The sequence below is a fragment of the Punica granatum genome, chromosome 1 (genome assembly GCF_007655135.1).
Source record: "Punica granatum isolate Tunisia-2019 chromosome 1, ASM765513v2, whole genome shotgun sequence".
NCBI classification, from domain to species: domain Eukaryota; kingdom Viridiplantae; phylum Streptophyta; class Magnoliopsida; order Myrtales; family Lythraceae; genus Punica; species Punica granatum.
The window spans coordinates 13,282,110-13,351,755 of NC_045127.1; the positions used below are offsets into that span (position 1 = coordinate 13,282,110).

A 69,646-nucleotide genomic window follows, 5' to 3' on the forward strand; every position below is an offset into this window, starting at 1 on the left:
AGCTAATTATATTATCATTCAGCGAACATGATATTATTACGAAATCATTTGAGACTTTTATGCGGATCATAATCTATATCAATATTTACAGATGGATAATCGATAGATATGACGTTTGCGTATGTATTAACAGTTCAAAATAATATATCTCTTCCAGCAAAAAAAATAATAATGATACTAATATGTCCCATTCTATAATAAATAAGATTTGTTAGTGGCCCTTGTTCCTACGTATCTCTAGCGATAATATTTACAAGTACAACAATCTACCATTACCTTTAACGTAAAAGTCAAAAGTGATATTTTCTACTACTTATTTTTCATGTGAAAATGAAGCTGTTGATGCCGTACAATCGAAGTACATAATTATTCACCCAAAAAAAAAGGTACATAATTTTCTGCCGAGTGGAAAATTTTCTTTGCGTTTTTTCTTTTGACTTGCATCTAATTTAGATCAGTTTAATTCCTCCTAATTCCATTTTGTAGGGGGAAAAAAAATCCCCAATCAACCTAGCCTCTGTAAAAGAGGCAGGAATCTTCACAACGAAAAAAAAAAAGAAAAAAGAAAAAAGAAAAATGGCGAGGAATACTTCTAATTTAAATGAATCAGCTAGCGTTGGTTAGTTGAAACAGTTTTGCGTGTGTTCCCCTTATATAAGATTTGGAGTTTGAGTTTGATGAATGGAGAAAATTCTTCACCGAGGCTCGATCTTGAATTAGTTGGAGCCAAAAAGGTTTCTGATTGTCAGGGTTTATGTAAAAAAAAAATTTAATGAACTAAAATAGATAAAATTGTTGTAAAAATTGGTATACTAATTTTATTTTGAGTTTTGATTTGAAAATGGGAAAACAGCGTCATATATCTCAACATTTACATGTTACCTTAGTTTTATCCCAATGTCGATTTATTTTTTAGGTATCATAACGTTAATTGTTTGATTTCCAATCTATCCCACCATAAAAGTCGCATCCAATTTTTACGGAAATGCTGACGTGACCCGTTAATTGCTTGATGGAGCTAACGTGGAGATTGTGTGGGTCCCGATATAAGGGAAAAATTATACTATATATCTTAATCTTTTTGTTATTTCTTAGTTTTATCCCAACCTTTTGATGTTTTCTCAATTTTATCCCAATATTTTGATGGTTTCTTAGTTTATCCCAATCTTTTACTGTTTTCTCAATATTATCCCAAAAGATTGGGATAAATTTGAGAAATTATGAAAAGATTAGGATAAAATTGAGAAAAAATAAAAAGGTTGGGATAAAATTGAGAAAATATCAAAAGGTTGGGAACATAGTGTTTTTTTTTTCTTGTATTGGGATTCACATACTCTTCGCGTCAACGTTGTCAAGCAATTAACGCGCCACGTCAGCATTTCCATTAAAATTTGATAGAATGTTTACGGCGGGATAGATTTGACACCAAACTATTAATGTTAGGATACTTAAAAAATATCGACGATAAAACTAAGACAACATATAAATATTGTGATATATGGTGCAATTTTTCTATTGAAAAACTGTAGAACAAATTAATGCTATAAATAGGCCATGCATTCTGCCTTGTCTACTTGGCCTTTTCTTTGGACTTTGATTCATAACAGAAGAAAGATTTCCTGAAAACAGCAGTTGTCTCTTGCCCCGGACAAACTGTTGTTCTTCGTTCGATCTCTGTCCCCTCAAAGAACTTCCACACAAACCCCATTAATCGCGCATTGTATAATAATAATACTCCACGAGGACGACTAATTAGATGGGTGGTGGCAGCACCCGGCTATTACTTTTCTAACCTCCCGAGATCTCTTTTCAGTTTGTGCGGTGGCGGTGGCTTCTCGGTGATACCATCCGGAGACAGGCGAGACGGACTTGCCGTGAGGCCCCAACCGCGTGATCAGTTGGTTTATTTTTTTGCATGATCGGTTGATGAATCATGGCCACGAACGAGACGAAAGTATGCCCCGCGGCGATGAAGGCGACCTCGAACGGGTCATTCCAGGGAGACAGCCCCCTCGACTATGCCCTCCCTCTCGTCATCCTCCAGATATGCCTGGTGGTCGTTTTCACGAGGTCGCTTGCCTTCCTCCTCCGGCCCCTCAGGCAGCCCCGAGTGATCGCGGAGATCATTGTAAGTTGCCCGTTCTTCACCCGCGTTACTTGTATCAATCAATCCTTTCATGATTACAAAGGATTTACTCCGGTGAATATTAACATGGTACTATCAAATTTGGAGGCCGTCATCGCTCGTTGCACGAACCATCCATTCTTAGGCATGCATCTAGCATGTATCTTTTCCTCATTCAAATAGAATTAGGCGTTTCGCATCAAATTAATCAAAGATTGTCAATGCTTCCTACCGAAGCTCCTTGCCCATCCAGAGAGGATTACGCATTTCGTATGTAGAATCATTCGAAGATTCATATATACGAAGAAACCATTTCTGTCAAGCAAGGTGGATCTTGTTTTATTGATTTAGGAATGGAAGCTCATCAATTAATTTCATATAATTTTGATGATTTCTTTTTATTTTTATTTTTGTTTACAGGGAGGAATTCTTTTAGGGCCATCAGCGTTAGGGAGGAGTGAGAAGTTCCTGCACACGGTGTTTCCATCAAGGAGCATGACCGTCCTGGACACCATAGCCAACATAGGGCTGCTCTTCTTCCTGTTCCTAGTGGGCCTCGAGCTTGACATTCGGGCCATCCGTCGGACCGGGAAGAAGGCCCTCGGTATAGCACTCGCAGGGATAAGCCTCCCCTTTATCCTCGGAATTGGGACCTCGGTGGTCCTGCGGTCCACTATCTCCAAGGGGGTCAGCCAGGGTCCCTTCCTCGTCTTCATGGGCGTGGCCCTGTCCATCACTGCGTTCCCCGTCCTCGCACGTATCCTGGCTGAGCTCAAGCTCCTCACCACCGACGTGGGCCGCATCGCCATGTCGGCGGCGGCGGTCAACGATGTGGCTGCATGGATCCTGTTGGCCCTGGCCATCGCCCTGTCTGGCTCCAACACCTCCCCACTCGTCTCTCTTTGGGTCCTCCTCTGCGGGGCCGGGTTCGTTATCTTTGCCGTCGTGGTCCTCAAGCCTGCCCTGGCCCTCATGGCCAGGCGATCTCCTGAAGGTGAGCCGGTCAAAGAGCTCTACATCTGCATCACCCTCTCCCTTGTGCTCGCCTGCGGGTTTGTGACCGACACCATCGGCATCCACGCCCTCTTCGGAGCATTCGTGGTTGGGATTATCGTCCCAAAGGACGGGCCATTTGCAGGGGTCCTCATCGAGAAGATTGAGGACATCGTCTCAGGCCTCTTTCTCCCGCTCTACTTCGTGTCCAGTGGGCTCAAAACCAACGTCGCCACCATCAGCGGGGCCCAGTCCTGGGGACTTCTCGTGCTCGTGATCTTCACCGCCTGTTTCGGGAAGATTGTAGGGACGTTATTGGTTTCTCTGCTCTGCAAAGTGCCCTTCAAGGAGTCACTTGCCCTGGGGTTCCTGATGAACACCAAGGGGCTTGTGGAGCTCATTGTCCTCAACATTGGCAAGGACAGAAAGGTAATGTTCATTTTTTAAGAATACAAGGAGTTTTCAGTCAATCGACTTAATGCTAATGCTTCTTTTATTCGTTAGCAAGAAAAACCTAATGCTATTGTTTTATTCATTTGAATTATAATTTATAATGTTATTCTTTTATTCGAGTTATAATTTATGGTTTTCCTAGCAGCAAACAAATAATTGCTTTTGCTTCTGGGTTTTTCAGGTCTTAAATGACCAGACATTTGCAGTCCTAGTCCTCATGGCTCTCGTTACCACCTTCATCACGACCCCCATAGTCATGGCTGTCTATAAGCCGGCTCGTAGAGGGGCGTCCTACAAGCACAAGACGATCCAGCGCAAGGACCTTGAAACTGAGCTGCGCATGCTCTTAGCCTTCCACAGCACCAGGAACATCCCCACCATGATCAACCTGATTGAATCATCCCGTGGGACCCGCAGAAAGGGTCGCCTGTGTGTCTATGCCATGCACCTGATGGAACTGTCGGAGCGGTCCTCAGCTATCTCCATGGTCCACAAGGCTCGGCGAAATGGGCTCCCATTCTGGAACAAGATCCGAGATGATCAAGATCAGATGGTCATCGCGTTTGAGGCCTACCAACAGCTGAGTGCAGTCACTGTCCGGCCCATGACCGCCATCTCCGCCCTGAGCACGATTCATGAAGATATCTGCACAAGTGCCCACCAGAAGCGGACTGCCATAATCCTCCTTCCATTCCACAAGCACCAGCGGCTTGATGGGACAATGGAGTCCTTGGGCCATGCATTCCAGTTCGTCAATCAGCGAGTCCTGCGTTATGCCCCTTGTTCAGTTGGGATCATTGTGGATCGTGGCCTTGGCGGGACGACCCAGGTCTCCGCCAGCGATGTCTCATACGCGATTGTTGTCCCGTTCTTTGGTGGTAGTGATGACCGAGAGGCCCTGGCCTATGGTGTTCGCATGGCTGAGCACCCGGGAATAATGCTCAATGTCATGAAGTTCATTGTCACCTCTGGGACTGGGATTGTAGCCCAGAGACAGAACAGCAACAATGACATTCTCCCAGATGACAGCCTCAACAACGACGAGGCCATCTTCTCGGAGCTTGCTTCTAGTAAGAATGAGTCTATCGTATGCGAGGACAGGGTTGTTGGAAGCAAGGACGACATACTTGCTGCCCTCAAGTCAATGAGCAAGTGCAACCTCTTCATAGTTGGGAGGAGCCCCTCAACTGCCCCAGTGCTTGTGGAAAGGGCCCGCAGCGACTGCCCGGAGCTGGGTCCAGTTGGGAGCTACCTGGCCTCGTCAGATTTCTCCACCACCGCCTCAGTCCTTGTCATCCAGCAGTACAACCCCGCTGCCAACCTCCACCCACTGGTGGAGGAACGGGACAACGCAGAGGTCTATGATGTCCCAGACACACCGGTAGCTTCACATTCGCCCCACACCCACAACATGGTTTAAGAATTCACATCCAGTGTTGTTATCTGTAATATTACAAGCTTAGATAGAATGGAAGATAAGGCTTTAAGATTGGAATAATGAAGGTGCCCTGTTCCAGGATGAGGAATGCTTCGTCGCTAACCCAACACAAGGAGCACTAATAACCAGTGCAAAGCAGTTTTTATTCGAAAAGCATAAAAGCCAAGTCATATAGATTCTATTGTGTTCGGGTTCAAGAGGAGGAGAATGATAGGACTGAGGAGGAGAAAGTGGAGGTGTAATAGTGTATGTGGGGATTGTGCCTTGCTTAAGTTATAGAACACATTCAGAAGCTTTCCTACAGAATTCAATTTTTCAACTGTAACCAATATGTTTATAGTCAATCATTTCGAGCATGTTTTTACATGCTTATGAATCTTTGGCACATTTCATGCACAAAATTCATAAGCACATATGAAATTAGAAAATCAACAGATGCAGGTGAGAAGATTTCATATTTCATATAAACTGGTCACATGTTCGAGCGACTACATCAATGTATATCACCTGGTTACATCTTGGAGCACCTGGTAATGTTGGTTTTGAAGAACATCTAGCACCTCTCTTTGACTTCTGCATCTCCAGCTACTTAACGCAATCAACCTTTCCTCTGCTGCAATCTTTAGACTCAGAGAGATCACAATTATATGTACCTGTAAAAGAATATGATTGAATTGACTGAGGGAGATTGAAACAGCTATACATCATGAATCAAATCAGAACCCGGATAATGATCAACCCTCAAAATTATTTTCTCAAGTCTATCTGAGCTTCCTAATTGGCAGTGCTCGGCCAAACAGCTTTTCGACCTCGGTCGCTTCCATCTTCAACTGGTCCAATAGTTCCATCTCTTCCTTACTAAGCCCTTTCAAGAAGTTCTCCTCGTCCAGTTGGAGCTCCTTAAACCCTTCCATCAGCCTCTGTAGCAGGGTCGTCTCAGTTTTCCCGACCTCTTCCTCAATCTCTTCCACCTCCCTCACGATTGTTCTCTCCCCTTCCTCCACCGTCCTCTCAAGCCTCTCCACCAGAGGAGGCTCAGGTCCACAAGAGTTGTCTGTTCTGATGAACTTTCCAAAATCTCTCCCCACACTCTTTGCAGCCCTTTCAAGCTCAGGAACTATGCTCTCCGGCAAAACCTTGCTTCTTGTGTATACAACGGCACCACCATATCCATCCCATGCATCATTCCTTCCCCGATAGTAAACAAATATGTAATCGTCGGGCTTGTTCTCTGTCTTTGCTGACAAGATATACCTGCCATGATTTTTCATCCAAGAATAACTTTCTAATGTCAATTTGAAAAAACAATTTCCAATTTGACAGGGTACAGAACTCCAGGATATGAAAATTTAATGTCGTTGCCAATTATTTTCAGTAACAAAAAAGACATCACTATGAGGGGGATCTCTGAGATTTTACCAGTCATCTTGATAATGGAGATACTCATTATCATGATTTTCTAATAACCCAGGTTGTTGCGGAGTTTGAACAAATCTTTGCACAGCTGATCGAGTGAAAAACCCACCATCAGGCGTTCGTATCCTCCAGGACAAATTTCCAATGAGCTTGCCCGATTCCACATGAAATTCATGCAATTGGCAATCGAATGTGTCGAAGGTCGGATTCAACCCACTAGAAATGAACCACTTCCCGCTGAAATCATTGATGTTGAAGCTCTTAACAACAATTGCAGGATCAGGTACGGGAAACTCTCCAACATCAGCTTTCCGAGGAACGCACTTCTTTCGTGAAACGGCGCACTCATTGAACTCATCCACAGTGCTGTTCTCAAAGAGATCTCCGCATTTAATCTAAAATGGTAAATGAGGAAGGAAAGCCTTTTCAGAAGCGTAGGAAGAACCTTTCTAATAGTATAATTTCCTCTCAAGTTAAAAATAGGTGAGTCCATGAAAGTCTGAAAGAAGTAAAAGAAAAATGGAACAACCTGGCACTCTGTCTCATCAGGACGGTTATTGCATGTCTGAAGACAAGCAACGCTTGCAGCACATCCGGGGTTTGCAATGCATTTGGCAAGTTCCACCCTGTAAATTATATTAAGCTTATCAGATAAGGCACAACTCCAGAATTTTTAACTATGATTCGGAGCCAAAATTAAATGTAATGAGGCAAAATTGCCAGGAAAGAAAATGTTACACGTGATTCATGAAAAACTAGTTTATCGATTGACAAATTCAGGCAACGGACAGGAAAAGAATTTATTGTGCAATGTAAATGATGTTCCGTAGGATTAAGCTAGCCGGATACTGTTGGAACTATTGGAAGGGAATAGCAATACCTGCACTCCTTGAGTAAGCAAGCACAAGTTTTGAGGGCATCAACAGCGTCGGCGGATGGAATTATCAAGAACAAGCATGCAACTAAAGTAGCTAACTTAATTGCGTGAGATTGGCTCCATCCTTTCAGCACATTTTGTACTTCTCCAAAAAGTGCAGGTACCTTAAAAGGAAATAAATGGTAATAAAATAACATGAAAATCTTATGATTCAAGCAAAACTTATCCATACAAGATCCAGTGCAGTTATTACCTTTGGTATACTTGACCTTGTTCTTTGCATTGAAAAGATTATTTTCATTTTCCTCCGCACAGACAGCGAACGAGGATAGCTTAATGGGGAAGCAGAACTCCTGTCACGGAATCTCACCAGTCGGGATTGTCTCGGGATCATAAATCTAGACTGCATTTCTGCTACATATGTGCTGCTTTTCCTTTGAAGCATTCTGTGTATCGAAACTCTCACCCCGATGGGCGATATGCCAATACTCTCATCAGGGGAAAAACAGAAAGATCGCATGGATAATGCCATGCTTTCAGTTTCCTGAGCTCAAATTGCAGCTGAGAACATTTCACAAGATTAGCTTAGTCGTCACACTTTGCAAATAAAAACTCATGAACATAGCTAAGATACAGCGACCCCCTAAAGACTCAACCATACTAACGTAGAGAAACAAATTCTCAACAGCGGGAAGAAATCAGAAAGCACAATTCTGTGAAAAGTTTGAGGGCAAGCAATCAATGCAAAGAGGTTTCTATCATAAAAATAAAAACAAAATTTCAAGAATTAGGTGCAATTTCCGTGCTTAGCCCCCTTAGTGTCTACCCCAACCCATAAGAGTATTCACCCGACATTCGCAACAGGCTGCATTGAATCCAACCTCGAAACACAGGTCTTAGCTCAAAGACTTCAGATGGTAGAAATTCAGTCTCTTTACTACAATTTGATGCATAACAAACAACCTAATCAGAATCAATAAGAAAAGAGGCTCACACACATTAAGCAATCATTTCCCACCTCCCAATCTCGGCCTAATTTGCAGAGATGTTTTACAGCTCACAGCACCCAACAACAGAACAAGTTACACACGATAAGAGAAATGAGACAGACACCAGACGCAATTCAAGAAACAAGTGAAACTCATCATTTCTGACATAAAAATTCACCGTTGATGGAAAATTAATGGAGACCAAACCTCGGAGTCAAGTGGGTGCAGAACAGAAATGGAGGGTGAGTCCGGTTCTCATGTCAGGTGAAGAAAGGAGGATTTGGGATGGAGGGAGATGAACAGAGGGCAGAAGAAAGAGAAAAAGGCGCCAACTTGGAATGTGGGGTTCATGGAGGGGCGCGAACAAAAATAAGATAAGGGGGATCGAGTGGAAATAAAGCCCTCGACGTATCTCATCCTCTTTAGTTCTTATTAGGGCTGTGCATGGGTATCGAATATACCTGAAATCGGTCGGAACCTACCCATTAGGGTTGGATCCGGGTAGTTCGTATTGAAAATATGATAGGTTACGGGTATTAAAATCAGAAACCGGTGAAAACCGATTTCGGTTCCTATTTATAGGGTATCCGGAATCGGTTATTTATTAAAAAAATAGAGAGGAAAGAGTAAAGTTATCGTTTCTTCTAATAAATCAGAATAAAGGCACTTTGTTGTGTGAAATCGTATTATGGATGTTTAATTTTGTCATTGGATTGATGAAACATATTATTTTTTTATTGTTGTGGATTAATCTAAATTTTGTTGATATTCTATTTGGCTTGATTACTAATTATGTATGTAACATATTCGGTTTTATTTAGCGAAAGAAAAAAATTTACAGGTTCCAACAGGGTATCTAGAACCTGTGGTATAATACAAGCTCCGAGTAGGTTCCGATTCCAAGATTCAACAGGGTAGGGTCCGATTCCAAAATCTTGAACTTATCCCTTACAGGGTAGGGTCTGGATATCATGAAAAGTATAAGGTACTCGGAACCGATCATCCCTAGTTCTTATTGCATTTGGGGAAATTCTTTGGTCAAGTGGCTGGACCACTAGCCCTATTTTGCCTTTTCAAAGCGTGTCGCCCTCGCGTTATATTTCAGTCCATTTGTGTTGTATTTCAAAAAATATACTCTTCAAACAGTCGACTACAAGTTTAAAAAGACAAAATAGAGTTGGAGTCTTAAGTGATCGAAGAATTTTCCCTTGCATTTGGACTACTTTTAGACTGTTGCCATTAATGTTCGAGCTCCGTTTCGGTGAAAATCAAGATGTTTATTTGTTTTCTCCCTTTTTTGTTTTTTGTTTCTTTTGGTTTCGTGAGTTGATGAAATTAAGAATTGGTCCTGCCGTGATTTTGCCATCCATATTTATATATCTGTCTATATGTTTTATAATTTAGATTTCTCTCACGAGAGCTCTACATTCGATTGATGAAGAGATTTCGTTCGCAACCCTCAACTCTTGGATGATGGGCGCTTCGCGTTATACATTAATGTATACCTAGATCTTTTCACATTTTTACAATTAATTTTTTCCCAATTTCCACAATATATATTTATATATTAAATATTTTCGAGAAGATTTTTTTTAAATTTTTTTGTCATTATAAAATTTGCAAATACAATAATATCAACATAAAATAAAAACCACAAAAGAAGTTTGTGCAACCGCAGGTTAGATGACTAGTATATAACTAAAATTGACTCTCGTAACAATAAATGACTTATCATTAATGAAACAAAAATATTAAAATAATTTAGTAAAAAGGTTAAGAGACTTGATTCAATCATGTTAAATCCGTTTTATTAAAAATTAATATCTCCTCGACTTATTAGAAACACCAACTTCAAAAAATAAGTAACAATTTAATACACTAACAATAAGTATTTATTTGAATGTTGACCTAATTTCTATTATAAGATTGTTATTATTATGTATGAACTTAAAATAATTGTAAAATAAAAATTAAATACTGGAAATAAGGATGAATGAAACTTTACATTAAGAAAATGTATTGTCAAGTTTCTAAGAGTATTGATATAAGAATCTGTCTAATACAAGCGATTAATTAAATATATCCAATGCATACTAATTGAGACAATTGCAAAATATTTATTGAATCATTCATGATTAGTCTGATTTTATTAATTAATATTGCTTGTATAAAAATTAAAATTAATCATTGAAAATATTTAATTGTGTTAAGAAGCAAATATGTACTCAAAAAATTAAAATAATTGTCATAAGAAATTATATATAAACGTGTTAAAATGATCGTATACGTTAACGATATAACTACAAGAAAATTAATTGAACATGTTAAGAACTTACAGAAAAAATTGTGATCCTGCAAAAGATAAAAATTATGAAATAGCTCCATGGACTTTAGCTCATAAATATAATAAAAAATAAAACTTAAATTTATGATCCATATTAATTAAAAAAGGAAAAAAATTTAGTCTAATTACTAAACATATGTGACAAATCTAATTAATAATTAACTCAAATATATGATCCATATTAATTTAAACAATTAGTTTTAAATTATTATTATAATAATTAACTTACGCTAATTTGTAAAAAAAGTTATTGAAGATTGTTATTTCTAAAAATTATAATCTTTATACTAGCAAAATTCACTAGGGTGTATAATATGGGCACATCATAAATGCAATAAAAATGGGTGCATAATAAATGCAATAAAAGAAACTAATTACAATTAAAATGAGTGTTTGAGAAATATACCTCTCTTTCAGTAACTTGGGTATATAAAATGGGTGCATAATAAATGTAAAATGGGTGCATAAGAAATGTACCTCTCTTAAAAGCATAATTTACTCTTTTAAAGGAAACAATAATTGACTGCCTTATAAAAAATAAAGAAACTAAAAAATAAATGCTTGTCTTCCAAATTGAATATATTTGAAAATAAAAAGAAAATAGTTTTCGGTCAAATATAAAAAGGAAATAGTAAGTAATTTATCATTAAATGACAAAGTGCTATTAATTAAGAAAGATAATCAACCAATTCCAATTTGCCCATTTGCTAAAATATAAGAAAGGAATTGAAAAGAAAATAAAAGCATATTTTACTCTTTTAAGGGAAACAATAATTGACTGTCTTATAAAAAATAAAGAAACCAAAATTAGATGTTCACCTTCCAAATTGAATAAATTTGAAAATAAAAGGAAAATAATTTCTGGTCAAATAAAAAAATTAAATATTAAGTAATTAATCATTAAATGACAAAGTGTTATAAATTAAGAAAGAAAAACTATAATCGAAAAATTATTGGATGAATAAAAAAGAAACATATAATAAATTGCCGCCTTCCGATTTGAATAGATTAGGAAAAAAAAGGAAAATAATTATATGATCGATTAAAAACGAACATTAAATGCATTAATAATAAATGCCCACCTTACAATTGAAAACTCAACTATATATACAAAGGCTCAAACTATAAATAAACTTACATTATATCATAATTTCATATTATATCTAATTTTCTTATTTTTATTTTTTGACTCTGATTAATGGTTTTTGCTATGAAGTACCTAAATAAGTGAGTTCTCACTAATTTCAACAAACTTTTAGATTCAATTATTTAGTTTATGTAAGTATATTTCAGTCAATTTTAATCATTGATTAAATTATTATTTTTTTTGTTCTTTTTGATGATTTGCAACGTAGCACATATTACATATATATTTTACTAATAATAATATTCTCTCTTCTTGATAGGTTACCTGATGTTCAAGGATTGGATGATGCAGGAAGACACTCTTTGGATGTTCTAGAAGATTAAAGAATTGATTTCAAAGCTCAAGTTTTATAGTTGAAGCCATAGTACATTATTTTGAGTGTAGGTCAGAGTATATGATATATTACAGCTTCTTTGCATATATAAGACAATATCTTAGCTAGTATTAAGTTGTTCATTGTTACTTGCTTGAATATCCTACATACTTTCCACCATGTTTTTCGATAGATATTTGTGAAATATATATCCCAAGTTACAACATGTTTTGAGAAACTTTTTATTATTAATGAGATGTAAGACTATTAACATTTATTACAAGTTTTGTAGGACCTCAAGCCTTACTGCCTAGAAAGGGAACTTACATAAATTCCGCATATCGGTGACAAATGAAAATTAAATACACTTACTACAATATAAACATATGGACTTTCCACACAAAAAAAATATTAACATATGCACTTTCTACAATATAAATAGAAATTGTGCACTATAACGAATGCCCGTAATAAATTAAAATAAATAGATTGATATATAATAAGGAAAACAATTTTTGGTAATTATTTAATCGCGAAGTATTGTGAAGTGCTATTAATCGATATAATTTTCCAGTTATAATTGTATAGCAAGGAACAATAACAAAAAAAAATTAATTATATTAAGAAAGGAAATTGACAAAATTTGAATCTACAGTTTTAATCCAATCGATTCACATTTCATAGAAAAATAAGAAAGCAATTGAAACAAAGTGCACTTTCTACAAATAAAGATAAATTTTGCATATATTGTCAAAGATATGCCCTTCCAAATTGAATAGATTAGAAAATTGTCAGCACCCCATTTTGGCTCACCAGTTTAGGCGATATCTATTAACAACAATTCAGACTACGACTTGAGCATCCACGCATAAAAGGGTTCGACAGAGCAGCAAATTACTATTCATTCTCAAGTTAACAGAGATAGGCAGATGATTCAAGCGCATGACAGAAGAATATACAGAATCATCCAGCGACATACAGAGTAAATAGGGAGCCCAAACGGCATCCAAATCGGCATTTTCAAAATACACTACGGACAACCATATTTTTCGATAGTTCACTTGACCATCGGAAGATAGCTAATATTGGATTCCAAAAATCCATATCAGTGCCAAACAGATGAAAAGTGTCTTCAAATGCATTTTGCAGATCATCTGCTCTATATATAATAACTTTCTGTATACAGACAACTTTTTAGTGGAAGTAAAAAAATGCCGGTTTCTCAGATAAAGGTTAATACCAAATGTCAGACATAGTAATGTCCCACAATTATACAGAGCATGAGCATTACTTCAGATTGCTCATCGGAAGTCACACAGACTCCTCGAATGACTCCCGAGCGGCAGAACAAATATACCTTTTAACGGAAAACCATATCCGGAGATTGGTCTAACAAAACATTGGCAAACCAAGTTAGTCATGCATTGCCCCAAAAACTATAGCGGACATACGCAATTTGGCAAATCAGACTGCAATATCCCTTCCAATTTCCCGAATGGCAGAAAATGCTATTTTTAACGGAAATTCATAACCGGATGTCCTTTTTACGAAAACTTGACGCCAGATGGTTGGCCAACCTAGTGCTGCTTATCCCAACGCTCAATGTGAAATCCTCAGGCGGAATCTCACAACCCAACTAGGCCTCAGAACAATGTTTTTAGGGTTTCAGATGCACTTTTTCAATCCTTCGGAGTCTGTTCTCAACGAACAAATATCGCAGCGATCTCCGAATCATCCAAGCAACTTAGAAAGTATTCTGAGAAATCCGGCTTCAGACTCCTAGGACGTCTATGGCTTCACATTTGCAATATCGGCTTAAGGGTCGATTATTCAGTCTGATTGACAATGCACGTCAAAATGACCAATTCGGAATGCAGACACAAGATGCGCATTCAGAAACAGCTAACTTTGCTCTGATCGCCTAAAACGAGCAAAACCGGCTTCCAAGCCCAAAAACCACACGAAAATTCTTTTGGGCAAAATAGACAATCTTAGGCTCATTTGAACCGTTTTTGCGTGCACATTGACAATTCAACGTTCGTCGGAGCCACGAACCTCAAATGCGCGATCAATCAAGACCCGAACTTTCCCTCAAGGCCGTGGGGCCCACGGCTCCTCCATGATCAACCGTGACTCCCTCTTGACCGCCCCATCTCCTTTGGCTTCTTCTCCACGGAAGTTGTCTTCTCTTCCATGAAAATATCAAGCCTACAATTTGAAGACAATACTTCATCCTCATCAATGCTCATTAATGCTTCCATCTCTTCTCCATTAATGCAATGGATGAAGATTGATCTTCATTTTTCCCTAAGCTACCCCTCATGCCTAATCCAAGAGGTTAATGGCACTTTTCTTCACTTAATTGCAATTAAGCTTAGCATATATATACCCTTTATGTCATTAAGCTAATCACAACTCACCACACATCATCTCTCTAGCATTCCTCACTCTTCAAGAAGCTCTCAACTCCCCTTTAGCTTCAGCAAACTCTAGCAAGCAAGAACCCAAGCATAAACCAAGCAAAACACCAAAGACTTACGTCAGAATCATGGTATTTACCAGCCCGGCTTAAATCCAAACTTCACCAAACTTCATATCCCACACGTTTTCGACCCCCTCTATCCATTTCCGAGCTTATATTTTAAATTTGAAGCCTTCAACCCATTGGAACAGCCATCACAGAACCAAACCAGAAAAACGGTCTTTTCGGGTTAAAAATGGCAACCCGGGTTTCAAGGCCTTCCGGGTCGGTTTGAGTTGTCAAAACCCATCAAACACCTCCCCACATAACCCTAGGGTGTCAAGGAGTCGAGAAATCCAAGAAAAACCCTTCGGTTTTAGCCTAGCAAGAAGAAACAGCCCGACTACCCAGTCGGGTCAGTTTTTCTGACTGTTCTTACGGTTTTCTTGTAGATTTGGTCGATTTGAGACTCTTTTCGCAAAACGACCACCACAATCACCTCTGGAGGTGAGTTAGGAGTCGGTAGTCGTTGACCTTGCCTTAAAATTTCATCGGGAGACACCATGGTGACGTCCGACCCGAATATTGTCCAGTCGAGTCTGTTTCTAGGACGTGCTCTATTTTCTGTTATTTTTGCAGGGCCATACGGGTCAAGTTGACGAGTCTGGAACAAAACGACCACCACCACCACCACCTAGGAGGATCCCTTGGCTGTCCAAAACCGGGCTGAACCGGCCATAAAATAGGTCGGAATGAACCGAACTGGCCTGCTCTTTACCAGGTGCCCAGTCGGGTCACAGCACTGCCCATCCGGGCCTGTCTATGCCATTCGGGTTTGTTCAAGCCAAAACAGTCCAAACCCGACTTACCAACGGTCCAACCCGACTTTTTGCAGTCTCATCCCGCATCTCAGGACTAGTATGACTATTCCCAACTTAGAGGAGCTAGGACTTTTACTTTTTTGTTGTGTTTATGGGGGGGGGGGGGGGGTTATAAGGGGTTTTATGCATATTTTCACTTTCAAGTTTTAATTTTTATACAATTTCATTGTTATATCATGCATGTTTGTCATTGTATTATGTGCTAGCATGTCGGGAAATGTTTAAATCAAAGTCGAGAAAACCATATCGACCCGGAAAAGCCAAGCCACCTCTCGGATTAACCTCTTGAAGAGGTAACCGAGGTGTATTCTTGACCTTTTTGGGTCAAGACCGGTTTCCTTGCCTCAATTTGAATTGTTTCTCGAATCTTTATGTTTTCTCGCATCCATGGAGCCGGTATCGTTTTATCGATTCCATAAATAACATGTTTTGCATGTTTGTATGTTTAAATGTGCTTTTCAAACTCATGGTGATATCGGCTTTTGTTAAATACATGTTATTTACCGTGTTTAACGTTTGAGCATGAGAGAAATAGTCGAAATTGGGTTAAAGAGAACGCTTGAAACCCAAAACAAGTCAAGGAAACCCACGGCTATTCCCAAGAGGAAAGAGCCGAGAGTGCTTTGACCTTATTCGGGTTAAGAACGGTCTCTTTACTTCGATGAAATCAATTTCTCGAATTTTGTGCAAATTGCAAAATTTCAATATTGTCGTAAATCCCACATGCTAACCACTTTAAAACATTGTTTTTAAAGCAAAATGCATGAATTCATGTATCGGTGACTCTTTCGAGGCCATTTGGGTTTCGAGGGTATTTTGGTCATTTTGACCAAATTATCCTCGACCTTCCTGGACCCGTCTTGGTCGCCGTGTCATGAATTGTTTTCATTAAATTAAGCTTTTCGGGTACTCAGACTTCATTCGGTGGATCAATCCATGATCTGTCTGATTGTCTGTAACCCGCACATTTACTGCATTTGGCATTTTATTTTAAGTTGTAAACTCACAAATTGGTTAATCGGGACGCTCACATGATTAAACCTACTTGGCACTGATAAGTTTGCATGAATTGGTAATTAACTGATAACTCGTATCGATGAGTTGTCAAATGACGTTAATGCCCTTTTCAAAACTCGTATTTCCAAAAATCCTGAAATGCGCGGTTCGATGTAGCATGGACGTCTAGAAAGGACTTGTGTGTCTTAACTTGAGTTTTTTTACCTGATTTTAGGTAACTCATGTCAGGATACATAAGATTTTTCTAGATCACTTTCGTACAGACCAATCGGTTCTTTGGCTTTTTCGGGATTCTTGCACAACCCTGGAAGATCTAGGGAATTGGTCGATACCGACTACAGGCCGAGGTGGCCCGCACTGCGATGTTTTCCCTTTTCTGAAACAATTTTCAAATAAAGGCATAATCGTCTTTTCACAATTCAGCGACGCCCCTAGGATTAGTTTGACAGAAACACTACAGTATTAGGATAAGAATAGGCTACCTGTTCGGGTGCAGGTTCATCTGCGAAGCCTTTTCTTATTCACTGATGAGTTTCTGTCATCCTAACGTAGACTCGGGTAACTAGAACGGTTATCTCTGTCACAAGACATGTAAAATGCTGATTAATCATTCACTCGACCTAACCAAATATTAAACAATGGTTAGGGGAACTCTGAGTTCCAAATCTAGAATCAAAATACGAGTTTGGCTAATTCAGTGGTGATTCACTGTCACAATACAGAACAACTGTAAAAGCAATCCACAAACACAAGATTTGACTCTATTTGACAAGTTCTCAAAGTAAAGCCGAATGCAAAACGTTTTGCACTATTGCTTGTTTAGCATTTGCAAAAATACCCCTGGGTTAATAATCTGTTAATCCATGTACACTCGGCAATAACATACACAATGTCTGCAATATGCATGATGTTTGTTACTTTTCTGCTATTGTTTGTCCATGCGGGTCAAGCCTGACCCATATGATGCATTGCACTTATGATCCAACACCCTAACCATCGATCACAGGGTCAAATCCCTTATTCATTGAGAGCGCTTGAATTTAAGTTTTTCGGTGTTTCTTCGAACTCACGGTGAGTCGAAGCTAAATAATAACCGGAAGCTAATTGACTGGGATTCAACCTTTTGTTATTTGTAATTTATTGTTTTTCTGAGAGTATTGTAAGGATTTATTTTGTACATTCATTCTATAACAATCCCAATCGGTGAGCGAACGGTCCGAGAGTCGAACTAATCGAATCGGTCCAATGCTTGCCCAGACACGAGTAATCCGAAGATCTCGCGGTTCTGGTTCACGTAGGAATTCAAACATCATAGTTTGATGAACTCTAACGCAAGATTGTGAACCGATTCCCCGACATATGGGTTTACTTCTCTCTTGGCTTCTCAACCGACATCATTTAGTTCACCGAATTTCCGATGTCAAAACGTGCGAACCGAGCGTAGCTTAATTCACGCGGTAAATGATTAAAACATGCAAGCCTAGCAAACCGGAGTACCAAAAGGGCGTGCAGGATATAGGCCCGCACGTAATGTGAACCTCCGAACTCAGACTTTCCAGTTCCGCACAGACCAATGCCTTAGCAAAACTAGGTGTTTCATACCCCTAGACCCGGGTAACTTATCGGCCCTCGACCTTCGGGTTGTAAAATGATAAGTGACGACTCCTTCTCATGCGTGTCCGTCACGCATCCCCGGGAATGTGGACACTCCCAAGCCGCGTGATCCAAAAGCGCACATGCGAGTCCCGACGAGCGTCCACATTCGGTTCCGTACAAAAATAAAAAGGAAAATATTTATATGGTTGAATAACAAATAAAAATTAAATTAAATATATATGGGAAAAAACGAAAATAAAAACCTTTTATCGATTGTCATCTTATGGAAAAATAAGAAAGCAAATGAAATTAAGGGCACTTTCTACAAATAAACATAAATTCTACATATATGATAAAAGATATTTTTTTTCGGGGTACACATATATGACCAAAGATATTAGAATAATTTATATTTGAAGATAATGATTTAGGCATATTTATAAATTATCACAAAACACTAATTACATAAATTTAGAAGCATATTGAATATAAAGTTTAACGTGTATAGAATTTGACTAGAGTTACTCCAAAAAAATGTGTAAAATGAAATTTATTTATGTGGGAGAAATCTTTAATATATCATCGAATTTTATTAACTATCAAATAAATAATAAAATTAACTTACCTATATACAGCATTTCTAAAAAAAATATAGTACCACATGATTAATTCCATGAAATTAGGATCACAAAAAAAATAAAAATTTCATAAATGATAGTAAGGATATTACATAACATAATTTTCAAAAATAAACTTGTAATCAAGTTTGTATATTTGCATTTCTTATTGGTATCGGATCTATATATAATGCCAATGACTTAATAAATATGCAACACAAATGAGGGAATTAGTAGCAAAATTGGAAATAAAGTATTTGAAATTAGTCTAATTAGGACTATTATATGAAAATTTTAGTTCCGATCAAAATTATTAATTAATATTTTTAAATTTTAAATTTTTTTTGCATTGAAAGTAATATGATAGAATGTGGAATTTTGAGGTTGAGAAATGAAAGAGCAAAATAATGAGAGAGATTGATACGTCGGGGAAAATAGAGAGGAGAAAGTATTATTAAGTGGACAATATCGTCCTTTGATTAATCTCTTTTATATTAAATCATATCATATCTAAACTAAGAAGAAAGGATTACTTTTGACATTTTAACCACATAGCAAAAATAAGGAGGTTGTTACAAAATCGAAAGTTTACCTAAATAATAGTATATGATATTGTAATAGTTATTCAACTAACTTATGGTAATATAAGCTTAAAATATTTGAAATAAGGATATTATAAAATATTAAGCTTAAATAAACACACAATTAAATTTGTCAAACTATCTATAAAAAAGTATACATAATATATAAATAATCAAATAAATATGTCATCCATACTAATTAATAGAGTTAGTTACAAAATCATTATTGAGCTATTCTAAAATTAGTTTAATTTTATTAGTATATCATTGATTATAATATAAAATTAATCGTTCAAGATATTTTATATAATATGAAGAAATAAATATGTTTCCCAAAATCAGGATATAATTATTATAAGAAGTGAAGTATAATTGCATTAAAAATACAACGCGAATGATGCGACACTGAAGAAATAATTTATTGATCACATATATAATTTCCATGAAGCAGACTATAAGCTATTGATTTTATGGTTTTATGGCCATATAGGAAGAAAAAAACTTTATGTACAATATATGTACTTATGCTCAAGAATAACACAAAAAAAAAGAAAAAAGAAAAAGCACATGGGTATCATAAAAATTGTTTTCAAACTAAAGTTGCTAAATATAAATTTCTATTGCAATTTTAGAATTAAAATACATGTGATAAATTTGAATTAATAATTAACTTAAATAGATATACATATTAAATGAGACTACTAGTTGCAAAATTATCATTAAACTAATTAACTTTCTAAAATTTTTAATAAAAAGTTTTTAAAAAATAATTGTCAGAAACTTAAAATTAATATAATTGAAAATTGTTATTGATCTTAATAAAAAGTTGGCCTTTTTAAAAAAACAAGTACATTGTAAGAAAGAATGTACGAATATAAATATATTAAAAGGAACCAATGGAACACACAGGCAAAAGCCTAATTAATAATTAAAAATCCTATTACTTTTTATAAAAAAAAATTAGCATTTCAAAATGTAAATAATTACAATAAAAATAATATAAACATTTATGAAAACAAAACCTGTGCTTCTCATGAGACAAAAGAACAAGTTTTTATGAGTAAATCTCAAGCACATACTTTTGGTAGAGGGGACCAATACCCCAGGCCGCCATTAAAAATTCCCACTTAATAAGGTTGCTTTGAAAATCTGGCATTTACGGTTTCAGGGTTTTAGAGTAAGACTGCAGTAAAACAAGGAAAATTGGTAACTTTTTATTAGCATTAACGAGCTAGTACATAAGAGTTAAGACTGATGCGATTCAGGTGGGGTTTAGCACGGGACGGTTCGGTATGGTTTCTAGCATGAATCATAAGTTTGTAATCATCCCAAATTTTCGAAACAAGAATTTCAATAACCGTAATTGTAAGCGAAACAGAACTAGAGAAATAAAATCGTCTAGAAAACTAATTGATTTTTCAGTTCGATTAACCGAACCGAACCGAACCAATATATTGAAAGAATATTTAATAAAAGAAATGTAAAATTATGATTTCATTAAATCCTATTCATCCACATATCACTAACACTAAAAAGAAAAAGTCTCTTATAATCATAGTCATACAACATTCATCCATATATCTAAAGATGAAATTCTTAAAAAAAGTACATTTAAGACTAGAATTAGGGATTTTATTCTTTTTACCTTACTTTTTGACCTTTTAACTTTCAAATTTCGTATATAATATATATAATATATTCTAATAATGTTATAAGTATATACATTCATGGAGGGACAATTAACGCTGTCTTTTAAATTTGAAAACTGTAACCGTCCTAATTAATTCAATTTTTTTTGTTCTTGTTAGATACAGAGTGGTTTTGCAGGAGAATTCGGTTATTAGGGTCTTTTGCACAGTCTAGGTTCAGCAAATGTAGAAATTCCGAAGATGTCGTATCGCTTGTGCCAAGCCAAATGCGCGGCACAAGCAATCGAAGGATGACCCAAGTAGCAAATAAAACTCGATCACGGGCCAGAGTCCAAGTTGAGCGCCGTGGGCTACGTTTTAAGGCCTTTACCCAGCAGCCTGGCCCGTCCTGCCCCAGCCCAATTCTACAACATACGGAAAAATAATTTAGTGAAAAGAAAAGGAAAAAAAATTAAAATTAAAATTCTACAACATTCTGCGAATGATTCTTTGATAAGACGCGGCGATATGTTTTATGACAACAGAAACAAATGACTTCAAATAGTTTATTTTGATTGCCTGGAAGACTGTTATTTCCTATGAGATTATGGATCCTACATGAAGACACAGTCATACTCACAGGCCAACAATACATCTATTGAAAATCATAAAGATAATTTCTACCGATTCTTGCCCGCTGTTAATTTCCAATGTAGACGCATATTAGATTTCGGCTAGCATTTCATTTCAAATGATGACGCATAAAATTTATGAATTTTCAGTTTTAAATCGATAAATCAGCCATGCTGCACAGAAATCTCGCCCCGTATATGCACGTTGAGTTAGCCTCAGCATATAGTCATAGTTGAGTCCGGTACGCCAAAAAATTTATCGGATTCCCGGCAGCACAAAACAATGAACTAATACATATTCAAATGAAACCGGATATTGTACGATGGTCCCAAGACATTGATGATAGCTGGAAGAGGAGCATGAAAGCATATACCAATTTTATCAGGCGAAGCTCCCAAGGAAACACTCTCTTTATATACTCCCTCCCCTTCTTTCCTTCGAAAACTTTCAGCTTCTTTTTTCTTTTTTTTTATCAGTAGTAAAGACGGGGCCGTCTCCCGGTTAGTTCAGCCTCCTTTCTGATCAAAACTTTGGTCGGTCTTTGGTTTCTTTGTGGTGCAAAAGTTTCTGACCGGAGAAGATCTGATGATGAGATTGGGCAGTTATTGCCAGTTGATGACAGTTATAAGTGTGTCCTTTCTGTGCCTCTTCACTATCTTCATCCAGAGCTCATGTGCCGCCAATGATCATAGTCCCGTGCCAGCGCCGCCCTCTCCCGATAATTCATCCGGTAACTCTCTAATTTTCTCTCAACTTTTCTGTGCCATAACGGGCTTCTGGTAACGAACGACTGCTAACACATGCTCAGGACACAGCACTGCACCTTCCCGATTAGCTGTAATAGGCTAATAGCACTCGTTCTGGTTTTAGATCTTTGAAATTCGTGTTCATGTCTTTTTAGCTTTGTTTGTTTGTCTTCTGTATCGTTTCATGTTCTATTCCATCCTAACGACTTAAATTCCTAGAATCCTAGTTAAAGGATGTGTCGAGAATGATCTTTCTCAACGTCTAAATGATCGCATTTATGGAAATGAAACCTGCTTAGTCTTGGACTGTGCACTTCTGTAATATTCGGAGTGCAATGTTTGTTGAGCTCGAGTCAGCTGCCAAACTGCTCTACCGATGAGCAAAACCCATTTTAAGGTAGTAGTAGCCCATAAGCAGATTAATCATTTCGAGCTTTAAACCCTATATTTTCCCGGCAGCATGCGTGCTGGATTTCTCAACATACAATTACAAGCCTAGTGGAGACTGCCTCAGATCAAAGGAGAAGATTGATGAATGGGGCAGCTACCCAACCACTCTCTGTTGCCGGAACGCTCTCACGGTCCTCTCCGAAGCACTAGCTATCCAAGCCCGTAATCGAACACTGGGTTCCGACAACATCTTCCTCGGACAAGGGCACTGGGTCAACTGTAGCGGGAACTTTCAGCGGCAGCACTCAGTCTCCATCCATTCTTGCGGGTTTGAGAACCTCTTCTATGGGAGCAGCAAGTGTTCCAACCTCTCCCTCTCGAACATGACGGATTCGGTCTTCCTAGGAGAAGAGCAGTTCGGCGAGGCCAAAAACAACTGCTCAACCTTTGGGAGTTCGTTTGATTCAGTGTGCAGTGCATGTGCCAAAGGTGTTCTTGCTTTGAGGGATGCGGTGCTTGAAAAGCTTGGTGTAAAGGAGAATAAGACCGAGCAGGCGATCTGTGAGGTTGGGGTGGTGATTTCTCTTGCTGCGGAAATGATCTATGATACGTCATGGACTGATGACTTCTTCCAGTGTCTCCGGGTTCTGGACAAGTTGGGTAAGCAAAAGCCCTTAGAACCAAAAATGGAAAAAAAAACAAAAACCGTTTTGGATTGATTCAATCAACTGTGGCTATACACAGGATTAATTTGGTTTTTATGCTAATACATCAACTTCGAAATCGGTGAGCAAATGTGTTGACTTCGGATAGTTCTGATATATTACCGAATATATCTATCCAATCTATTTGAGGTTTGATGCTGATTGAACTTCCTTTCTTTTGTGCCAACAGATCCGGACTATGTGAAGATCAAATGTAAGCAATCGACTGACTCCTAAGTGTTCACCCAGCGAGTTTCATTTCCTAAAACCGAGATTCTTTCTTTCTTTTCTTGGACTCCAATACTAAGGGGACTGTGTTTTAGCTTGTCAGATAAGACAGTGAAGGTAGTCTTCGCGTCACTGCTCGTGATTGCCGGGTTCATGCTGATCGTGCTCCTGATAAAGTACGTGAAGAGGAGAAAGCCCGAGAAACCTACTCCGTCGAGAGAGATAACCACATGGTCGGGCCTCTACCGGTTCTCCAAGGCCGAGATTGAGAATGCCATAAACTTCCAGAATGAGAGGAAGAGCCTCGGTAGAGGAAGTGCTGGGCATGTCTACAAGGGGATCCTCCCGAGCGGACAGGCTGTGGCCATCAAGCACATCAACAAGAGTAATATGTCCGATTCCTTCACGAGGGAGGTTGAAGGCCTCTCACGCGTTCGGCACCCGAACTTGGTGTGTCTCTTCGGTTACTGCATCGAGGGAGGAGAGCAGTACTTGGTTTACGAGTATTGCCCCGCAGGGAATCTTGCTCAACATTTGCTAAGTAATGTTCCCTTTCAGCTGCAGGCTTTTAGAAATTTTCAAAGAAATCTTACTTGATACTGTATTGATCACGACAATTGCTTGTCTATTCCCGTCATGATCGACATGGGACCTGCAAAAACAATCAACAGTTTCCTGTAGAATAATCGTTCAGGCAAGAGAGATTTGTCTTGCTTTGGAGTGATGATGAATGCTGATTATTTGATGAGCTGATGAATTTTACAGGAAAGGACAGTGGTTTGACATGGGACCGGAGAGTTAAGATCCTCAGAGACTGTGCGCTTGCTCTTAGATATCTCCACCACTTCATCGATGGTTGTATCGTTCATCGAGATATCAAGGTAACAAGAAAATTGGTTCCTGGTATATGAAAGTTTCCCTCTGTTATTTTTAGGGGCTGCTTAATTTGAAGTATTGTTTCTCATGGCTATCATCAAATACTATCTGATCAATTATCGTAAAAGGGTGTTTGATGTTAGTCCCGGTGAGATCTGATATGAAAGTTTCTAGCAAGTTATCTTACAACCGTTCATATTTTTGCAGCTTACCAACATTCTTTTGACTGAGAACTTAGAACCAAAGCTCTCCGATTTTGGATTAGCAAAGATGCTCGGGATGGAAGAGAGCAAAGTGTTCACTGATGTTCGAGGAACCATAGGTTACATGGACCCTGAGTACATGAGCAATGCAAAGCTAACTTGTGCTAGTGATATCTATAGTTTTGGGATTGTTGCCCTTCAACTGCTATCTGGACAAAAAGTTATCGAGCTTGATCTTGATGCCCGAGATCAGCTCACAAGAAAGGTAAATTTTCACCTGTTACGAATCTGAAGAAGGAGAAATAGATGAGAATGCTTTTCCTTCTCTCTTGCAGGCAAAGGATGTGTCCATGGGGAAACGTCCTCTATCGGATTTTGAAGATCCGAGGTTGAATGGAAACTTGAACAGAGCAGACTTCGAGTGCATCCTTCAAGTTGCTGTCTTTTCTGTAGCAAAATCGAGCAAAGACCGCCCAACCATAGATACCGTATTTGAGGAGATGGACAAAGCATGGAAAAACACACTCGGAGACATGGTTTGTACCTCAAACCTTTTGACTAATACAAAAGAACCATCCGTAAATCTGCTGTTTTATTCTTTCTTCCATTTGGTGAACCTGAATCATCAATATTACTCTAACCTTTTATGTTGATATGCAGAAAACACAAAGGGAGATAAATTCGATGGCAACATCCATGTCAAGCTCTTTCGATGGGAAGTATGTGATTAAAGTCTGACCAATGAAACACCAAAAAGTCACAGTAGAGTGAGGATGCATTATGAACAATAAAAGATAGCGCAGGGCAATTAGAAATGCACCTTGCAGCTATAAACTCGATGGTCTCCACACAAAGTCCTCATTAACCAGTGCAAACAGTGTTATAGCACGCTGGTGTGAAAAAAGAAGATGAAAGTCGACAGGGTCAGTTACGAATGCCGTACCAAGTCAAGATTTTTCGTGCAGTTTCCTTTTTTGTAGCTTGTAAGTTTCAATTTTGATGATTTGAAAGTTTGTACAAGATTGTAAATCAAGGTTTCTGTTGTAGGCTTTTTTTCGGGACAACAGTCCTATGTTTTGTTCTATGTATTCTTCGATTTCTTGTACTAGTAACAGATACTTCTCAGTGTGATCAAGCTTCATGTGTAAGTACTTCCACAAAATTGGAGGCCGAGGCAAAAGCAAAAACACTGAAAAAGAGATTGTTTGGAAACAAATGAAAGAAATGCCCAATGCATTTTCAACCATATCAAAGATTGTAAAGCTCAAGCACTTTATATCCTAAAATATGAGTTTGGACAACAGTTTGGTATCAGGAAAGCTACAAAATCCGGTTGAAGTAGTTTACTGAAACAGCAGCAGCATAAGAAACATATGATAGGATCCCACATATTTGTCTAGAAAGATCACGAAAAATGTAGCAAAGATTCGAGAAATAATTATATTGCGAAGTAATTGGAATGCATGAAATCCTCCCACAGCAGCTTTAGTGCCTGCTCTAGCATGACAGTCACAGAAGTGTAGTCGACCTTCGCTTCCTGTGAGGAATGTATTGCGAGAAAATTAATTATTGGGCTGAGCCAATTGGTAGTATGTTGAAAGAGTTAGTATTCACCTTCAGCTCGGAAGTTATTTTATTCAACTTTAGGGTGATTTCCCCAGTTGAATACTTAAAATCAAACCAATTGATGTCTAGGACCTTTAAGAGGGCTCACGTAAGCCTGCGAAATTGTGCGTGCCACTCCAACGACTCGGCATCTATCCTCTGCAGATGACAACTCTCCTCTCCACCATCTCAGGCCTCCCTTCACACTCGGGCCTAAGATTGCTAAGTTGATCAAGTCCTTTATGCTCTTTCTGTGATCATGCTGAAGAGTTCTTCATATAATTGATTAAAAACTTATTCATCGCTCAGGTCAAATGGATGTGGTTGAGAACATGTAAAGGCTTTGATGCAACTTACAGTGGGAGATGACACGGTTCTCTTGGTGAAGGGCATTAACCTCAGGTCAAGATCTTTCTCAAGACATGATATGTCATATATCATGTGGCAGACCGGGTTTAACTCAACCTGCATAATCTTCAGCAAAATTTTCCATTAAAAAAAGTGATAATTTCTTCTATCGAAAAAGAAAAAAGTGATAGTTTCACTAGAAGAATTAAGCAATTCAGTAAGACTAAGAGCTGGACTCAGTTCTCCAAAGCATTAAGTTCTTAGAGACAACTACGACATTATCAGTGAAGACAAATCTCCGAACTGCAAGTCCACACTTACGAACTTTTCTTGCATTTCTCATGAAAAATGAAAACGAAAACAAAAGCCATTTGAATGAACAGTAAGTTGCCTGGTAAAGTTCATGTCGCTTTTCTTCCTTCACAACTCTGCATTTGCAAATGACCGTTACATCCGATCGAGATTTATCAGCCAACTGCAAGAGCAGAGAAAAAGAATGGTTAGAAAAAAAAGTCAAATTACCATAGCAAGAAATATGAACAGTATACATAAGAGGATGAACAACCTTAGCGAGGTAAATATCCTTTATATCTTCTGATTTGACTCCGATTTTCAGGGCGACATTGTCTGTGACACTTTTCACATACGATGCCAGAACATCGGTGTGGAAGTTTATATTATACTGACTTGAAGAGGCTTCACTGACAGAGTCTTTACTTGGGGGGTTTCTCCTCCTGAATGTTTCAACTTGTATCATAAACTTGTGTCGACTAATGTTCTGGTAAGTCAACCAAATAGTGGAACACGAAACGTGCTTTCAAATGCATTGCATGTAACGACATGATCGGCTCACGGGAGAAAAAGCACTTTTCCAACCCTCACGACGAATTTCAACTTTATTTCATCGTGGTGTTGGACATTCTCCTCTATTTCAGTCCTCACCAAGACGGCAGAAGGGAGCAGGTCCTGCATAACTGCCTTGGCAATCCTCACCCACGGCTTCTCAGAAGTAGCCTCATTCATGTGACCATCTTCCACAGACAAATCAAAGGGAAAAGATCAAAGATCAAAAGGATTTAAAATCCACACACCAATCAGACGAATCCATCTTTACAATAAGATAAGGGAGCAAATGTTTTGGATGACGCTTATCCTATACTGCAGTTAAACTTGTTTTACCATGAATTTCTCTGCGGAACTTCCTGTAACACGAAAACGAAAAATCAGAAATTTGTAGTAACAGATGCAATCATGGATGTCATAACTTTCTGATAGAGATAATTTACCAACCATTGCTGAGTAACAGATGCACTTCAAGCTTTTTTGCTATCCATCAATCTGTGCGTTTTAACTTGCGTCCCCGAACTTTAAAGTTTCTCAATTAAGTCCCACAAGCCTCTCCCATTGAAAGAGAAAATAAAAGGACCAACGCCATTATTTTTCGACAAGAGCACACACGCAGTGGTCGGGCTCGAGTTAGCCGTGGAAATTGCCTAAATGTTCCTCCTCTATGTGGTAGCTTCCTTGTCAATACACTGACTGACTAGCCATGCAACAGGAGCCTCGTCCAATCTTTTGTATGCCCTATTTGAGGGTCAACTTCGGATTGCCCCCTGCAGTTCAGGACAACTTTAAAAATGACCCCGGAAATTACGGTATCCCCAAGTATTCAGAGTTGGGCTTTTCGCTGTCAAACATTAACAATACATTTATTAGAAATCATCAGATTTGACTGCACATATTCAGCCAACTAGTAGATCCTGCTTTCTTTTTCTTTTTAATAGTAACTGCTTAAACATCTTCTCATACATTCACGGGTATGAGCATTTACACACGAGTAACACTGAGCTGATAGCAAAGCACGACAGTAAAAGTTTACATGAACTTAACCAACCAAAGCTTTAGGTACTTGTGAAACATAACACGCCGAGAGCAGAGAGCAATCACGAGAAGATGGGAACATCCATAGCAGCAGTATTCCCATTGTGAACTGCTTGGAAATGCAAGAAATGCTCCCACAGCAGCTTCAATACGTTCTCAAGCATATCAGCTACCAAATTGATCTCGAGCTTCTTTCCCTGAAAAGAAAATAGATTAATGTATGATTCTTTTGCATTAAGTTGTTGGGATTAAACAAGTCAAAAAGATGTTAAAAGAAACCGTATTGTACCAGTAACTCTGAAACGATTCCCTTCAACTTGAGTGTGATCTCCCTCGTGGTCTCCCCGACAGATGTCTTGAAATCAAACCGATCTGCATCTCGGACCTTAAGTCTCATCGAAGGGCTCACATAAACTCGTGAAACCGTATGCCACACGCCAATGACTCTGTATCTATCCCCAGGGGATGAGGCCTCACCAAATGGCCATCTCAGACCTCCCTTTGAAGTCGGGTCTAATATCGCCGAAGCAATCAAAACCTTGATGCTCTTCTCCTCATCATCCTGAAAGTTATTTAAGCAATCTGATCAGAAATGTTGCCCGAATCAGACTAGTTAAACTATGTACATGTTGAGGATTAAACGTCTTACACGAAGAGATGTTAGAGTTCGCTTGGTGGAGAGCATGAGCCGTAGGTCGAGATTTTTCTCAATGCACGAGATATCATGCACCATGTGGCGGATTTGGTTTAACTCAACCTGCATTTTCAGCATAGTTATCCTTTTTTTTTAGAAAAGGGAAATCAGGAACTGCCTATAATTGGTGGTTTAGAAGCAGAAGGTTGCCTTATAGAGTTCAAGCCGATTCTCTTCTTTCATGACTCTGCATTTGCATGAGATAGTTGCTTCAGGTCGAGATTTGTCGGACAACTGCCCAAGGAGAAAAACAGAATGACTACGAATAAAAAAACAAACAAATACAACATGAGGCCTTTCAGAAGTTCTTGGATAACGAAACAACTACCTTTACATGGTATACATCCTTTAGATCTTCGAATTTGACTCCAATCTTCGGAACAACTTCGTCCACAATGCCCTTCATATACGAAGCAGGGATATTGGTGTAGAAGGTTCTCTTCAACTGCTTCAAGGTGGCTTCATTGATTGAATCTTTATTCAGATCTTCCTCCAAAATGGAAGGCCTCCTCCTGATCATGTGAATTTATATCATAAATTCCTCCGCTATACAAGAAGAAAAGCAAAAGAAAAAAGTTGCTTCTGATGGCATTTTTGTTTGTGTGTAAAATTAACTTACGGGATAAAAAGGATTTTTCCAACTCTCGCGACAAGTTTTGGCTTTACTTCCTTCGAGTTCCAGCCTTCTGCTTCCATTTGGCCCCTCATGAATTTAGAAGAAGAAATTAAGTCCGGCAGGATCTTTTCAATAAGGTAAGTCCATGGCTTGTCTGAACTATCCAGAGTCCTCTGCCCCTCTTCCACCAGACCAAAAAATGAAGCACGTAAACAAACAATTCAATCCAAATGAATGAATCAATGGAGACTAGATATTAAGAACACAGATGTCTTGGATCAAAATTTGCAATTCATGACCTAAAAGGGCCCTTTCAACTGAAATTTGATGGAATTTCGGGAACTTCTCGGGTACCAAACAGAAAGAGCCTAAGAATGTAATCACACTTGCAAAGAGATAAGATACCAACCACTGAGACGGCTACTTCTAACTAGCGCCAGAGGCTTCTCTCCATTTATCCGTTCAATCACCTCCACGGGTACTCGCTGAAGAAGAACGGGAGGTGGGCCCTCTGTTTCATTGCCATCCAAGCCAACAGCAAACCATCTCCATATCGCAGTGTCTGCACAAACAATCTTGCCGCTCTTGTCCATGCTGGGTTTTGATCCGAGATTAAGATTCTTCTGGAATCTAGGAACTAGCATCACAGCTGTCGGAGACTGAACCCCTTTGCTTTTCCGCATGTGTGGTGGGATATATGCCATAGATAGAGCAGAACAAATACACTTCTTTTTTATGTAAGACCTGAAAATCCCACCAACATGAGAATAAAGATCACCAGTAAAGTTATGAAAATAAACAACAAATTCTTGGGTTCTCTCAGGTTCAAGTTCCGAGTAGCGCATAAAATGAATCTCGGGATGGGGTAAAGAATGAAAATCAGCATAAACACGAACAATGTCAACTAGCCCTGCTCCCATAGATGCTTAAAGCAATTAATACTGATTTTATATTCATTCCATGATCAGCCAAAATGAGCAAAATATATGATCATTTCATGAATGAAGAACTAAGAAGCACTAACAACAAGAATCCATTTCAAGAAAAAAAGCAGAAGAACATAGGAGGACAAAGAAGAGAAGAACTCACAAGAGAGTGGGAGAGAGCTCTGTTATTCAGACAATAGACCAGGTTGAGCGTAACACAAGGGGGCATGGGATCTTCTTCATGGCTTTATTTATAAGGTAAGAGTGAGGAAAGTGAGGAAGAAGAGAAGTCCGAAAGCTTTCTTTATTATTACTAACTTTCGTTGGAAGTTGCTTAAGAAGTCACTGTATTGGAGAATGCAAAGGGGCCTTAACTTCTTCAAGAAGTTCTTCAAGAAGGGCCCTCCCGGAGAATTTGTAATGAATAAATTCTATTAGACATTCACATTTTCAATTTGCTCCCCTGAAATCAGTGTTTTTCAAAGCTGGCACAGCCCGTCTGGTTGAACGGGTTACCCCGCGACCCGGGGAGTCTTAACAAGAATAAAATTAGATAGAAAACCTGGCCGAAAATAGGTAAACTTAGCTAACCCATTCAACCCAAATAATTCATCAATTGTAGTCTGATCGATTATTTAAGAAAAAGTATAGTCTTTCCCCATTTTTTATAGATTGATTGGAAGAATTCTTCATTTGAAATACTAAATATACAAATTAGGGTATATATGATTTTTTTTAGGTTTACTTTTCAAATTCATTCATGTAATCGTAATTTATTAAATTGAAAATATTGAATATTCGTATACCAATTCTCGACTTTATTTATAGTTCGTCACATATTTTTTGAATTGTAGTATTTATTAAAGACTGAAGACTAAAGAATTATAGAAATATTTTTATGGCTTAGTTCATCGGTTTATTTTTTTTTCCATATTTTTTTATTGAAAATAAAAAGAAAAGTCAATCAATGGTTCAACCAATTGAAGCGATTAACCCATGACCTGTTGAAGAGTCCGTTCAACACCTAGACCAAGCTTTAAATTTTGGTTTAAAAGAAATGTGTACACTCATTTTCTATACCTCGCGGATTGAGGGGCTCGAGGCCTGAGTTGGAGCGATAACGTGATTGGCGGCCGGAAACATTGTCCAAAGGACCATACATTCATGGAAGCCCACAAGGGGGGGATTGGCAGCCAGGCTTGTGATTCAGGGCCGAACACGAGAAAGGCCATGAGCAGCCCGCAAACGAAGGCCGAAGAAAGCACCTCATTTGAACCAGGCTTGGGTTCAGAGGCCCATGCGAAGTCAAGCCCAAAAGCACATGCCAAAATCCGATTAGGTCCGTTGATGGTATGGACGTGTCAGCGGCGGCCATAGGTGGTGGCTTGTATTTGAATCTGCCAAGGGAATGCATATGGAGGAGTTCAAGGCCAGATTCATGGTTGACTGATCGTGTCATGGTCTACCAAATTAGTTAAGATATTATTCTCCGGGATTGCGTTTGTTTTGGTTAGATAGGATGCAAATAAATGGATTATTAACCATAATCCTAGGATTCTCTTAAAATAGTTTGTTGATGTTTTCCGGTTGCAGTATCTTGGGAAGGATTAGGCCTATAAATATCAAATCGGTTTTCACTGTAAAGGCCCCCGACCATCAATTTTCAATTGCACCCATCTTTATGTTTACTTTTCTAGCACTTTTACTTGATCGCACCCTTACGTTTCCCACACTTTTTCTTTACCATGCACAGAGCCGGCTCTCCGGAGCAACCCGGTCGACTTTCCAAGGTTGTTTAGTTCTATAATTTTTACCTGCCTTGGTTCGCAGATTGAGGAGGCTTTCCACTGGCCAAGGTTTCCGGATCGCAGCTCACTAGTTCGTGTGAGTCGAGAAAATTTTTTAATCCCAAACTGCATGTTTACATTTTGGAGAGCCTTTTCCTGAATGCAGTTCCCAGCATATCGCCTCTCATGTGACGGAGCTCAAGGATGCTATAAATCCTAAAAACGATTATAATAGTCGAGCTCATGGAATTAGCTCGACTAGTTGAAGACTGGCGAGAAAACCACTTATCCTTTGGCAAAAGACAAAGATGAGCTTAACAATATCAAGAGAATCCATAGCTGCAATACAACACACGGAATAGATATCATGAACAAACAACTAATATCTCGACCATGTGTTGCTCCTCCGATCCATAATCCAGGTTCTATAAGATGCCATCAATTACTCTTTTCCAACTACGACTAGACTCGCACGTGAGTTGATTCCTCAAATGTGTTGGGGGACTATGTCATAGAGTTTCTATGTCGTAGAGTTTCTTACTCTAGCTCTTAGTAAGGAGGAATCTTGCAAGATGATCAAGGCTCAGCACAAAGATCGCCAATCATAATCAACTAGAGATCATCCTACCAAGCAGAATAGATTGATCATTCGACAACGATGCAATCTATTGTGAACAAGCTGAAATATTCAAGTCGAGTATCTTTTAAAATCACTCAAGCCACTAAAGGAATTTGTGAGCGATATGCTCATGCTAAAATCATAGCATCTCAATTTGTCCGTGGTTTGAAAGTCGGACATGTGAACCATATGGGTCCGAGTCTTTTTCTCAACTTCATGTGTGCGGAGTTCTTTTGAGCACTCGATAAGTTGGAAGCTAGTGTCTTCGTCTTTATGCCCTGTTGGTGTAGTTTAGTTACTTATTACTCAATAATGCCAACTTGATAACTACATTATTCTTGCAAAAAAGCCATCCAAAAATAATAAAGAAAAAAAATTAGGGCATGGAGAAGCAAAGCCTAGGAGAAGCTTTCAATTGCATTTTGCAAATCCTGAAAAATGATTTAAAGAAAAATGAATAGCTTCTCTAATTACTTGATAGCCAAAAATTATGATAAAAAAGAAAAGATTCATATAGAATTTTTGAAAAATTCCAGTCAAGGTTTGTAAAAATTTCTCCATAAAACCCTTTACGAAAATCGACTTTGTTCTACTATAATATGTTCAATCAAACACACATTGTGTTCTCATCTCTTCATCTATATATAATATATAATAGCAAAATGAAAGAACAGCTTCCACGAGGTTGTGTCACATGTCGTCTAAGAATTAATAAGATGGTGCCATGTGTCAAACCCTCATGACTTCACCAAGAAGTTTCATTTCTAATTGACTATAGAAATAATCCATATAAAATATTAAATAACCATGAGACCATCACAGTCTCTATCTTTATTGAAAATTTTTACATCTGCTTCATCACAACTTTTTTTTCTCACTCTCTCTCTCTTCACCCTCTCTCTCCCTTTCTGTTTGATCATGTCTCCCTCTTCATCCTCTCTCTATCTCAAGATTGAATTTCAGATTTTCCCTACCTGCTTCTACGTTCGCTAAAGATTAGATTTCAGAAATCCCCGTGCTTTTACCTTCTCTTTCCGTTTTGTAGCTTTGGATAGGCGGTGTGCTCATGGAGAGGTTGATCATTTGTGGTAACTGGCGCATGCTATAGAAGCTTGAGTCTGATAAAGATGTATTAGAGATGAGATTTCAAGCTATAGAAGCAGGGAGACATGTACACATCTACATTGTTACTAAACTAGAAAAAGAAGTAAAGAAGGAGCTGAGGCAGATAGAACTGGAAAATAAGGTCCCCTCTTCTATCGCCATTGAGGAGTTGGAAGATGAAAATGATCCGTGCCACCACAGGGGCCTAGATCTATGAGAAGAAGAAGGCCTTTTTTAATTGGTTGGCAGGAAGATGTAGGTGGACTTGGAAATCCTGATGAGGTTAGGGAAGATAGAGTTTTGGCAGGGGTTGATGAGATTAGGGAAGACAGAGTTGAGGCAAGGGCTGATAAAGTTGGGAAAACAGAGTTGAAGCGGGGTTGATCAGATAAGGGAAGACAGAGTTGAGTCAAGGGCTAATCAAATCAGGAAAGACAGAGTTGAGTCAGGGGCTAATTATATAAGGGAAGACAGAGTTGAGATAGGGGTAAATCAGGCCAAGTAAGGCAGACTTGAGGTAAGGGCTGATGAGGTAAGGGAAGACAGCACTCGGGCAAAAGCTAATGCATGTGGACATATGGGAGGTCTAAGTGAAGATATGTGGTTTGGATTTGAAGAGAATGATTTCAATCGGGTTGACATTGGCCATATGGATGAAATATAGAGGGAGGAAAACGTTGCTTTTGCTGTGAATGAGCAACCACCTTCAGATGAAGTAGAGGCATACGCTGGTATGGAGCAATGACCTTCAGATGAGGCAGAGGCATCTGCATATGCTAGTATGGAGCAACAAAGAAATTAGGAACATGTAACAGTAGAAGATGATGCATCAGATGAGGGTACTGAATTCAATGATAGTGATAATAACATGACTGATGATGTGGGGTTTATTGATGTTAATGTAGGAATGGCAGAAGGTATTCTACATGGTCATATGCAGAGCAATCAACCTCCTGATGCCACAGAAGAGTCAGAAGGTGATGCCCTTGATGTGCAAGATACTTGGGAGGGAGGTGATGCTGGTGATTACTTTGATGACTTTCAGAGTGTACATTCAAGTGATGTAGATGGGATTGCAAGCAGGAGGATGTCATAATTCAATGCAAAAAGAGATATGAAGAACCCTAAGTTTCAAAGGGGTATGTTGTTTGCAAATCCTAAGATTCTTAAGCAAGCAATCAAGTAAATGTGGCTATTGTAAGAAACGAAAAGATTAGAGTGAATGCTATTTGCAAGAACTATGAGGTTAGAAGCTAAATGCATCTTTGAATAAAAAGCTCAAGGCAATTCAAATTAGTAAGTATTAAGGACAACCATACTTGTGGGAAGGATGTGCCAATGAGCTATATTACACACAAGTGGTTAAGTGAGACTTATAAGGACCAATTCAGGGCAAACCCCTAAATGGTCAAGCAAGTCATTTGCTCATCAACTTGAGCTAGACTTTAAGGCCAAATGCAATAGTGACGCAGCGAAACTAAAGAACAATTGTAATCTGTTGATTCGCGCACGAATGCCAGAAAATAATCTTCTATAACCTGTTGATTTTACGAATACTAGGAAATAGGCATAAAATTCGTTGATTCAATTAATGCCGAATATGGGAAAATAGAGAAAATATTATCTCGAAATTTTATTCATCCAAACAAACTGTTTAGCCCTAGGGCTTACATCGCTTAAATAGGAATAAACAAAATTAAAAAGAAAGAAATAAACTATTTAAGGAAATTACAACGAAAGAAATAAACATTTTACTAAAATTTGCAAAAAAGCCCAAATAACATAAAATTGCCACGTCTTTTGCTGCATCATTCTTCCCTAGATGGAGAGAATTCGCCCTCGGATCGTCATCGTTCGAGCTATCACCGTGGCTGCATCGAAGATCGATAACTTCTCTCCGCTGGGAATGAGAATAGTCTTGGGCTCTACCTCCCCCTTCAAGAGCTTATTAACTAGCCGAATATTCGCAAAGGTTCCCCTTGCCTACTTTATTGCTTCCTCATCACCTTGGAGAAACTTCAATACATTGGTTAATTTCAGGACGAGTTTGGGGCGAATGCCAGACACAAAGGGTAGAGGCAACAGGGATGTGGCGACTCCAATGGCTCTTAACATCCTCAGAAACGAGGAAAGGCTCATAGGGCCATCCAAGGTTCTTCCTGGTAGCATCCACCTCCTTGGCATCTAAGGCGCTCCTGTACACACTGTAGATGTTAAAGACATGGCAATTTTATGTTACTTGAGCGTTTTTGCAAATTTTAGTAAAAAGTTTATTTCTTTTGTTGTAATTTCTTTAAATAGTTTATTTCTTTCTTTGTAATTTCGTTTATTCCTATTTAAGCGATGTAAGCTCCAGGGCTAAATAGTTTTTTTTATGAATAAAATTTCCAGAGAATATTTTCTCTATTTTCTCAAATTCGGCATTGATTGAATCAACGAATTTGATGCCCATTCCTTGGTATTCGTAAAATCAACAAGTTATCGAAGATTTTTTTCTGACATTCGTGGGCGAATCAACATATTACAATTGTTTTTTTAGTTTCGCTGCGTCAGTTGGTATCAAGGACAGGTTAGGAATCCTATTAGCCAGCGCATTGATTTATGCGTCAAGTCAACCGACGGAATCAACATCTACCAATGAGAAGTTTCAGTTTCTGCTAGCATATCACATCGAAGATATATCATATGATGAAGCCAATCCAGTTTTCGATATATATCCAGATGAAGATCAAGAAGAAGTTACAGAATTTGTATTTGTGATCGAGGAAAACCAATGTTCATTGTCAACAAATCTTATTAAAGGATATTGGATGTGATAAACATTTTTATTATTGTGCTCAGATTGAGGATATTCTAGATGAAGAAATTTCCAATGCAAATAAAGATGCATGGATGCTTACGGTGCCGATTTTGAAGGTTATTCAGTTGCCAAAGTTGGTCGAAGTGCACGTGACTTGATCAAGAAAGCAAAGATTCAATGAAAGTGTTTATTGGCTAAGAGGTGTACATAATTTTATGTACGAAGAATTAAGAGAAAGAGTTCGCAAAGAGAAGAAGGCATTCAAGTGGCAATTGAGAAAGCAGCAGAAGCGTATTAATCTCTCTATTCGTGAAGATCAAGGTGATAGCTCGGATGATGACGATTCGAGGGCGAATTCTTGCCATCCAGGGGAGAATGATCCGGGAGAAGACGTGGCAATTTTATGTTATTTGGTCGTTTTTACAAATTTCAGTAAAAGATTTATTTCTTTCGTTGTAATTTCCTTAAATAGTTTATTTCTTTTTTTATAATTTCGTTTATTCTTATTTAAGCGATGTAAGCCCTAGTGCTAAATAGTTTTTTTGGATGAATAAAATTTCAAGAGAATATTTTCTCTATTTTACCAAATTCGGCATTGATTAAATCAACGAATTTGATGTCTATTCCATAGTATTCGTAGAATCAACAGGTTATAGAAGATTATTTTCTGGCGTTCGTGCGCGAATGAACAGATTACAATTGTTTTTTTAGTTTTGCTGCGTCAAATAGAATGAAGTTGTGGAGGGCAAGAAATCATGCTTTGTCGATCATATGGAGTTTAGAAGAAAAACAACATGAAAAGTTAAGGGACTATTCTGGTGAAATGAAGAAGATGAATCTTGGGTCCTCTGTTTACATTGGTTGTGACAACATGATTTTTCAAAATATGTATGTTTGTATAAACGCCTACAAGAGGGGCTTCCTAGCTGGCTGTAGGCCATTGATTAGGCTTGACAAGTGTTTTCTAAAAGGTAGATATGGTGGATAGTTGCTAGCAACAGTAGGGATTGCATCTATCCTGTAGCATTTGGGGTGGTGGACATTGAGAAGAAAGAATCATGGATGTGGTTTCTAATGGTGCGTTTGGTTTCAGAGTTAAGGTAACTTTGATTTTGATTGTGGAAAAAGGATAAATGTTGTGTAGTGTGTTGAGTTAAAGTTAACGTTAAAATTTTTGACTTGGAAAATGTGTATTTTTGTTGTGTAGTGGGTTGAGTTAAAGTTAAAGTTAAAATTTTTGTGATTTTGATCCTAAAAATAAACGGGGCCAGAAACTTAGTAATGGACCTGAATATTGAGAACTCTACTCCGTGGACTTTTATGGGAGACAAAGAAAAGGTGTGATTAGTTTTATAGTTATAAGTAAACTGCTGGTTTGGTTTATTTACTTGTGTGATTTTTTGAGAATTGTTCTTTTTTTTTTTGTATTTTGTGAAGGGATTAGTACAATCCCTTGATGAGTTATTTCCATATGCAAAGAAAAGGTTCTGCACTCGTCATTTATAGAAGAATCTCTGCAGAGCAGAGACCTTAAAGATCTGCTAGGGGCTGCTGCCAAGGCCACATACCCAGCTGAGCTCAAAAAATAGATTAAGGTCCTCAAAACAAAAGATATCAAAGCTTGGGAGTGGCTCAAGGATAAAGCACCAGAATAATGGAGCAAGTCCCATTTCAGTGAATACCCAAAGTGTGATATTCTTTTGAATAACCACTGTGAATGCTTTAACAAGTAACATTCCTATATAGGCAACGTTGTTATTTAATTTCATAGCATGTAGTGATGTTTAAGTTGGTTTTCTTATGATTCTTATGCAGGTAGATTTTGGAAGCCAGGGACTTACTCTTCTTGAAACCATCAGAACAAAGATGATGAAGAGGATGACCACAGAAAGGAAGCTAGCAACCAAGTACAAAGGAAGGATTTGTCCAAAAATATTAAAGGGACTTGAGAAATACAAGTCTTATGCCTCTAACTGTTGGCGAACTGAGGCTGGATAGTTCGGTGTGGTTGCTGATGGGAAATGATTTGTGGTGGATTTGGGTGATCTCACATGCAGCTGTAGGAGATGGCAGCTATTCGGTATCCCTTGTCAACATGCTATTGCATGTATCTTGCAAGGAAGGAGGAAACCAGAAGATTACATTCATTCCAGTTATAGTGTCCAAATTTCAAGAAATCCTATGATCCAGTCATTAATCCATTAAGGATGTTGATGATTATGACCCTACTGGGGAACCACATGTAAAACCTCCTGTGATTAACCAAACAAGGGTAGACCCTAGAGAGTTAGGAGAAAGGGTCCTAATAAGGATAACATTAGAGTTGCTGAAGAAGGTACTGCAATTGTCAGCAACAAAGAAAAATATCGAAGGAAGCAAGTGGGGCAGCTGTTCCTTCAGGATATGCAAGACGAAAGTCACAGCAGGCCTACCACGGTGAGTTTGTGGTTTTCATTCATTCTTGATATTCTTTTATTAATGCAAATTGTTAATTGCTAATTGCTAATTGTAAGGAAAAAGGAAGAGAGCTGATGAGAATGTTCCAGAGCCATCTAGGAATCCACAAAGATAATAATTCATTCCGAGAAATCTTACTCAGGTATGTATAACAATATATATATATATATATATATACACATCATTTGATGATAATGTGGATAAAGCGTTTAATGTTTGAATGTTTGGTTACATAGGTTTCTCCTGAACCATCCATCCCAGCTGCACCCGCACAGTTTGAATTTATAAGGATGTCCCAGCCACCACCATCTATAGGAAAAGAAGGGATAGGAGAGGAAGAGTGCCTTCTGCGTCTAGACGGGGTAGAGGCAGGGATGGCAAAACCAATACTGATGGAGGTTCTCCAAGGTCCTTCAGCCAAGAGCAACCAAGATCAAGGAGCAAGGGAAAGTAAAAAAACACTTTTGCATTTGGGTGTTCTAGCCAGCCCCCGCGTGCTCTAAATTAGTTTCTATGTTATAATGACAGTAGTGATCCTTTTTGTAATGGAGGGGTTGATTCCTTTTGTGTTTATGCCCCTGCCATGTAGGTCTTGATAATGGCATTATAGATCCATTTTGTAATGGACGTGTTGATTCCATTTGTGATTATGCCCCCACCATGTAGCTCTTTGACAATGGCCATTGTCTATAAAGTTTAAATTTTCTTTTTGTGAACAATCGTGAGATGTTCTATAATCCTGTATTTATGAATGTTTATTGCCTTAACAAGCCAGGGTTCTTTCCAGTATGTTGTACAACGCTACAAATGACATCAAAGTCTTGAACATAGTTGTGATGATATTCAATAGTTTTTGTACTAAGTTGTTACAATGTCTAATAATTTTTGTACCAATCTGTTACATGTTTCACAGGTTTTGCACCAATCTATTACAATACTTTTTTTTAAACAATTATACTTTATCTTGCTCCCACAGATTCTCTTACACAGCATTGAGCAATTCTTCCTCAAATTCCCAAAATCCTCATCGAACACCATGAAGGACAGCAACACAGAGCTTTTTTCCTCCCTTTTCCAAACACAACTGATGTGGTTCGAAAAACGGGGTTGCCCGATATCTTCGGAGAGGATAGGTGCCTAATTGGCTTGATGAAGATGCACGATTGTAATTCCTTCGGACTCTATACTCGGAAAACCTGCAAAAGGGGGAATATCGGTAGGGAATCCCGATTTCCCTCTCCAATACTTAAATGAGTAATTGTTGTCATGAATGAATGAATCCCTTAGAAAGGCTGCGCACCTCGTGTATTTATAAGCATTTAGTGGCCTATGACGGTTACCTGTTCGAATTCGAAAGGGCACCTTGTACCCGTTCCTGCTATTAGGTTATGGGCCTATATATAAGTTTTTGGCCATGTCTTTTATGGGCTTCATTTAGTGGCCCTTGTTTCCAGATCCATCATTTGCCCCCAAGCCCGTGCTTTCTGTGAAAGCGCGGGTTTCAATTACTAAGGGTGCGTTTGGTTTTAGAAACATGATTTAACTCTACTCAACTCCAAACTTTTTAAAATTTTAAAATGACCAAAATGTTTTCAAAATTTTCACTTTTGTCCCACCCCATCTCCCTCCTCTGTGACGTCACTGTTCATCATCCTCCTCCCCCCATCCACCCGATCCTCTCTCTCTCTCTCTTCCTTCACGCCGATCACCGAGCCCCAAATCTCACTGATCGATCCTAGGGTTTTCGATTTCCACTTCATAATCTGAAGATCGGTCCTAGGGTTTCCGATTTCCACTTGACAATTTGAAGATCGAGGCCAAGTTCACCGTTTCCAATGGGAGCTTCACTCCATGGATCCTCGGACGAGATAACCGGACTGAACTGGCAAGAGAGTGGCAGAAAAGCTCAGATAGAGAGAGAGAAAGAGAATTAAGGTGGAACATAGTAGTTAATTTCTCTCTCCTTATCCGGTTTCGATTAAGGTTTCTGTCTATCCATCAGGTTAGGTTTCGACCTAAGCATGGTTGGGCTTCCTCGTAGGGTAACCAAACCATGCCTCGCAGTATTGATTTCTTCTTTTCATTCTCAGAACAATTACTAGAAAGACAACATGTCAACAAAATAGGAAGCAACATCCAATTCTCATTCGGAACGGGCTCGAGAGCTTCAATCAGACTTAGGGAGTGAGGAAAGCAGCAGAATGTTTGGCTATTCTTGATGAGGAGAGGGAATGAGGGAATGAGGGAATGAGGAGAGGGCGGGCTCGAAGACAGGCGGGGTGGAAGGGGGAGGAAGACGATGAGCAGTGACGTCGCAGAGGAGGGAGAAGGGGTGGGGCAAAAGTGAAAATTTTGAAAACATTTTGGTAATTTTAAAATTTTAAAAAGTTTGGAGTTTAGTAGAGTTAAATCATGTTTCTAAAACCAAACGCACCCTAATATCCTTTGAATTTTGCTCCACACTACAGGTGGAGTCTTTGGATTCCTCACTAGGTGACGCTTGCTCACGATTGAACGATCTTAAATTGTTTCGATCGGAAGATCTTAGTGCAATGGCGCTCACTCACGGATGCCCCTTGGTGGGTCTTATATTGTTTTGATCTAGAGGTCTTAGCGCAATGACGCTCGCTTACGAATGCCCCTGGGGGGTTTTACATTTTTTTGATCCGAAGGTCTTAGCACAATGGTGTTCGCTCGCGGATTCCCCCTGGGAGGTCTTATGTTGTTTCAATCCGGAGGTCTTAGCGCAATGGCGCTGGCTCACGGATTCCCCCCCTAGGCGGTCTTAAGGTGCGCGGATGCCCTTGGGGGGTCTTATGTCGTTTCGTTGCGAGGTGGCCATTGCCACCTTCATCGGAATTTGAGGCGGTCGAGGAGGAATTTGAAGGCGAAGATCTTCGGGATGTTATTGGTAGTAGCGCCTGAACATGCCTTCGAGGACGAATCCATCTTTACAATCAGATAAGGGAGCAAATTTTTTGGATGACGCTTACCCTAAACTGCAGTTAAACTTGTTTTACCAAGAATTTCTCTGCGGGACTTGCCGTAACACGAAAACGAAAAATCAGAAATTTTTAGTAACAGATGCAATCATGGATGTTATAACTTTCTGATAGAGATAATTTACCAACCATTGCTGAGTAACAGATGCACTTCGAGCATGTTGGCGGCTAATCTTCATTTCCCCGGGAAGTGTACTGGCTTTCAATTTGCTATCCAGCAATCTGTGTGATTTTAATTTGCGTCCCCAAACTTGTAAAGTTTCTCAATTAAGTCCCCAAGCCTCTCCCATTGAAAGAGAAAATAAAAGGACCATCGCCATTATTTTTCGACAAGAGGACACATGCAATGGTTGGGTTCGAGTTAGTCGTGGAAATTGCCGAAATGTTCCTTCTCTATGTGGTAGTTTCCTTGCAATACACCGACTGACTAGCCATGCAAAAGGGGCCTAGTCTAATCTTCTGTATCCCCTATTTGAGGGTCAACTTCGGATTGCCCCCTGTAGTTCAGGACAACTTTAAAAATGACCCATGTAATTACGGTATCCCCAAGTATTCAGAGTTCATGTGGCTCTATTTAGGGCTTTTCGCCGTCAAACATTAACAAGACATTAATCATCAGATTTGACTGCACATATTCAGCCAACTAGTAGATTCTGCTTTCTTTTTTGTTTTAATAGTAACCGCTTAAACCTCTTCTCACACATTCACGGGTATGAGCATTTACACACGAGTAACACTGAGCTGATAGCAAAGCACGACAGTAAACGTTTGCATGAACATAACCAACCGAAGCATTAGGTACTTGTGAAACATAACACGCCGAGAGCAGAGAGCGATCACGAGAACATGGGAATATCCACAGCAGCAGTATTCCCATTGTGAACTGCCTGGACATGCAAAAAATGCTCCCACAGCAGCTTCAATACGTTCCTGAGCATATCAGATACCGAATTGATGTCGAGCTTCTTTCCCTGAAAAGAAAATAGATCAATTTATGATTCTTTTGCAATAAGTTGTGGGGATTAAACGAGTCAAAAAGATGTTGAAAGAAACCGTATTGTACCAGTAACTCTGAAGCGATTCCCTTCAACATGAGTGTGATCTCCTCCTTGGTTTCCCCTACTGATGTCTTGAAGTCAAACCAATCTACATCTCGGACCTTAAGTCTCATCAAAGGGCTCACATAAATTCGTGAAACCGTATGGCACACGCCAATGACTCTGTATCTATCCCCAGGGGATGAGGCCTTACCAAATGGCCATCTCAGACCTCCCTTTGAAGTTGGGTCTAATATCACCGAAGCAATCAAAGCCTTGATGCTCTCCTCCTCATCATCCTGAAAGGTATTTAAGCAATCTAATCAGAAATCATTGTCCGAATCCGACTAGTTAAACTATGTACAATTAAGGCGACTTACACGAAGAGATGTTAAGGTTTGCTTGGTGGAGAGCATGAGCCTTAGGTCGAGATTTTTCTCAATGCATGAGATGTCATGCACCATGTGGCGGATTTTGTTTAACTCAACCTGCATTTTCAGCATAGTTTTTTAGAAAAGGGAGTCAGGAACTATAATTGGTGGTTTAGAAGCAGAAGGTTGCCTTATAGAGTTCAAGCCGATTCTCTTCTTTCATGACTCTGCATTTGCATGAGATAGTTGCTTCAGGTCGAGATTTGTCGGACAACTGCCCAAGGAGAAAAACAGAATGACTAGGAATAAAAAAACAAACAAATACAACATGAGGCCTTTCAGAAGTTCTCGGAGAATGAAACAACTACCTTTACACTGTATACATCCTTTAGATCTTCGAATTTGACTCCAATCTGCAGAAAAACTTCATCCACAATGCCCTTCATATACGAAGCAGGGATATTGGTGTAGAAGAATCTCTTCAACTGCTTCAAGGTGGCTTCGTTGATTGAATCTTTATTCAGATCTTCCTCCCAATTGGAAGGCCTCCTCCTGATCATGTGAATTTATATCATACATTCCTCCCCAATACAAGAAGAAAAGGCAAACAAAAAAGTTGTTTCTGATGGCATTTTTGTTTGTGTGTAAAATTAACTTACGGGATAAAAAGGATTTTTCCAACTCTCGCGACAAGTTTTGGCTTTACGTCCTTCGAGTTCCAGCCTTCTGCTTCCATTTGGCCCCTCATGAATTTAGAAGAAGAAATTAAGTCCGGCAGGATCTTTTCAATAAGGTAAGTCCATGGCTTGTCTGAACTATCCAGAGTCCTCTGCCCCTCTTCCACCAGACCAAAAAATGAAGCACGTAAACAAACAATTCAATCCAAATGAATGAATCAATGGAGACTAGATATTAAGAACACAGATGTCTTGGATCAAAATTTGCAATTCATGACCTAAAAGGGCCCTTTCAACTGAAATTTGATGGAATTTCGGGAACTTCTCGGGTACCAAACAGAAAGAGCCTAAGAATGTAATCACACTTGCAAAGAGATAAGATACCAACCACTGAGACGGCTACTTCTAACTAGCGCCAGAGGCTTCTCTCCATTTATCCGTTCAATCACCTCCACGGGTACTCGCTGAAGAAGAACGGGAGGTGGGCCCTCTGTTTCATTGCCATCCAAGCCAACAGCAAACCATCTCCATATCGCAGTGTCTGCACAAACAATCTTGCCGCTCTTGTCCATGCTGGGTTTTGATCCGAGATTAAGATTCTTCTGGAATCTAGGAACTAGCATCACAGCTGTCGGAGACTGAACCCCTTTGCTTTTCCGCATGTGTGGTGGGATATATGCCATAGATAGAGCAGAACAAATACACTTCTTTTTTATGTAAGACCTGAAAATCCCACCAACATGAGAATAAAGATCACCAGTAAAGTTATGAAAATAAACAACAAATTCTTGGGTTCTCTCAGGTTCAAGTTCCGAGTAGCGCATAAAATGAATCTCGGGATGGGGTAAAGAATGAAAATCAGCATAAACACGAACAATGTCAACCAGCCCTCCCATAGATGCTTAAAGCAATTAATACTGATTTTATATTCATTCCATGATCAGCCAAAATGAGCAAAATATATGATCATTTCATGAATGAAGAACTAAGAAGCACCTAACAACAAGAATCCATTTCAAGAAAAAAAAAAAAAGCAGAACATAAGAGGATAAAGAAGAGAAGAACTCACAAGAGAGTGGGAGAGAGCTCTGTTATTCAGACAATAGACCAGGTTTAGCTTAACACAAGGGGGCATGGGATCTTCTTCATGGCTTTATTGATAAGGTAAGAGAGAGGAAAGTGAGGAAGTAGCTTAATTACTAACTTCTGTTGAAAGTAGCTTAAGAAGTCACTGTATAGAGGAGGAAGTGCTTATCCTCTGCTGTCAATTCATTGGAGAAGGCAAAAGGATGTTAACTTCTTTAAGAAGGGCCTTCCCGGAGAATTTGTAATGATAAGTTCTCTTGGACATTCACGGGCCGTTTGGATTCGGAGTTAAAGTCACGAAAACTTTAACTTTGATTTTAACTGAGGTAGAAGACAAAATGGGTTAATGACCGTTGTGGGCCCCATTTCATAAATCCCCTTGACTTTCAATTATCGTTTGGCAAACGAATGCTGCCTGCCCCCCCCCCCCCCCAACCCCTTTTTCATCCGTGTTCTTCCCCTGCGATTTCCAATTAGTTGGCCCCCCATCCTCCTTCTTCCTCTGCTAGACATCTCAAGCTTAAGGAGTCGATTTCTATCATCTACCGTGCTTTTCCTCTACGACAAAGAGTAGCCCCTACACCGGTGAGACAGCGTCGTGTCGGAAGCGAAGCAATTCCAGGATTACGAACAAAGCCGGTCCCCTACCAGTGCGTTCTCTTCTTAAGAAGTGCCTCAGCTCACTTTGAACTTCCATATCGACATTCTAGGTAATTTCTCCGACCTATTTCATGTCCAATTTCAATTGTATCGTTGATTTGCGGGTTACGGTGTCGGTAATTTCAATACTGTTACTGAGTGGTCGTTGACTCCCTTCGTTTATTTTGTTAATTTCCGTTGGATTCTGATATGTATTGCATTTGTTTGGTGAATTTTTTGGACCAAATTAATGTAACTTTGTGTTTATGAGCTGCGTTGGTTGCTTAACAGCAACTGGGTTTCTGATATGTACATTAGCTGTTCGATGAAATGTATGTGAGAAAGCGTTCGATGAAATTGATCTGATCGATTGTTGCTGTGACTGACTGACTGATGCATTACAGAAATTCAGTGTTAATAATGTCCAAACACAAGACTGCGAAATTAATTTAGTAAGAATAATGCAATGTTTATGTTGTTCAGTGTCATGGATTGGATTGTCAATTTTGGTTGTGCTCCATACTAGGTTTTTTATTTGTTTTATTCTTTTTTTTCCGGGTCATCTGCGCCATACTAGCTTATGTATTCTTGCTAAGTATCATCGCCAATCTCAGTAACAATTAGCTAATTAACTTATAAAAAAAAACGCAATTAGCTAATTACTGAAATGGAATCCTCTTCCACTTGATTCTATCATTCCGTACCTCTTAAAGTTTTGACAACTTATGATATGCACCGCAAAAAGAAAAATTAAATACTTAGATAAATTTTGAATAACCAGCATATACACTTGTAAAATAGACAACAAAACATAGTCATCCCATTCATGTGGCCAAATCCACAAACCCCTCATGTTTGCATCCTAGGTTTTTTCTTGGGTCAATCTTTGCTGCATGGGCTGCATTAGGCGGGCTTTTTCATTCAGTGATTGCTATGCATATAGCTGTACGATATTAATCTCTTCATTAATATGGAATCTTTTTTCCAAGTAATATTTTATATGTTTTACAGCAAATATTTACAAAAAATAGAAAATTACAAAAGCCCGCACAACGCGAGGACTACATAAATAGTTATTAGCTTGTATTTTGGAGTATTCCAATTTCAGTTCGCGTGTTGTATGAGCAGTATAGTCTGACCTGTGTTTCATAATGGTAGTTACGTGCGTGGCTTTGTAAGTTTTTGCTGCAGCATTTAGCATGAGATGGCCCCCAAGGGTGATGGAATACTTGAGTGGACAGATGCATTGGAGAGTGCTTTCATTGACGTGTTGCTCGAGAAGTTCACAAGGACGCATACTACATCTTGGAAAGGAAAGGATTGGCAACAAATGAATAAGGAGCTGGAAGAGCAATTTCCAGGCACCACTCTCGGCATCAAGAAGTTGCAGCAGAAGCTTCGAAGGCTGCGGACCCAATACACGCAGTTCACTGAGCTTGTTTCGCACACTGGTGTCGGTTGGGATGAGACAACCAACACGGTGAAGGCAAGTGCTCATGTGTGGGACAAATTTATTAAGGTATAGTAATAATAACCTGCCTTACTGATGATTTCCAATTTGTATGTTTTTACTGTAAGTCGTTACTGTGCAACTGTTCATTTTTATTTACATGCAGAAGAATAGTGGGTACAAGAGTTTCCAAGCAAAAGGCTTCAAGCATTACAACTCATTAAATGAGTTGTTCAGATCTAAGACAGCAACAGGTGCGTTACGAATGTCGTCTGCAGAACCACCAAAGAGCCCAGAAACTTATGCACGCATGGAAGAAGAATTCCTAGCAGCAGCGGCAAATCGGGGAAAAGAACCAGTCAATCTTGAAGAGGGCTCCGGCGATAGTGATGACCCGGTCCATGAGGTTGCCGAACCTGTTGTTACAGCGTCCCGTCGGCAAGTGCGTAGAAGGAGTTCCAACGCTGACTCCCGATTGCAAGAGTGCCTCGACATGTTGAAGTGCAATATGAGCAGGAGGGAGAAGGAGAGAATTTGTACCCCTCTAACATCGAAGAGAAGTAAATCTGTGACGAGCCCTCCAAAACCAGCTCCGGGTTCTATCGAAGAGTCGATGGCTGTACTGAATGTTTTGCGTCCACAACTGTCCATTGAAGAGTACCTCGTGGCCAGTGATTGTCTAGCAAAGGATGAGCAGACAAGGCGTATGTTCATGTGCTTGCTCGATGATACAAGGCTTCCATGGGTTCGTCGCCTTGTTGCCCCTTGAGTGGGCATGATGCATCCTCAACTCTATCGTAATTTCGTATCGTTTAAATGCTATGACATTAAATAAACACTTCCCTTTTATATTTGTTGTGTGTGCAAGTACGTTGCTTTGATTGTTTACCTTGGTTATATGTGAATGCTGTGCTATTTGTCTATTTTGTTTGTGCATAATTTCTTGCATTCGTATACAGTGGTTGAAACTTGATTCGTTTCACCGTAAAAATCCAACTTACGTAGTTGATGCCATTTTGTTTCTCACTATAGTCTGCTGAGCAAAAAGGAAGGCACGATGCCAAGACATGGTAATTCACGACGAAATGAAACTCAACCAAGTGATGAAGAAGATTACGACAATGAGCTTATGTGGATTTATCTTGCGCTTGAGAATGCAGCGGCCGAACAACATATCCCGCGCAACATTCCTTGTAGAACCTCAACGCTACAAGGTAGACATTACATAGAGGAAGTTCTTGCCAATGACACAAGGTGTTTCGAGAATTTCAGGATGCACCCTCACGTATTTCATAACTTGTGCGATACGTTAAGGGCAAACTGTGGAATCAGAAATACCAGGAAAGGTACAACCGTCGAGGAAATGGTCGGCATGTTCTTAATGGTTGTTGGACATAGTACGCAATTGTCTGTGGTTGCCGAACGCTTTCAGCATTCTAAGGAGACGGTGTCACGGCTCATCAAGGTAATAGTTAGAGGAATTCATTCATTGTCACCAACATACATAAGACGGAGGAACGTTGACGTGCAGCCTGAAATTCAGAGATGCCGAAAGTGGTACCCATTCTTTAAGGTATGAGCAGTAGAATGAGATATTAATTTGGCAGTTAAGTTTTCCAATTAATTTGTAATTCGTATTCTTTCCATTATTCTCGTAGAATTGCATTGGAGCAATCGATGGAACACACGTGTCGGCTACTGTTCCTTCATCGGTGAGAGGCGCGTATCGCGATCGAAATAACGAGATTACGCAAAATGTTCTCGCCGCTTGTTCGCATGACATGATGTTCACACATGTCGTGACTGGATGGGAGGGTTCGGCTCATGACTCGAGAATTTTGTCCGATTCCGCTACATTGCAAACATTCCCCGCTCCATATGGTGGTAAGTTCTTACTCATATCGCATGTTTTGTTGTCAATCGCGTATGTATTTCCATAATTACATTTTACAACTCTTATATATTAGATCAATATTTATAATATTACAGAACAATATTATGTTGTTGATGCTGGATACCCCAATATTCCCGGTTATATGGCTTCTTACAAAGGGCAGAGGTACCATCGCAGTGACTTTAATGACGACACACCACCAACGACGGAGAAAGAGTTATTCAATCAGCGGCACGCATCCGTTCGTAATGTTATCGAGCGGTGTTTTGGGGTGCTGAAGAGCAGATTTGCCATACTGCGGTCAATGCCAAATTACGGCCCGGTTTGCCAAGGACAAATTACTCTTGCATGCTTCGTATTGCATAATTTCATTCGGCTTAATAATTATCACGACAGATTATTCGCAGAGCATGGAAATGCATGGCAATATTACGATGAATTCCGAAATCCTCCTCATCTAATTGGAGATCGGGTTGACGTAAACATGAGAAGCAGGGAAATGGATGCACTACGTAACCGTATTGCAGATGCAATATGGCAAGCGGAAACAAGATGAAGTCGGTAATAAATAAAATGAATGGATGTAGTAGATAATTGTGTATAATGAGATTGTGTGTTTGAATAAGATATGGGCCCCACCAGTTTGACTTTTTAAATGTGTATTTTGTTGTGTAGTGTAGAGTTAAAGTTAAAGTTAAAATCATGGTGATTTTAACTCGCTAACCAAACGGGCCCTCACATTTTCAATTTGCTCCCCCGAAATCAGTGTTTTTCAAAGCTGGCATGGCCCGTCTGGTTGAACGGGTTACCCTGCGACCCGGGAAGGTTTAACAAGAGTACAATTAGATAGAAAACCCAACCGAAAATAAGTAACTTAGTTAACCCATTAACCCAAATGATCCATCAGTTGAAGTTAGATCAATTATTTAGGAAAAAGTATTGTGTTTTCCCATTTTGTCTAGATTAATTAGAAGAATTCTTTATTTGAAATACTAAATATACAAATCAGGGTGTATAAGATATTATTTTATATGTTTTATTTTCTCGCTCTTTTACTTTATCGCACCTTTTCCTTTCCCACGTTATTTCTTTACCATGCACAGAACCGGCTCTCTGGAGCAACCCGGTCGACCTTCCAAGGTTATTCGGTTCTATAATTTTTACCAACCTCGGTTCATGGATTGAGGAGGCTTTCCATGAGCTAAGGTTTATGGATCGTAGCTCACTATTTCGGGTGATTGGATCTACGGGTGTACACGGATACCAGGTATATCCGGAACCGGTGACATCCGGTTCCGATTCCGGTTCCAACCTACAAGGTACTCAGAACCGGAACCGGATGGTAAGTACTAAAAAAAAAAGTAAAGTTAGTCTCAGTCTCAAGCAGGAGTCGGGAAGACTGTAACCCAAATCGCCTCTCGTCTCCGACTCTCCACTCCAGCTCCTCTCCGTCGGTCGCCTCTCGTCTCCGACTCTCCACTCCAGCTCCTCTCCGTCGCTTGCCTCTCGTCTCCAAGTGTGCTCGTGATCCCATTTCTCGGTGAGCTTCTGTTCTATCTCCTCTCTGTCGCTCTCGTTTTCGACTCTCCACTCCGGCTCCTTTCTATCACTCTCGTCTCCGACTCTCCTTCAAGCTCTCTTTCCCGGTGAGATTCTCCTCTGGACTTTCCATCAAATAGCCTTTGTTAGTATGTACTGTCAAAACCCTAAATCAGCTCTGTACTCCACTGCAGCTCCTCTCCGTCGCTCGCCTCTTGTCTCCGACTCTCCTTAAAGCTCCCTTTCCCGATGAGATTCTGTCTCCTCTCTTGTCTCCGACTCTCTCTGGACTCCTCTGTTGACCCAGTTGGTTTGATTGAAGGAGTGTTTGTGATCCCATCTACTGGAAATAGAAGTATAAAGTATTTGCTTTTGGTTTGTGCAGCCATCGCATAGGACGTTCAGGATCAAGAAGAAGCTGGCAAAGAAGATGAGGCAGAACAGGCCGATCCCGCACTGGATTCACATGAGGACAGACAACACCATCAGGTTCGCATCCTTCAATACCTTCCCTTTGTTTAATTTTGATTTTTCTATGAAAACCGGAATAACTTCCCCAGCATTTGAGCTGCTTGCTTTGTAGAGTGCCCTAGATTTTTTCAACGTGGACATTCTATAGATAGAATGTGATATATGTGGATGTAATTAGAATAGCATAGATGAAATTTCATGGTGAAAGGTCTCAATTTTACTCCACAACTTCGAAAAAATTGATGCAAGTGAATTGGTTTTCGAATAGGTGCTGTAAAAAGTACAATTCGAGTAAGTTGCAAATGGCTTTGCATGATTAGGTATTAGACTGTGATACCGTCCTGTAGAATTCACTCATTTGGTTCGTTAAAGTTTGGGCATTGATGAGAACTTGCAAATGGCTTTGTATGATAAGAAAATGAGTAGCGGTCGTTAATTTCTTCATGGAGTACCATATGCACAATTAGGAATCCACTTTCTTACATGAATCGAGTAGATTTCAAGCCGGAACAAAAAAATTTACCGGTTCCAACAGGGTACTCGAAACTTGTGGTATAATACAGGTTCCAGGTAGGATCCGGTTCCATGATTCAACAGGGTAGGGTCCGGTTCCAAAATCTTGGAACCGGTCCCTTACATGGTAGGATCTGGGTATCGTGAAAAAAACAGGGTACCTAGAACCGATCACCCCTAATTAGACCCACGGAGTTTGCGAATAGAATACCATCGTGAGCTCACTACCCTTGGGATTTACTTTTCGGCCGTGATCTAAGAACCCAAGTCTAGGTTCTAACCTAAGACTCACCCTTTCGATTGCCAATAGCCAAGACCTACATTCTCATGGAATAACAGGGCTATGATCCAATTGTCATCTTAAATTGGCTTCCAAGCCATCTCTAAATCATAATCCAATCGTTAGCACTAGCTTGTATATGGAAGAATCTTAGCGGCCAAATGCTCGGGCAACAAAATTATCTAATCATCTTGTCACCCTTTTCTACAACTTGATCTACACCTTAAAACCCGGCCACTGATTAAACCTATGAACCTTTGAGGCCGTGACGCTATAGTTTAGCACAATGAGCTCGACTAGCGGTTTTGCAATAATTCTTGGGATTTCACCTTGTAACGCCTGACAATCTAATCTCGCAAGAGATCCGACAAGCCAAGCACAAAAGATTGGATTAGCGTGATTAATGCAAAACAAGAACTTTATTTGAAAGATAATTTATGAAATTGGCACTAAATATTTCTTGAAAAGACGAAACGGTTTTTGAAAAGGCACGTACAAAACGATTTTCTTAGAGGCAAGTAAAAGCTAAATATATATAATGATAGTTCGTGAGTCGAGAAAATTTTTTAATCCCAAACTGCATGGTTACCTTTTGGAGAGCCTTTTTCCTGAATGCAGTTTCTAGCATATCGCCTCTCATGTGACGAAGCTCAAGGATGCTATAAATCCTAAAAACAAATAATAATTGTTACATGAAGTGTGTCGAACATTGTGCAACATAGCCAATAGTATCATGAACAAACAACTAATATCTCGTCCTTTTGTAAAAGACAAAGATGAGCTTAACAATATCGAGAGAATCCATAGTTGTAACACAACACATGGGATAGATATCATGAACAAACATCTAACATCTCGACCATGTGTTACTCCTCTGATCCGTAATCTAGGTTCTATAAGATGCCACAAATTGCTCTTTTCCAACTTCGACTAGACTCGCATGTGAGTTGATTCCTCAAATGTGTTGGGGGACTATGCCTGTCAGCACCCCATTTTGGCTCACCAGTTTGAACAACCCCTATCAACAGCAATTCAGATTACGACTTGAGCATCGATACAGAAGAGGGCTTGACAGATCAGCAAATTGTTATTCATTCTCAAGTCAACAGAGATAGGCAGATGATTCAAGCATATGACAGAAGAACATACAGAATCATCCAGCAACATACAGAGCAAACAGACAGCTCAGACAGCATCCAAACCAGCATTTTCAGAATACATCGCCGACAATGCTATTTTCCACTAGTCCGCTCGACCATCAGAAGATAGTCAATATTGGGCTTCAGGAATTCCTCGCGACATCAAACAGATGAAAAGTGTATCCGAACACATTTCGCAGATCAACTGCTCCATACAGAGCAATTTCATTATACAGACAACTTTTATGTGGAAGTCCAAAAATGACGGTTCATCCAAGAAAAGTTAATGCCCGATGTCAGATACAGTCATGTCCGACAATTATGCAGAGCATGATCATTGCTTCAAACTGTCTTTCAGAAGTCATACAGACTCCTCTAATGACTCCCGAACGACAGAACAATCATACCTTTCAACGGAAAACCTTATCTGAAGACTGGTCTGATAGAAAATCGACAAACCAAGTTAGCCATGCATTGCCCAGAAAACTGCAGCGGACATATGCAATTGGGCAAATCAGACAGCAATATCTCATTCAGTTTCCCGAGTGACATCCGAAGAGCAGAAAAGTCCGTTTTCAACGGAAATTCATAAACAGAGGTCCTTTTCGTGGAAACTTGACACCGGATGGTTGGCAAACCCAGTGCTACTCATCTCAATGCTCAAAGTGAAATCCTCAAACGGAATCTCATAATCCATCTAGACCCTCAGAACACCGTTTTAGGGTTTCAGATGTAATTTTTAAGTCCTTCGAGCCCAGTTCTCAACGAACAGAGATTACAGTGATTTCCGATTCGCCCAAGCAACTCAGAAAGCATTCTGAGAAATTCGACTTCGAACTCTTAGGACGTCTTTGGCTTCACATTGACAATACCGGCTTATTGGTCAATAATTCAGTCTGATTGACAATGCATGTCAAAACGACCAATTCGGAATACAGACAAGAGATGCGCATTCCGAAATGGCTAACTTTGCTCTGAATGCCTGAAATGAGCAAAACTGGCTTCCGAGCCAAAAATCACACAAATCTTCCTTTGGGCAAAATGGAGGATTTCGGGCTCGATTAAATCATTTTCGCGCGCGCAATGACAATTCGACGTTCGTTTGATCCACAAACCTCGAACACGCGATTAATCGAATCCCGAACTTTGGCCCGAACTTCCCTTGTGTACACGTGGGGTCCACGGTTGTCCATGACCAGCCGTAACATTGCCCAAACCGCCCTCTCCCTTGGCTTCTTCCTTCAAGGCAACTTGCATTTGTCTTCCACTTTAAATATCTAAGTGTTTGAAGACAACACTCCAAGCTCATCAATGCTCTTATCTCTTCACCATTAATGCAATGGATGAGGATTAAGCTTGATATTTCCTTAATAAATTCAGATCTCCTAATCCATGCCCCTTAATTGCACTTTTCTTTCACTAATTGCACTTAAGCATAGCCTATATATACTTTTTATGTCATTAACTTAATCACAAGTCATCACACATCATCTCACTAGCTCTCTCACTCATCAAGAAGCTCTCAAACTCCCTTTTAGCTCCAGCAAAATCGCAGCTCAGTAAGAACAAGCAAAACCAAGCAAAACCGGGCAAAATCTTAAGTCGGAATCCATCCCGGCTTAAATCCAAACTTTACCAAACTTCATATCCCATATGTTTTCGACCCCCTCTATCCATTTCCGAGCTTAGATTTTAAGTTTGAAACCTCTAAGTCATAGAACCAGCTCAGTACAGAACCGAGTCCAGTTTTGGCCCAGCCGGGTCAAAACTTCCAACCTTGTTTTCTCACATTTTCGAGTCGGTCTGAACTTTCAAAACCCATCAAGCACCTCCAGGGGTCAGTTAGGAGTCGGGAACCACCGACCTTGCCTAACAAATCCATCGGAATCCATCGTTATGATGTCCGACCCGAAAACTGCTCAGTCGGGTCGGCGTTTCTGACTGTCTGTATGATTTTCTTGTAGATCGGGTCGATCCGTGACCCTTTTCGATGAACGACCACTTCTATCACCTCCAGGGTTCAGTTTGGAGTCAGGAGCCGTTGGCCTTGCTCAAAAATTCCACCGGGAAACGCCGTGGTGAATTCCGACCCGAAAACTGCCCAGTCGGGCCAGTTTCCAGACGCGCTCTGTTTTCGGTGTTTTTCGCAGGACTGTATGGCTCGACCCGATAACTCTGGGAGAAAACGACCACCACGGTCACTAGAGGGGTCTCTTGGTTACCCAGGGCCGTTGACCGTGCCCCAAAATTCCATCGGGAGACTCTGTGGCGACGTCCGACCCGAATTTTGCCAGTCGGGTTTGTCCACCCTTCCAGTCGGGTCTGTTGCTGCCATTCGGGTCTGTTCAAGCCAAAACTGCCCAAACCCGACCCACCAGTGATCCAACCAGACTCTTGAAGGTCCCATCCCTCATCTCGGGACTAGGTATGGCCATTCCCGACTTAGAGGAGCTAGGACTTTTACATTTTTGTTGTGTTTATGAAGTTTTAAGGGGTTTTAAGCATGATTTTAATTCCGAACTTTAATTTTGTGCGATTTCCTTATTACACCATGCATGTTTATCATCGTTTAACGTGCTAACATGTCGAGAAATATTTAAATCGAAGTCGAGGAAATCGTCCCGACTCGGAAAAGTTGAGATCTTTCGGGTTAACCTCTCCATGAGGTAACCGAGAGCACTCTTGACCGTTTCGGGTCAAGATCGGATTCCTTTGCCCCGATTTAAATTGTTTCCCGAGTTTTATCATTTTTCCGCATCCATGAAATCAGTATCGTTTTATCGATTCCCTAAATAACTTGTTTGTGTATGTTTGCATGTTTGAATGTGTTATTTAAATCATGGCAATACCGATTTTCATTTAATTGTGTCATTTATCGTGTTTGTTGCTTAAGCATGCGAGAAATGATTCGAAACGAGACGGGAAAAACTCTTGGAACCTGATGTGGGCCATGAGATCTCTCGGTTTTCTCCAAGGAGAAATGGCCGAGAGTCTCTTAGACTCGTACGGGTTGCACGAGACTTCCTCTTCCCGTTTTAAGCCCGTTTCTCGGATTTCATGTAATTTTGCAAGTTCATTACATCGAGAATCTCACATGAAATGTCTTTCCAAACCAAAATATGCATGGATTCGCAATTCAGAGATCCTTTCGGGCCTATTAGGACCAAAGGGTGTTTCGGCCATCGTTGGCCGAATCATCCTCGGTCTTTCTTGACCCGTCTTGGTCATCGAATCACGAGTCGTTTTCATAATTAATGCATTCGGCAATAACCTTAAGCATTAATGTCACGAACGGGTTAATCGGGATGCTCACACGGTTAATTCATTCAACTTTAAACAACTTTGCACGAATTGGACATTAATCTGTAACTCGCATCGACGAATTACAAAACGGTGTTAATGCCCTTTTTAAAATACGCATACTTCCAAACCCGAGACATGTAATACGAAGTAACATGGACATCTAGGAGAAACTTGTGTGTTTTTACTTGAGTTTCACCTGACTTCAGGTAATTCATGTCGGAATACAGAAGCTCCTTTTAGACCACTTCCGGATAGATCGACCAAATCTTCGGCTTTTACGGGGTTCTCGCATAACCCTAAAAGATCCAAGGAATTGGTCAACACCGATTACAGGCCGAGGTGGCCCGCATTACATTGTTTCCCTTTTCTGAAAATACATTTTCAAGTAAAGGGTAAGAACATCATTTTGCGATTTGGCGACACCCCAGGGGTTAGTTTGATGGAAACACGACGGTATCGGAATAGGACCGGGCTACCTATTCAGGCGCAGGTTCATATGCATAGCCTTTCTTATTCCTACTGATGAGTTTCTGTCATCCTAGCATAGTTCAGGGTGCTAGACGGGTATTCTGTATCAAAATACAATTACTTGACTAATCATTTCACTCGATCTAACCAAATGCTAGAAAATGGTTAGGTGGAACTCTAGGTTCCAAATATAGAGTCAAAACACAAGTTTGGATGAATTCAGTGTAACTTTAGTGTTACAACACTGAATCACTGTAAAAGCAATCCACACACAGGAAACTTGACTACGGACATCTGATATGTCAGGATCTCAAACCAAAGCCGAAATGCTAAAACATAAGCACGCATTTGTTTGTCTAGGGTAGGATTTGCATGCCAAAATACCCAGGATTAACAATTCACTAATACACGTACACTTGACAGTAACAAACACTTTGTCTGTTATTAACATGTTGCATGTTACCTTTTTGCACCTGTTTGCCATGCGGGTCGAGCCTGATCCCTAAGCCGAATAATATTAGGGTTCAACGCCCTAATCATCAATTACAGGGTCCAACGCCCTAATCATCACTCACAGGGTCCAACGCCCTATTCAGTGAGAGCGTACCTCGAGTTCCATTTCTTCGGTTTTTCCCGAAACTCACGGTGAGTTAGAGCGAAATAATAACCGAACGCAAATCGACTGGAATTCGATCATTTGTAATTTGTATTTTATTGTATTTTTGAGAGCATTGTAAGGATTTTGCTTTGTACATTCATTTTGTAAGAATTCCAATCAATGAGCGAACGGTCCGAGAGTCGAATTAATCGAATCGATCTAATGCTTGCCCAGACACAAGTAAATCCAAGATCTCGCGGTTTCGGTTCACGCAGGAATTCAAACATCATAGTTTGATGAACTGTAGCGCAAGATTGTGAACCTATTCCCCGACACACAGATTTACGTCTCTCTCGGCTTCTCAATTGATATTGTTTGATTCGTCGAACTTACGATGTTAAAACGTGCAAGCCGAGCGCAACTTAATTCATGCGGTAAATAATAAAACATGCTAGCCTAGAAAACCAAAGTACCGAAAGGGCGTGCGGGATATAGGCTCGCACGTAACATGAACCCCCGAACTCGAACTTTCCGGTTCCACATAGATCAATGCCTTAACAACAACTATGTGTTCCATACCCCTAGACCCGGGTAACTTATCCGCCCTCGACCTTCGGGTCGTAAAATGATAAGTGGTGACTCCTTCTCACGCGTGTCCGTCACGCGTCCCCACGGGAAGGTGGACACTCCCAAGCCGCGCGATCCAAAAGTGCGCATGCGGGCCCCGACAAGAGTCCACATTCGGGTCCGTAGAATGCTGTATAGTTTCTATGTCGTAGAGTTTCTTACTCTAACTCCAAGTAAGGAGGAATCTTGGAAGATGATCAAGGCTCAGCACAAAGATCGCCAATCATAAACAACTAGAGATCATCCTACCAAGCAGAATAGATTGATCATTCGACAACAATGTGATCTTATTGTGAACAAGTTGAAATATTCAAACCAAGTATCTTTTAAAATCACTCAAGCCACTAAAGGAATTTGTGAGCGATATGCCTATGCTAAAATCATAGCGTCTCAATTTGTCCGTGGTTTGAAAGTCGGACATGTGAACCATATCGGTCAAAGTCTTCTTCTCAACTTCGTGTGTATGGAGCTCTTGCTAGCACTCGATAAGTTGGAAGCCAGTGTCTTCGTCTTTATGTCTTGTTGGTGTAGTTTAGTTGCTTATTACTCAATAATGCCAACTTGATTGTAAAATCGGAAAAAAGCCATCATAAAATAATAAAGAAAAAATTAGGGTATAGAGAAGCAAAGCCTAGGAAAGCTTTCAATTGCATTTTGCAAATCCTCAAAAATGATTTAAAGAAAAATGAATAGCTTCTTTGGTTACTTGATAGCAAAAAATTATGATAAAAAAAAAGATTCATATAGAATTTTTGAAAAATTCCAGTAAAGGTTTGTAAAAATTCCTCCATACAACCCATTACCAAAATTGACATTGTTCTACTATAATATGTTCAATCAAACACACATTGTGTTCTCATCTCTTCATCTATATATAATATATAATAGCAAAATGAAATAGCAGTTTCAACGAGGTTGTGCCACGTGTCATTCAAGGATTAATAAGATGGTACCATATGTCAAATCCTTAACTCTTTATTACATGACTTCACCAAAAAAATTCATTTCTAATTAACTAGAGAAATAATCCATATAAAATATTAAATAACCCTGAGAGTGTCTATCTTCGTTGGAAATTTTTACATCTGCATCATCACCTCGTTTCTCTCTCTCTCTCTCTCTCCCCTTCACCCTCTCTCTCCCTTTCTGTTTGATCAAGTCTCCCTCTTCATCCTCTCTCCGTGTCAAGATTGAATTTCAGATTTTCCCTTCCCTCTTTGACGTTCGCTGAAGATTGGATTTCAGAAATCCCCCCTCCCTGCTTTTACCTTCTCTTTCCGTTTTGTAGCTTTGGATAGGCGCTGTGCTTGTGGAGAGGTTGATCATTGGTGGTAATTAATCGATCACTTCTTGCCTCATCTATTTAAAAGTTACATATTCCATTATTTGACAATGATTGAGGCATTCATATGTGTTGAGTAAACCTGTTATTTGATATAGAATTGATACGATAATCGTGTGCATGACTATAGAAAATTAGAAGCATTTGTCTTAACATTTACCTTTCATCATTACGCTCTTCAATATTGATCGTTTGTCCTATATGCAGATTAGAAAGTTCTATGCAAAGGCTGACCAATTTATGCTCTATTTTGAACGATATGGAGCCTATATATGTTTCAATCTATGTTATGTTTTAAGAGAGGCAAGGGATGGTACTTTTTTTTTTCATGAATCAATGAAATTGCATATTACATGTTGTCTAATTGCTATCGAGCACTAATGGGTAGCATATTAGTATCTCTGCTCCCATTATAAAATTAGAAAATTTACTTTAATCCAAAAATTTATATAAGTAAAAAGATAGGGGAGAATTAATGTCGTTGCTCAAATTTCTAAAACCCTCTTCTCACTATTGTGTTGCTTGTCATTTGTAGGGAAAATTACGCAGCTGGTACAAAAAGTTTCAAAAAGTTTCACAGGTAATACAAAAACTTTATTTTGTAACAATTTGGTACAAAATCTTTCAAAATGTTGCAATCAATTGCATTTTGTCATCCGATAATTGATGCCATTATCATTTTCTAATGTGGCGTCCGACGTGTAACGTATGCTTTCGATGTGGCCTAGTGATGAGTAGCATTGGGGGAGAATAGAATGACATGTCAGGGGCGAAAAAAAACAAAATATAAGTATCATAGAACCCCAAAACTCACTTTTGAAAGAGAGAAGACAGAGTTCTAGTGAGAGAAAACAAACATAGTGTCATGTTTGATCGTATTCTTCGACTCTCTTCAGCACTTAGGGATCGATCATTGAATCGTGGGTGCTTAGAAGAAGAGAAGCATCGGTGAAGGACGGTTATCGGTTACAATGGATGAAGTTCCCAACAATCAAAATCGTTTTCGAGGGGAGTTGGATGGAGTTCCCTTGTATGGTAAGTAATCTCATTCTAGACTCTGCAGTTGAAGGTTTTGATTTAGATGTTTGCTTTAGGTCAAGGAGAAACAACATGCAAAGAGTTTTTTGTGATTTTGAAACGAAAGTCCAAGAAACTAGGCCTGTAAGAAGCTATTTTCATGGATAAGGTAGTTGATCGGGATAAAGTTTGGACCTTTTTGGGTCCAAATTTGACAGCTAACTGATTTTTTGTTTATTTGTTCCGATTCTCAGTATTTTACGATTGAATATCATCATGGAGGTACTATGGAGCGGCATGGCATTGATACTCTTTATGCAGGGGGTGAGTTGCATTTTGCAGATTTTATATCTGCAGAATATATAAGCCTGCTATAAATAGATGATGATGTAAAAAAGTTTGGAGTGAAAGGATATGCTGACTACTTGTGGATAGTTGATCCAAACAATTTGGGTGTTAATTTGAATAAGCTTGAGTCTAATAAAGATGTATTAGAGATGGGATTTCAAGCTATAGAAGTAGGGAGACATGTACACATCTACATTGTTACTAAAATAAAAATAAAAAAGAAGTAAAGAAGGAGCTGAAGCATATAGAACTGGCAAATAGGGTACCATCTTCTATTGTCATTAAGGAGTTGGAAGATGAAAATGATCCCATGCCACCACGGAGGCCTAGATCCACAAGAAGAAAAAGGTCTTTTTTAATTGGTTGGCAAGAAGATGTAGGTGGAGCTGGAAATCTTGGTGAGGTTAAGGAAGACAAAGTTCAGGCAGGGGTTGATGTGATTAGGGAAAATAGAGTTGCGGGCAGATGAAGTTAGGGAAGATAGAGTTGAAGCAGGGCTGATCAGATTAGGGAAGGCAGAGTTGAGTTAGGGGCTGATCATATCAGGGAAGATAGAGTTGAGTCAGGGGCTAATTATATAAGGGAAGACAAAGTTAATATAGGGGTAAATCAGGCCAGGGAAAGCAGATTTGAGGCAAGGGCTGATGAGGTAAGGGAAGACAGTACTTAGGCAAGAGCTTATGCAGGTGGACATATGGGAGGTCTAAGTGAAGATATGTGGTTTGGATTTGAAGAAAATGATTTCAATTGTGTTCACATTGGCCATATGAATGGAATATAGAGGGAGGAAAACATCGCTTTTGCTGTGAGTGAGCAACCATCTTCAGATGAGGTAGAGGCATATGCTAGTGTGGAGCAACAACCTTCAGATGAGGCAAAGGCATCTGCATATGCTGGTTTGGAGCAACAACCTTATGTTGTTATTAAAGAAATGAAGAACATGTGACGGTGGAAGATGATACATCAGATGCGGGTACTAAATTTAATGATAGTGATAATAACATGAATGATAATGTGGGGTTTATTGATGTCAATGGTAGAAGGTATTCTACATCGTCATATGCAGAGCAATCAACCTTCTGATGCCATAGAAGAGCCAGAAGGTTATGCCCTTGACGTGGAAGATACTTGGGCGGGTGGTGATGGTGGTGATTACTCTGATGGCTTTCAGAGCGTACAATAAAGTGGTGTTGATGGGATTGCAAGTAGGAGGATGCTAGAATTCAATGCAAAAAGGGATATGAGTAACCCTAAGTTTCAAAGGGGTATGTTGTTTGCAAAACGTAAGATCTTAAGCAATCAAGCAATATGGAATTGTCCAAAAAGTAAATATGGCCATTGTGAGAAACGAAAATATTAGAGTGAATGCTATTTACAAGAACTGTGATGATCGGAAGCGAAATGCATCTTTGAATAAAAAGCTCAAGGCAATTCAAATTAATAAGTAAAAGGACAACCATACTTGTGGGAAGGTGCTATTGAGGTATATTACACACAAGTGGTTTGGTGAGACTTATAAGGACCAATTTAGGATGGGTTATTTACCTAAAATGGCTCATGATTTGTCCGTTTTGTTAAATCTATCATATGATTTTTTTTTGTCAAATCTATCCCATGGTTTACTTTTTGCATCAAATTTATCACGGTGTTATTTTTTCCATCGACATCTAACGGCCGTGCTGACGTGGCGCCCACGTGGCAAGTGTGGCCCACTATCTCTCCACGTGCCACGTCAGCACAGCCGTTAAATGTTGACGGAAAATATAACACTGGGATAGATTTAATGCAAAAAGTAAACCATGGAATAGATTTGATAAAAAAATATATATGATAGATTTGATAAAACGGTAAATCATGGATCATTTTAGGTAAAAACCTCAATTTAGGACAGACCCTAGAGTGAATGCTATTTGCAAGAACTATGATGGTCGAAAGCTAAATGCATCTTTAAATAAAAACCTCAAGGCAATTCAAATTAATAAGTATAAGGACAACCATGCTTGTGGGAAGAAGGTGCCACTAAGGTATATTAAACACAAGTGGTTATGTGAGACTTATAAGGACCAATTCAGGGCAGACCTTAAATGGTCAAGCAAGTCATTTTCTCATCAACTTGAGCAACACTTTAAGGTCAAATGCAATATAATGAAATTGTGGAGGACAAGGAATCATGCTTTGTCGATCATATGGAGTTCAGAAGAAAAATAATATGAAAAGTTAAATGACTATGTTGGTGAAAAGAAGAAGATGAATCTTGGGTCCTCTGTTTACATTGGTTGTGACGACATGATTCTCTAGAATATGTATGTTTGTATTAATGCTGCAAGAAGGGCTTCCTAGTTGGTTGTAGGCCATTGATTGGGCTTGATGGGTGCTTTTTAAAAGGTACATATGGTGGAAAGTTGTTAGCAACAGTGATTACATCTATCTTATAGCATTTGGGATGGTGGACATTGAGAAAAAAGAATCATGGACGTGATTTCTAAGAAATTTAACAATGGACCTGAATATAGAGAACTCTACTCCATAGATATGGTGGACAGTTGTCAGCAGCAATTGGGATAGATGCAAATGATTATATCCATCTTATAGCATTTGGGGTGGTGGACATTGAAAAGAAAGAATCATGAACGTGGTTTCTAAGAAACTTGGCAATGGACCTGAATATAGAGAACTCTACTCCATAGATATGGTGGACAGTTGCTAGCAGCAGCTGTGATAGATGCATTACAAATCATCACATTTATCCTATAGCATTTGGGGTGGTGGACAATGAGAAGAAATAATCATGGACGCGGTTTCTAAGAAACTTGGCAATAGACCTGACTATAGAGAACTTTACTCTAGAGATATGGTGGACAATTGTTAACAGCAGTTGGGATATTATAACATTTGGGGTGGTGGACATTGAGAAGAAAGAATCATGGATGTGGTTTCTAAGAAACTTGACAATGGACCTGAATATAGAAAGCTATACTCCATAGATATGGTGGACAATTGTTAACAGGAGTTGGGATAGATTTAAATGATTGCTTCTATCCAATAGCATTTGGGGTGCTGGACATTGAGAAGAAAGAATCATGGACGTGGTTTCTAAGAAACTTGACATTGGACCTGAATATAGAGAACTCTACTCCATAGATATGATGGATAATTGTGAGCAATAGTTGGGATAGATGCAAATGATTGCATCTATCCTATAGCATTTGGGGTGGTGGACATTGAGAAGAAAGAATCATGGACGTGATTTCTATGCTTTGTTTGGGATTAGAGTTGAGTTAAGCTTAACTCTATTCTAACTTTGTATATATATATATATATATTTATTTGGGTTGTAATGATTGTGTTATTAAATTATGAGAAAAAATGTGAAAAAATAATAAATAGTTAAGAGAAAGTAATGATTGTGCGATTGAATTGTGGAAAAAGTCATGAATAATTGAGAGAATTTAGTATTAAAAATTGAATTGAATGGTTAAAAAATTGAAGAAAAAAGGAAATGTAATAATTGTATTGTTGAATTGAAAATAAATGGAGTTAAATGAAGTAGAGTTAAAAATAAACTCTAAAACCAAACAAAGCATGAAACTTGGCAATGGACCTGAATATAGAGAACTTTACTCTATGAACTTTTATGGGAGACAAAGAAAAGGTGTGATTAGTTTTATAGTTATAACTAAACTGTCGGTTTATTAATAAATTGTTGGGTTATTTATTTGTATGATATTTTGAGTATTGTGTGTGTGTGTGTGTTTTTTTTTTGTATTTTGTGAAGGGATTAGTACAATCCCTTCATGAGTTGTTTCCAGATGCAGAGAAGAGGGTTTGAACTCATTATTAATGGAAGAATCTCTGTAGAGCAAAGACCTTAAAGAAGGGTAAAGAGCTCAAAGATCTGTTACGGGCTACTGCCAAGGCCACATACCCATTTGAGTTCAAAAAACAAATGAAGGTCCTCAAAATAGAAATTATCAAAGCTTGGGAGCGGCTCGAGAATAAACCACCAGAACAATAGAGGAAGTCCAATTTCAGGGAATACCCAAAGTGCGATATTCTTTTGAATAACCATTGTGAATGCTTTAACAAGTGACATTCATATATAGGTAACGTTGTTATTTAATTTCATATCATGTGGTGATGTTTAAGTTGCATTTGTTATGATTCTTATGCAAGTGAATTTTGGAAGGTAGGGACTTGCCTATACTTACTCTTCTTGAAACCATAAGAACAAAGATGATAAAGCGGATGACCATAAAAAGGAAGCTAGCAGCTAAGAACAAAGGAAGGATTTGTCCAAACATATTGAAGAGACTTGAGAAATACAAGTCTTATGCCTCTAACTATTGGCTAACTGAGGCTGGGGCATGTAAGTTTTGTGTGGTTGCTAGTGGGAAAGGATTTGTGGTGGATTTGGGTGATCTCACATGCAGCTGTAGGAGACTGCAGTTGTAGGATCATGGATGTGACTTAATATCCCTTGTGAACATGCTATTGCATGTATCTTGCAATGAAGGAAGAAACCAGAAGATTACATTCATTCCAATTATAGTGTCTAAAATTTCAACAAATCCTATGATCCAGTCATTAATCCCTTAAGGGATGTTGATGATTATGACCCTACCGGGGAACCACATGTAAAACCTCATGTGATTAAGCTGAAAAAGGATAAACCCCGGAGAGTTAGGAGAAAGGATCCTGATGAGGATAACATTAGAGTTGCTGAAGATGGTACTGAGATTGTCAGCAACAAAGGATGCATTGTCTCCAGATGTAGCAAGCGTGGACTTTAGGGTCATAATAAGAAAAGGTGTGACAAAATACTAAAGGAAGCAAGTGGGTCAGGTGTTCCTTTAAATTTAGATTAGGATATGCAAGACAAAAGTCACAGCAGGGCTAACACAGTGAGTTTATGGCTTTCATTCACTCTTCATATTCTTTTATTAATGCAAATTGTTAATTGCTAATTGCCGATTGTAGGGAAAAAGGAAGAGAGTTGATGAGAATGTTCTAGAGCCATCTAGGAATCCACAAAGACCATAATTCATTACGAGAAATCTTACTCAGGAATGTATAACAATATATATATATATATATCATTTGATGATAATGTGGATGAAGCATTTAGTGTTTGAATGTTTAGTTATATAGGTTTCTCCTGAACAATCCATCCCAGCTGTACCTGTATAGTCTGAATTTGTAAAGATGTCCCAACCACCACCATCTGTTAGGCAAAGAAGTGATAGGGGAGGAAGCGTGCCTTTTGCGTTTAGAAGGGGTAAAGGCAGGGGTAGCAAAACCAATACTGATGGAGGTACGCCAAATCCTACAGTCAAGAGCAACCAAGACCAAGGAGCAAGGGAAAGGCAAAAACACTTTTGCATTTGGGTGTTCTACCCAGCACCCGCTTGCTCTGAATTAGTTTCTATGTTATAATGACAGTATTGATCCTTTTTGTAATGGAGGTGTTAATTCCTTTTGTTTTTATGCCCCTACCATGTAGGTCTACATAATGGCACTATAGATCCTCTTTGTAATGGACATGTTGATTCCTTTTGTGATTATGCCCCTACCATGTAGGTTTGAAAATGACCCATGTCTATGAAGTTCAAATTTTCTTGTTGTGAACAATTGCGAGATGTTCTATAATCTCGTACTTATGAATGTTTATTGCCTTAATCAAGCCAAGGTTCTTTCCAGTATGTTGTACAATGCTACAAATGACATCAAAGTCTAGAACAAAATTGTGATGATATTCAATAATTTTGTACTAAGTTGTTACAATGTCTAATAGTTTTTGTACCAATCTGTTACATGTTTCATAGGTTTTGCAACAATCTATTACAATACTTTTTTTAAATAGTTATACTTTATCTTGCTCCCAGAAATCGTCACACATAGCATCGAGCAATTCTCAGTGGCAATAAAATGGGGGTGGTTCTTCCTCAAATTCCCAAAATCCTCATCGAGCACCATGAAGGACAACAGCACAGAGCTTTTTTCCTCCCTTTTCCAAACACTACTGATGTGGTTCGGAAAATGGGGTGCCCGATATCGTCGGAGTGGATAGGTGCCTAATTGGCTTGATGAAGATGCACGATTGTAATTCCTTCGAACTCTACGCTCGGATAATCTGCTAAAAGGGGAATATTGGGACGAAATCTTGATTTCCTTCTCTGATACTTAAATGAGTAATTATTGTTATGAATGAATGAATGCCATAGAAAGGTTGCATATGTCGTGTATTTATAAGCATTTAGTGATCGTTGGCAGTTACTTGTTCGAATTGGAAAGGGCACTGTACCAGTTCTTGCTATTAGGTTATGGGCCCCTATATATCAGTTTTGGGCCATGTCTTTTATAGGCTTCATTTAGTAGCCCTTGTTTCCAAACCCATCATTTGCCCCCAAGCTCGTGCTTTCAGTGAAAGCATGGGGTTCAATTACTAATATCCTTCGAATTTTGCTCCACACTACAGGTGGATTCTTTGGATTCCTCACCAGGTGACGCTTGCTCACGATTGAATGATCTCAAATTGTTTTGATTCGAAGATCTTAGCTCAATGGCGCTCGCCTCTTGGTGGGTCTTACGTTGTTTTGATCCATAGGTCTTAGCGCAATGGCACTCGCTCGCCGATGACCCCTAGGCGGTCTTACGTTGTTTCGATCCGAAGGTCTTAGCGTAATTGCGCTCGCTCGCTGATGCCTCCTGAGGGTCTTACGTTGTTTTGATCCAAAGGTTTTAGCACAATGGCACTTGCTCACAGATGCTCCCTGGGGGTCTTACGTTGTTGCGATCCGGAGGTCTTAGCGCAATAGCGCTAGCTTGCGAATGCCCCCCACGGGGGTCTTACGTTGTTTCAATAAGGAAGTCATCGCGCAATGGCGCTCACTCACGGATGCCCCTTGGGGGGTCTTAAGGTGTTTCGATCTAGAGGTCTTAGCTCAATGGCGCTCACTTGCGGATGCCCCTAGGGGGTTCTTGCCTTGTAATTGCCTCACGAGGCCTTTTCCTGACCAAGCTATCTCATAATTTCTCCTAGTGGGGAGGTGACTTTGTTTGTCACAGCTCCTCCCTAGAGAAGTCTTGTTTTTCTGTCCTGCAGCTTCCTTGTTTCTTTACCAAGAATTCTCAACAAATCTTGAACAACTCATGAAGGCGTACTACACATACTTTATTTATTTTTAGTATAATGAAGAATAATATATAGACATGCAACTAAATATTCACGATGCCCATGCTCGAAATCACAGAGAGAGTATGCCTAATTTCATTTAGGACAGGTAAAAAAATTGCCAGCAGCGAAACAAATTCTTCCACTTCAATTTTTAATGGTAAGAATAAAATTGAAGTAATATTATCTGATACTGGTCTAGATCAACTTTTTTATCGGTCATATAATCCAATAGATCAGTACGCACATAGATATCCTCAATCAAACTAAATTTGGTTTGCTTTACCAATAGAGGATCATATTCGAAACTTAATTTATGCTTTGCCAGTAGTACCATATAATCCAAATTATGGACGATATTGATTCATTTCATATGATAATGTGCTAGTAACCGAAGTTATATTTTTTCACTTCATTTCAAATATTATCAACGATGTTTATCATCTTAAGAGAAAGTGGAATTGGAACGAACTCAGCAGTTATAGAGGAATCCCCTTATACTCGATCCTGCGGGATTACTGAGCCGATTAGTGCCCCATAGATTGGCCTCGTTCGCCCCGACCTGGTTCTTCGCCACAACTCCAACCAGTTGCTCAATGTCGGTGAGTACGACGTAATGGGGTTGTCCAGTTGATGAGTTATCGACGATGTCGTCGAACCCTTTCGCTACGGACATGTGGCCGTTGCCACCTTCATCGGAATTCGAGGCAGTCAAGGAGGAATTTGAAGGCGAAGATCTTCGGGATGTTATTGGTAGTAGCGCCTGAACATGCCTTCGAGGACTCAATTATCATTGGTAATCGAATTTACAATCCACACACCTGTCAGACGAATCCATCTTTACAATCAGAGAAGGGAGCAAATTTTTTGGATGACGCTCATCCAAAATTGCAGTTAAACTTGTTTTACCATGAATTTCTCTGCGGGACTTCTCGTAACACGAAAGAGAAAAATCAGAAATTTTTAGTAACAGATGCAATCATGGATGTTATAACATTTCGATAGAAGATAATTTACCAACCATTGCTGAGTAACGGATGCACTTCAAGCTTGTTGGCGGCTAACCTCTGGTCTTCATTTCCTGGGGGAGTGGTATTTGGCTTTCAATTTGCTATCCATCAATTTGTGTGATTTTAATTTGCTTTCTTTTCTGTTTTAATAGTAACTGCTTAAACATCTTC

General features: G+C 39.3%; 7 protein-coding genes and 1 long non-coding RNA gene across 22 annotated transcripts in view; 3 read left to right on the top strand and 5 right to left on the bottom strand.

Moving 5' to 3' along the window:
- Positions 1–1,587: 1,587 nt before the first annotated feature.
- LOC116215302 (cation/H(+) antiporter 19) lies at positions 1,588–5,385 on the top strand. The gene is made up of 3 exons (XM_031550960.1): positions 1,588–2,128; positions 2,546–3,547; positions 3,753–5,385. The coding sequence occupies exons 1-3, from the start codon at positions 1,934–1,936 to the stop codon at positions 4,989–4,991; spliced, it is 2,436 nt and encodes an 811-aa protein (XP_031406820.1). The 5' UTR covers positions 1,588–1,933; the 3' UTR covers positions 4,992–5,385.
- LOC116215310 (violaxanthin de-epoxidase, chloroplastic) lies at positions 4,879–8,656 on the bottom strand. Of its 3 annotated transcripts, none has more exons than XR_004158444.1 (7): positions 8,499–8,656; positions 7,556–7,863; positions 7,306–7,466; positions 6,955–7,051; positions 6,429–6,820; positions 5,517–6,263; positions 4,879–5,014 (listed from the first exon to the last, which is right to left on the bottom strand). XR_004158444.1 is itself a non-coding variant. In XM_031550981.1 (7 exons), exons 2-6 carry the CDS (start codon positions 7,832–7,834, stop codon positions 5,771–5,773), a joined length of 1,422 nt encoding a protein of 473 aa, XP_031406841.1. In that variant the 5' UTR covers positions 7,835–7,863; positions 8,499–8,656; the 3' UTR covers positions 5,446–5,662; positions 5,749–5,770. The 3 variants fall into 3 exon arrangements, 2 of the variants coding, with proteins under 2 accessions (XP_031406841.1, XP_031406830.1); XM_031550981.1 differs by lacking the exon at positions 4,879–5,014 and having other exon boundaries at positions 5,446–5,662; positions 5,749–6,263; XM_031550970.1 differs by lacking the exon at positions 4,879–5,014 and having other exon boundaries at positions 5,446–6,263.
- A 13,098-nt stretch (positions 8,657–21,754) lies between these two features.
- On the top strand, positions 21,755–25,818 carry LOC116192405 (proline-rich receptor-like protein kinase PERK3). Its single transcript, XM_031520951.1, has 8 exons — positions 21,755–22,239; positions 22,715–23,305; positions 23,540–23,563; positions 23,681–24,118; positions 24,343–24,458; positions 24,661–24,921; positions 24,992–25,192; positions 25,317–25,818. The coding sequence occupies exons 1-8, from the start codon at positions 22,095–22,097 to the stop codon at positions 25,392–25,394; spliced, it is 1,854 nt and encodes a 617-aa protein (XP_031376811.1). The 5' UTR covers positions 21,755–22,094; the 3' UTR covers positions 25,395–25,818.
- A 54-nt stretch (positions 25,819–25,872) lies between these two features.
- Positions 25,873–26,735, bottom strand: LOC116192408. Its single transcript, XR_004154065.1, has 2 exons — positions 26,271–26,735; positions 25,873–26,193 (listed from the first exon to the last, which is right to left on the bottom strand). It is a non-coding gene; the product is annotated as an uncharacterized LOC116192408 (long non-coding RNA).
- A 159-nt stretch (positions 26,736–26,894) lies between these two features.
- LOC116192406 lies at positions 26,895–31,049 on the bottom strand. 8 transcript variants are annotated; one of them, XR_004154064.1, is made up of 13 exons: positions 30,890–31,049; positions 30,210–30,544; positions 29,804–29,981; positions 29,513–29,696; positions 29,335–29,418; positions 29,140–29,247; positions 28,780–29,052; positions 28,504–28,687; positions 27,900–28,296; positions 27,789–27,811; positions 27,552–27,640; positions 27,175–27,343; positions 26,895–27,084 (listed from the first exon to the last, which is right to left on the bottom strand). XR_004154064.1 is itself a non-coding variant. In XM_031520952.1 (8 exons), exons 2-8 carry the CDS (start codon positions 30,502–30,504, stop codon positions 28,553–28,555), a joined length of 1,257 nt encoding a protein of 418 aa, XP_031376812.1. In that variant the 5' UTR covers positions 30,505–30,544; positions 30,890–31,049; the 3' UTR covers positions 28,298–28,552. The 8 variants fall into 8 exon arrangements, 1 of the variants encoding a protein (XP_031376812.1); XR_004154060.1 differs by having other exon boundaries at positions 27,175–27,640; XR_004154063.1 differs by having other exon boundaries at positions 27,552–27,811.
- A 12,011-nt stretch (positions 31,050–43,060) lies between these two features.
- LOC116192409 lies at positions 43,061–45,808 on the bottom strand. Of its 2 annotated transcripts, XM_031520955.1 has the most exons (9): positions 45,650–45,808; positions 44,969–45,303; positions 44,563–44,740; positions 44,272–44,455; positions 44,094–44,177; positions 43,913–44,020; positions 43,747–43,831; positions 43,559–43,641; positions 43,061–43,466 (listed from the first exon to the last, which is right to left on the bottom strand). In XM_031520955.1, exons 2-9 carry the CDS (start codon positions 45,261–45,263, stop codon positions 43,332–43,334), a joined length of 1,152 nt encoding a protein of 383 aa, XP_031376815.1. In that variant the 5' UTR covers positions 45,264–45,303; positions 45,650–45,808; the 3' UTR covers positions 43,061–43,331. The 2 variants fall into 2 exon arrangements, with proteins under 2 accessions (XP_031376815.1, XP_031376813.1); XM_031520953.1 differs by having other exon boundaries at positions 43,559–43,831.
- Positions 45,809–46,106: 298 nt separating this feature from the next.
- LOC116192411 lies at positions 46,107–48,694 on the top strand. 2 transcript variants are annotated; one of them, XM_031520958.1, is made up of 3 exons: positions 46,107–46,376; positions 47,485–47,824; positions 47,922–48,694. In XM_031520958.1, exons 2-3 carry the CDS (start codon positions 47,510–47,512, stop codon positions 48,522–48,524), a joined length of 918 nt encoding a protein of 305 aa, XP_031376818.1. In that variant the 5' UTR covers positions 46,107–46,376; positions 47,485–47,509; the 3' UTR covers positions 48,525–48,694. The 2 variants fall into 2 exon arrangements, with proteins under 2 accessions (XP_031376818.1, XP_031376817.1); XM_031520957.1 differs by having other exon boundaries at positions 47,497–47,824.
- A 20,099-nt stretch (positions 48,695–68,793) lies between these two features.
- The window catches only part of LOC116192410, a 3,514-nt gene continuing 2,661 nt past the window's right edge, over positions 68,794–69,646 (bottom strand). For 2 of the 4 annotated variants that reach the window (XR_004154068.1, XR_004154066.1), the window contains exons 8-9: positions 69,487–69,646; positions 68,794–69,286 (exon numbers count right to left, since the gene is read on the bottom strand). The exon at positions 69,487–69,646 is cut by the window's right edge and continues 275 nt beyond it. The gene's annotated coding sequence lies outside the window, so the exon portion shown is untranslated. Of the gene's footprint in view, positions 69,287–69,400 lie in introns of those variants that run through there. The other 2 variants (XR_004154067.1, XM_031520956.1) reach the window with 2 other exon arrangements.

Coding starts and splice junctions, on each gene's coding strand:
- LOC116192411 (XM_031520958.1), top strand. CDS start 47,510: ATGGCCCCCAAGGGTGATGGAATACTTGAGTGGACAGATGCATTGGAG. Junction 47,825..47,921: donor TGTGGGACAAATTTATTAAG/GTATAGTAATAA, acceptor ATTTACATGCAG/AAGAATAGTGGGTACAAGAG.
- LOC116192406 (XM_031520952.1), bottom strand. CDS start 30,504: ATGGCATATATCCCACCACACATGCGGAAAAGCAAAGGGGTTCAGTCT. Junction 29,982..30,209: donor TAGAAGTAGCCGTCTCAGTG/GTTGGTATCTTA, acceptor GTCTGGTGGAAG/AGGGGCAGAGGACTCTGGAT. Junction 28,688..28,779: donor GAATCGTTTCAGAGTTACTG/GTACAATACGGT, acceptor TTTTCTTTTCAG/GGAAAGAAGCTCGAGATCAA.
- LOC116215302 (XM_031550960.1), top strand. CDS start 1,934: ATGGCCACGAACGAGACGAAAGTATGCCCCGCGGCGATGAAGGCGACC. Junction 2,129..2,545: donor GAGTGATCGCGGAGATCATT/GTAAGTTGCCCG, acceptor TTTTGTTTACAG/GGAGGAATTCTTTTAGGGCC. Junction 3,548..3,752: donor ACATTGGCAAGGACAGAAAG/GTAATGTTCATT, acceptor TGGGTTTTTCAG/GTCTTAAATGACCAGACATT.
- LOC116192405 (XM_031520951.1), top strand. CDS start 22,095: ATGATGAGATTGGGCAGTTATTGCCAGTTGATGACAGTTATAAGTGTG. Junction 24,922..24,991: donor GAGATCAGCTCACAAGAAAG/GTAAATTTTCAC, acceptor TCTCTCTTGCAG/GCAAAGGATGTGTCCATGGG. Junction 25,193..25,316: donor AAAACACACTCGGAGACATG/GTTTGTACCTCA, acceptor GTTGATATGCAG/AAAACACAAAGGGAGATAAA.
- LOC116215310 (XM_031550981.1), bottom strand. CDS start 7,834: ATGGCATTATCCATGCGATCTTTCTGTTTTTCCCCTGATGAGAGTATT. Junction 7,467..7,555: donor CAAGGTCAAGTATACCAAAG/GTAATAACTGCA, acceptor TTTCCTTTTAAG/GTACCTGCACTTTTTGGAGA. Junction 6,821..6,954: donor CTGATGAGACAGAGTGCCAG/GTTGTTCCATTT, acceptor TTACCATTTTAG/ATTAAATGCGGAGATCTCTT.
- LOC116192409 (XM_031520953.1), bottom strand. CDS start 45,263: ATGGCATATATCCCACCACACATGCGGAAAAGCAAAGGGGTTCAGTCT. Junction 44,456..44,562: donor GGAAAAATCCTTTTTATCCC/GTAAGTTAATTT, acceptor TCACATGATCAG/GAGGAGGCCTTCCAATTGGG. Junction 44,178..44,271: donor AGGATGTATACAGTGTAAAG/GTAGTTGTTTCA, acceptor CTCCTTGGGCAG/TTGTCCGACAAATCTCGACC.